General features: G+C 43.0%; 1 protein-coding gene and 1 long non-coding RNA gene across 3 annotated transcripts; one reads left to right on the top strand and one right to left on the bottom strand.

Annotated features, from left to right (window-relative positions):
- Positions 1-7,376: 7,376 nt before the first annotated feature.
- On the top strand, positions 7,377-11,452 carry LOC309568809. The gene is made up of 3 exons (XR_014226053.1): positions 7,377-7,506; positions 7,552-7,593; positions 11,296-11,452. It is a non-coding gene; the product is annotated as an uncharacterized lncRNA (long non-coding RNA).
- A 4,284-nt stretch (positions 11,453-15,736) lies between these two features.
- Positions 15,737-61,085, bottom strand: ZNF524 (zinc finger protein 524). Of its 2 annotated transcripts, none has more exons than XM_082273511.1 (3): positions 60,881-61,085; positions 30,090-30,384; positions 15,737-17,382 (listed from the first exon to the last, which is right to left on the bottom strand). In XM_082273511.1, exon 3 carries the CDS (start codon positions 17,328-17,330, stop codon positions 15,999-16,001), a length of 1,332 nt encoding a protein of 443 aa, XP_082129637.1. In that variant the 5' UTR covers positions 17,331-17,382; positions 30,090-30,384; positions 60,881-61,085; the 3' UTR covers positions 15,737-15,998. The 2 variants fall into 2 exon arrangements, 1 of the variants encoding a protein (XP_082129637.1); XR_014225977.1 differs by lacking the exon at positions 15,737-17,382 and adding an exon at positions 25,627-26,267.
- Between the last annotated feature and the right edge of the window lie 11,004 nt (positions 61,086-72,089).

The following is a 72,089-nucleotide window of genomic DNA, read 5'->3' as shown; positions in this document are numbered from 1 at the left end:
ACAGGGGTAGCACAAGAACATTACATTTCAAACGAGCCAACTTTTCTGATCTGAATTTTTCTGATCTTTTCTTGAACACATCAAGACATAAATTCAGACCAAATCCTAGAAACATTAAACAATGAAGAAAAATGGAAATGCTTTAGGAATATATTAAACAAAGGTATGACACAGTACATTCCAATGGGCAATTAATATAGAAGAGTGAAGGTTAAACCTGGGTGGCTAAACTGTGAGGTAAAAAGTCTTATTAAAGAGAAAAAATGGCCTTTAAAAAATACTAAGGGGATGGGTCATTGTCAGCATTTAAATACTATAAGGAATGCAATAAGAAGTGTAAGAACCCAATCAGGGCAGCTAAAAAAGACTTTGAGAGACAAATAGCCAAAAAAAATCCCAAGACATTTTTTAGATATATTAACAGTACAAAAGCGAGATCAGAGCACATTGCCCACATAAAAGATGATGAAAAGAGAATGGTTACAGATGACACAGAGAAGGCAACTGTACTAAAGACTTTCTTCTTCTCAGTTTTTACACAGGAAAAAAAGGGGTATATCGACCACGACTGAATTGTTAGTAACACATAGCAGGATGAACCCTTGTGGCTAACAGAGGCCGGGGTCAAGAAAAGACTAGAAAAGCTTAACACAAATAAATCACCAGGACCGGATGGCCTACACCCGAGAGTCCTCAAAGAACTCGGTCAGGTTATAGCTAGACCATTATTCCTAATCTTTGTGGACACCATACTGACAGGAAATGTACCAGTTGATTGGAAAAAAAGCCAATGTGGTACCAATATTCAAAAAAGGGACAGAGACATATACCTGGAAACGACAGGCCAGTCAGCCTAACATCAATAGTATGTACATTATTGGAGGGGGTGATAAGGGACTATATCCAGGAATTCGCTGATGAAAACAGTATCATTAGTAGTAATCAGCATGGGTTTATGAAGGGTCATTCCTGCCAGACCAATCTGTTAACATTCTGCGAAGAAATTAGCTGCCATCTAGATGGATCTAGATGATCTAAAGATCTAGGGGGAGGCCCGTGGATTTGGTATACCTTGATTTTGCAAAAGCATTCGATCCAATTCCCCATAAACGCATAATCTACAAACTTAGGTCTGTAGGCTTGGACCATAAGGTTTGTTAGGTCTGTAGGCTTGGACCATAAGGTTTGTTCTTGGATAAAAAAAAAATGGTTACAGGGGCGTGTTCAAAGGGTGGTGATATATAATATGTACTCAGACCGGTCTGGAGTGGTAACTGGGGTACCCCAAGGCTCTGTCTTGGGACCAATTCTTTTAAATTTTTTCATAAATTATACAGCGGATGGGATAAATAGTTCCATCTCAATTTTTGCGGATGACACAAAAATAAGAAGGGCAATAACTTCACATCAGGATATAGAAATTTGCTGAAGCAAAAATGACAAAAAAAAACAAAAAAACAGTCAAATCCCATTTATAATGACTTGCGGTTACAATTGCCAGCACCCGGCTATTGAAAAAATATAGAAAAAAATGGCGTGGGTCCCCCCCAGTCCATACTAGACCCTTTGGTTCTGGTATGAATTTTTAGGGGAAACCCATGCCAGATTAAAAAAAAAAAACCAGGATGGGGTCCCCCCCAAAATTCATAACAGACCCTTATCCGGGCAAGCAGACGCAGGTCAGGAAAGGGGGGATGAGCGAGCCTACCCTGCTGAACCATACCAGCCCACATGCCCTCAACATAGGGGGATAGGGTGCTTTGGGGCATGGGGGCTCTGCCTCTCACCCAAAACCACCTTGTCCCCATGTTGATGGGGACAAGGGACCTCATCCCCACAACTGTGGCGGGTGGTCTTGGGCATGCTAGGCCTGTGATGTCACAAGGGGGTGGGGCCACCATGTGAAGTTGCAAGGTGGTCCTGCCCCTAACCCCATGACATTTTTATTTATTTTTTTAACCAGTACTTTTTTTTTTATTATTCAGCTGTCAGCAGGTAAACCCATTGACAGCTAATTACTCCTTGGTTGTTAAGGACGCCACGGCCTGCTTCCCGCACAACCAGCTTACACTGCACCCTAATTGGGCAAATTTTTGCCCAATCAGGGCGCAGAGTGCACTGTGCAGTGCTCAGTGCATTGCAGGGTGTTCACCAGGGCGAACACCCTATAAATTCGTGTGTTTGGCAAATGTATGAACAGGCAAATGTTCAGCCCGAACACATGCTCGTGCAGAACGGTTTGCCCATCCCTACTCACTAGTGGGAGAAACTCTGCGGGAATCAAGGATGGAGAAAATTCTGGGGGTCCTAGTAGAAGACAGACTGATCAATAGCATGCAATGTCAAGCTGCAGCTAGAAAAGCCGGCAGAATTTGCCACTACGTGGCAAATGAGGTTTAATGTGGAGAAATGTAAGGTATTGCACTTGGGGACTAAAAACATAAACGCAAAATACGCGTTAGGGGGGAACCAAGAATGGAGAAAGATCTGGGAGTCTTAGTAGAAGATAGACTAAGCAATAGCATGTAATGTCAAGCTGCAGCTGCCAAAGCCAGCAGAATATTAGCATGCATAAGGAAGGGGATATAAAAGAGATAAAACTATAATCCTACCACTTTATAAAACTCTGGTCCGGCCACATCTGGAGTATTCTGTACAGTTCTGGTGGCCACTGGCCAATTCTCAGAAAGGATGTGTTGGAACTGGAAAGAGTCCAAAGAAGGGCAACTAAGCTAATTAGGGGATTGGAAGACCTAAATTATGAGGAGCGCTTACAAGTGCTCAATTTATTCTCCCTAGAGAAAAGACAGCGATTTACAAATACCTCAACGGTGATCTCAGCATAGAAAAAAAACTACAGGCACTAAATTTACTCTCCCTTGAGAAAAGACGCTTGAGAGGAGATATGATAGCGATATACAAATATCTCCACGGTGATCCCAGCTTAGGAAAACCACTATTCAGTCTCAGGGAATGTAAGAGGGCACATTACCACACAATGAGATTGGAGAAGCGATTTAACCTTAAGCTGCGTAGGGGGTTTTCACTGTCATGTTGATAAGGACGTGGAACTCTCTTCCACAATTAGTGGTATCAGCGAGGAGTATTATTTTTAAAGACTCTTGGACGTGAATCTTAGTGAACACAACATACAGGGATATGGAAAGTGATTACCTACACTGACACACATACACCCACCCAGGTTGGACTATTGTCTTTTTTCAACCCTACCTACTATGTATGTAACTATGTATAGGTCAATATTGTTGTGATGTACTGGTACTTCTCTATACTGTATTGCACAGTTTTATATCTGTATGGTTTATAACCTTAATAATAACCTTAATAAATACATTAGGAAAAACAGCCTGCATGTAATCTGTCACTTCAAATTCCGTATATATTAAAAAGCAGGTTTTTTTTAACTTTTTGTGTATCTTTGTAATGGTGCGCTACAAACAAAAAACAAATAAAATAGAACAATTTAAATACTTTAAATAAAAAAAAAAGAAAGAAAGAAAGCAAAAAATAGATACAGGAGGAATGAGTTTAAAAAGAGTTCAAATGAGTTTAGAAATAACTAAGAGTTCAAAAGGGTTACATAAAATGTATTATTGTTTGTTATACAATTGAGGGCCTGTTGGAAGTAACTGTGCAGAAAAAAATCAAAGGACAAGTATTCATTAATGGACGCTGCAAACAGGTTGCCAGATAAACCTGCTCAGTGTTTTGAGGGCCACTATCCACAGACCAGCCTTCAAACTGATAAAGAAGTCTGTAGATTATATTAAGAAAGCTGATCTTCTTGTATAAACCGTGGGGCAGGACTGTGGGTTTGACAACCAAGTCCTCAGGGACATTGATGGAAGCCCCTAAATAGGTGCAAGCATTTAAACAAAGTGGCTGCTTACATTTTCATTTACAATTTCAGAATCTACAAAAATGAGCTGAAGACCCATAAACTCTCAAAGGATGCACAAACCATATGCATTCAGTAAATGATCTCCAACATCATCAAAATATGTGTTGTCCGTGTGACATATTAAAAACAAGTATAAAATGAAATGATGAGATACAAACATTCATCAAAAATAAATGTGTGTATTGAGGGACAAATGATGTGTGTCAATGTGATGAGTTCTGAGCAAAAGCCCACTGGGACAATTTTGTAAAAAAAAAATATGAACAGTATCAAAAGAGACAAATAAAGAAGGAGAGGGGACAAATTAACAATAATGAATCGCTTGTGGAAGATAATGAAGCTTATATGAAGGCTAATGGCTAACAAGAGCTGAATTCAAGTATGACAGGTGGATAATGATGAAAGAGTTGTAAATACAATTTGTTGTTTTTATGTGTTAAAATTTTTAATTTTTATCACTGGCTAAATTGTGCCCTAAAAGTCAATTCTACTGAGCACACTAAAGCGCTAACCAGGTTTTTTCAACACAATAAAGACATTTTGAATTTTTATTTTGCTAATTGAAGGGCATTTGGGCCATCAGCATACCTCTTTGCCTAACTGCAAACCCTTACAACATACTGCAACTGAATGGCTCCAATCGCTGTCCTCCATCTCCCAGCCTGCACTACTGTACAAGTGCAAACATAAGGCTGATGTTAAGACAATTGCATTAAAAAATACAGTTCACTAATTTTTAGCCAAACACCTAACTACTTGTTCATTAATTGATATACTACCCATAGTGTCCCCTAAAGGTGAACTCCAGGCTAACAGATGAAAAACAAATTTTGTATCGGTGTCCATCCAGTCCCAAAATGTGCACAACTCAGCCACATAGCACAGCCATGTCTTTCTGGAAAGAAGTCCTGATATTTCTCTGCTGCAGTTTAAGCAGAACTAATTTGCAGGCTACAAGAGGGAGCTTTTGTCATAACCTGCACTATGCACAGCATACTTCCATTTTATGGAAAACTTGCCTGCTAGCCAGCAATCCTTGTTCCTACTTTAGCCTGTACAGGGCAGTGAGAAGATAAGCAGCACACTGATGAGCTTATCTCTCTGATACTCTGTTCTCTCCTCCTATCAGCACTCCTATCAGCATGTTCCTTGTTGGCACATGAGCACTGCTGCCCACCTGACTGGTTTCTTGTGTTGCTTCTCCCTCTCCCATTCTAAACTATGCTTTACAGTGGATTTTAAAAGTTGATATGAAAGTAAAATTCAGGTATTTACACTGCTTGCATTTAAAAAATATATTTATTGATGTAATAATATATACAGAACTGCATTTGTTAGTGTCTTTTATATCTGCATGTAATCTCTTCACAGTTAAAGTATGTGTTCCCTAACAATGAACTTCTCATATTTGTTCTCTTTTGGCCTGTTAAATATATACAATTGAAAGCATTGAGTTATATCTGTTTTATATGTGCAAAAAATCTGTGGTTTGTGTCAGAAATTCAGGGCTCTCCTGTGTCCTCTGCATGCTTCCTGTGTTATCTCATAGAATCTACTTAGCCGTCCTCGTTCTTATTATGGACTACAAAATGATTAGCCTTTATGATGTATAGATCTGAGAGGGAGATTGGTTAAAGAGGAACTCCAGTCACATTTTGGATGGCTCTGTTCCCCCATCCAACTCTGCTATTATGTCATGTGCGCAGATGTGCCAAAGGGTTCCACCCGGCATTTGGGTCTTAGCAGAGGACTTCAGCGCATCTGCGCAGATTTCCTGCAGTTGAACAAAGATGGCAAAGTTTTTACTGCTTCCATAATCTGGCTCTGTAGCATGTCTGCGCACGTTAAGAATCTGGTCTTGGGGGTTAGAGGGGGGAGGAAACATAATTTCGCCTAGGCTGCTTTGCAGCAGAAAAAATCTTTTAGTTTTACAAAGATTTTTATTGAAGTTTTTGAATACAGTGGAGCAACATTCAGAACAGATACTTGAGCAAAAGAGTGTATGACACCAAAGGGAGCAAAGCTCCTAACAGTTTGGATCAGAGAGAGTGCAAGTACAAAGGTTGACAAGGCTTCCCATGGGAAGGTTCATAAGTATACTGAATAACACAATAACGAGAGATTAGTAAACCCATGAGAAGTCCACTGCCAGAGGAACGGGGAAACGGGAAAGAGGGAGCCTATAAACTATCCATTTAGCAAGGTTTCGTAGGCAGAGTAATGCAGAGCTAGGTAGGGAGGAGGGAAAGGTAGAGTAATGAGAGAGGAAAAGGGCAAGCCAGGTAGGAGGAAGGGTCGTGTCCTGTGGGGTCCAGCATCAATCAGTTAGCTCATGGCTGGTGGTCACAAGTACAGAATGGAGCGGTCAACACTCAAATGCTCAGTATAATACAATCAGGGGCCCCAGACCGTGAGATAGTTTGCATGAGTATCATTAGTATGGAGGTTAGTTTTTAATGTAGCACTGGCTGTCTCAAGGCTCTGGCCAGGGTCTGCCGAGTTGCTCAGAATACAAACCCCATCTATTTAGGTGTGGGAAGCGGCTTATGCAGTAGGGCCTCCCATAGGTCTCGAGTAAGTTTAATGTCCAAGACCGAATGGAGCATGTTATAGACCCATATCTAGAAATGGGTGGCCATGGGGCAGGTGACAGGTCCACCAGATATGCAGTAAGGTACTCCAGTCAGTACAGCCCTGAAGGCGCAGAAGGATGTTAGGGACAAATTTAGACAGATGATTAGGGGTCATAGGCCAGCAGGATATTAGTTTATAAGTGTTTTCCTGGGCAAACACATTAAGCAAGCATTTAAAGGAGGCCATCCAGATGGCGTTCCAGTCCCATGTGTCGAGTGGTGCCTAAAATCTTTTCCCAATTGTTAATTTTCTTGTTAGGACCCAGGGAGTCCATAAGCAATACGTAAAGAGTGGACACTAGGCCTTTCCATTACTGGACCGTTCCTACAGCAGTTTTCAAATTAAGTCAGGTGTTGGGGAGTTTTGGTGTGGTGCGTGACTGGATGAATGGGTCAGAAAGGTAACGCTTTATTTGGGCATAATGGAAGCGCTCTCCCTCCAGCAAGTCCAAGTGTTCACAGATGTGGGCGAAGGACTTTTTCTGCAGTTTAGACAACATAACTCATAGATCTATGTGAGTCCCTTCGACTGCCACTATCAGAATGCAAGGGGATTATCGTAGGCCGGGGTGAAGGATGAGGTATTGAGAATCCATGATAATGGGAAGTGGGAACAGATAAGTTTACCAGAGTATTTGACCAAATCCCATTTCCTAAGAGAGTGCTGGAAGGAGGGATCTGAAACGTTGGGTCTTGAGGAGTGGTGGGTCCAGATCAGGTTGTGTAGAGAGAGGGGAGAGCAGTTGGCTTCTGAGAGGTAGGTGTCAGGCTAGGAGCAGATAGAAGGAAACAGTTCAGATGTGTTGATTATGCAAAGAGTTCAATAAACAAGAGCAGATACCATGAGCAGGTCTAAGCAGAGCAGGTCAGCTGGAACTTGTAGTTCACTGCTGCAGATGAAGGTAGAGGTTAGCTGGTGCTTGTGGTTCACCACTGCAGATGTAACAGGAGGTACAGGGCAGCCAAGTAGTAATGCTGAGTCTGGCACTACAGTAGAATCAGGCAAAGCGTAGTCTAGACAAGCTGGGTCATACACAGGTAGATCAGAGTCCAAATGGCTACCCATAAACACAGAAGAAACGAGAGGTCCCTGTAGACATGCTGGAACAATTATTAAAGGTAAACTCCGACCACGGAAGGATGTTGACCCACTCCACGTCATCATTGGTCAATGTATCATCTTCTCTAGTCTTATTAGTCCTTTCTGTTTGGTCATTTATCGCAAGATGATATGCTGAAGAATATAATAACTTAATCTCCAGCTGAGAGCAAAGGGCCTTCCAAAACTGGGCTATAAACTGAAAACCACAGTCTGAGACAATGTTAATTGGTGCCCCATGGAGCCTCAAGACATGTTTAACGAATAAAGATGCCAGTTCTTTAGCCGATGGAAGTTTCGGAAGTGGAACAAAGTGGGCCATCTTACTGAACCTCTCCACCACCACCCAGATCGTGGAACATCCCTGGGAAGGCAAGTTAGTGATAAAGTCCATAGAAAAATGGGTGCAGGGACAGGTAGGTATCGGAAGAGGACGTAGGAGACCGGAGTGCTTAGAAACTTCACAGGCCTTGACGAAGGCTAACACATCCTGCCTAATCTTTGGTCACAGGTGATTGCGAGGGATAATCTCAAAGGTCTGTCTAAAGCCTGGATGTGCTGTAGGTTTCAATGCATGTACCTGCTGCAATAACTGCAAACGAAGAGCCAGGGGCACAAAAAGCATACCAGAGGGAGTGGAGGGGGGGGGGGGGGCTCAGCCTGTGCAGGTAACAAGGCCTCAGAGATGTCAGTCTGGGTGAAAGCCAAAATCCTAACCTCAGAGATAACCGGTTGTGGATGAAGCGGAAGAGCAGACTCTGGAAAAAAAGCTTTGAGACAAGGCCCTGGCCCTGGTAGATAAGAGATTGTGAAGTCAAATCTGGAGAAGAACAATGACCACCTGGCTTGACGTGAGTTCAGTCTTTTAGCAGAGCGGATGTATTCAAGGTTTTTGTGGTCAGTCAGAATTCTTAATAGATAGCAAGCTCCGTCCAGCCAATGTCTCCATTCCTCTAAAGCTAGCTTTATGGTTAGAAGTTCTCTTTTGCCTATATCATAATTTCGCTCTGCTGGGGAATATTTACAGGACAGGAAGGCACAAGGGTGGATGGCAGCATTTACAGGATCCTTTTGTGACAAAAGTGCCCCCACCCCTACCTCAGATGCATCTACCACCACAATAAAAGGCAGCTCTGGGAACAGGATGGCGTAGAATTGGTGCAGAGGTAAAGGCTTTCTTCCCCTGAGTGAAGGCCGCCTGGGCTTCAGTAGTCTAATCAAACTTAGCGAGAGCCTTCCTGGTGAGAGAGGTGATGGGATGTGCAATGGTGGAAAAGTCCTTATTGAATTTCCGATAGAAATTTGCAAAGCCCAGGAAGCGCTGAATTGCCTTCAGGTCTGAAGGTGGTGCCCAGTCTAAAATTGCTTGAATCTTGGCTGGATCCATGGTGAGGCCTGTGTCAGAAATCAGGTAGCCTAGGAAAAGTACTTGTTTGACATGGAATAAACACTTTTCGGGCTTTACAAAGGGAGAGTCCTCAATCGGGCCAATACCGAGCAGACGTGCCTCCAATGTGTTTCAAGATTGGGTATGCAAGCATTAAGCAAACCAACGGAAAATGTAATTCATAAAGTTCTGAAAGAAAGCTGGCCCATTCCTGAGACCGAAAGGCATGACAAGACATTCATAATGGCCATCTTTGGTGTTAAAGGCCGTCTTCCATTTGTCTCCTGCACAAAGGTGCACTAGATTATAGGCTCCCCTTAAGTCATGTTTGGAGAAGATTTTGGCCCCCTGGATTTGGGAGAATAACTCTGTGATGAGAGGAAGAGGATACCTATTGGGAACAGTTATCTTGTTTAGACCCCTGTAGTCAACACAAAGCCTCAGTCCCCCATCCTTCTTCGGGACAAAGAAGCACCGTGCACCTGTGGAGGAAGTGGAGGGACATATGAATCCCTTAGCTAGGTTCTCCTGGATATACTCTTGCAAAGCAAGGTTCTCTGGCTCAGACAGTGGAAATACTCTCCCTTAAAGAGGTTTAGTGTCAGGCAAGTGGTCAATGGGACAATCATAACTGCGATGAGGAGATAAAGCGTCAGCAATCCCTTTAGAAAATATGTTCTGAAAGTCCTTATAACAAAGCATAATCTTTTCTACTCCCACTTGACAGGCAGCAAATCGAACAGGGTACTGGATGCAGTTTTTTACACACTGATTGGACCGAGCTAAAATATTTCCTGTTCGCCAGACAAATACTGGATTGTGATTCTGAAGCCAAAAAATGGAGATGGAGAGTCAATAACAAAGCATGAAATCTTCTCCAAATTCAAAGCCCCCAACTGTAACTGGAAAGGGTTAGTGGATTGGAGCACTTGAGCTTGAGAAAGAGGCCTAGTATCTACAGAAATCAGGCTGACTGGGCAATCTAGAGCATGAAGGGACAAAGAGGTAATCCGAGTCTTATCAATAAAATTCCCAGCGGCTCCAAAATCTACAAAGGCCAGCAGTTCATGAGCCTCCATCTAAGAGTGAATAACAGCGAGTAATAGTATGTGATTGTCCTCCTGGGGAGATGAAAGCAGACCTAAGGTGACCTCCCTACAATCACCTAGGTCCTTGAGTTTACCAGACATGTAGGGCAAGACCGGAGCATATGACCCTTGGGGCCACAATATAAGCAGAGTCCCATGTTACGTTGGTATGTGATAAATGGGTGGAGCCTAACTGCATAGGTTCTTTTTCAGACTTGGCACTGGAGGTGCAATAATTATTTGGCAACGGAGGTACATAATTTGCCACAGGTGTATTGAGTTCTCGCCTCCTCTCCCGCTGGCAGCAGTCAATTCTAATGGCTAGACATATAGCCTCGTCCAGTGAGGCTGGGTAGGAAAAGTGGACCAACCAGAATCCGGGCCCACCTGCGAAACTCTGAGCAATACATTTCAGCAGTGTTAATTCCTTGCTGTAAGTTACACAGGGTTGATTCTGCAGTAGTAGCACAATCTGAATCATCATATAGCAACCTGAGGGCTTCAAAGAAGGCATCTACTGTAAGCAGGGCAAGATGGTTTGGTTCCAGTTAAAGGCCCAAGCTTGGGGGTCACCCTGTAGTAATGAAATAATGATCGGAACCCTCTGATTTTTAGAGCCAGGCGAGGATGGCTTTAACTAGAAATATAATTTGCAGCCATTTTTAAAATTGCAAAACCCCTTAGCCACCAGAAAACTGATAAGGTAGAGGAATTTTCGATTCAGATGATGGAGTTTTTGTAGCTGTGGTAGTAAAAGGAGATTGCACCTAGGTGTGCTCTGTGGCCATTTCCTGGACTTGACGTGATAAATGGCAAAGTTCCTGTGCAAACAACTGAGTTTGCGCAGGATCTATGATAGTCTTCCCTTTAAATGTATGGCTCGTGATAATGTCAGGCTATGAGCGGATAGCAGGAAACAGTTCAGATGTGTTAATTATGCAAAGAGTTCAATAAACATGAGCACTATACCATGAGCAGGTCTAGGCAGAGCAGGTCAGCCAGAACTTGTAATTCACCACTGAAGATGAAGGTAGAGGTTAGCTGGGACTTGTGGTTCACCACTGCAGATGTAACAAGAGGTACAGGGCAGCCAAGTAGTAATGCTGGGTCTGGCACTACAGTAGAATCAGGCAAAGTATAGTCTAGACAAGCTGGGTCATACACAGGTAGATCAGAGTCCAAACGGTACAGAATCAGAAGCGAGCAAAGCAGGGTCAAAACTAGCCAGTTCAAACACGATATATTCAGAGCAGATATCAGCTGGGTCAAGCAGGCGCGCACAAGGTAACAACGCTATCACGAGCACTGGTGGTATGCTGATACAAGTGAGCTGAACAATCACTGTTAATTTCCAGGCAAAGGCTGTCAGGTGAGTTTTGCTTTGTCTTAAAGGGATCCTAGTACTGACAGTAGGTACAGATAGGCTGTTCGTGGGTGGCATGTAGGTAAGCTGGTGAGGATATTTGGGCCACCAGATAATAAAGTTTAAGAGAAGGTACCGCTAGATCGCCAGAAGCCTGCAAAAAAGCATTGCAGCTGGAAGCTTTAGATTTATTGACATATATATTCGAAATGGAGCCAAAGTCCACTAGAAGAGCAAAGAGGTTAGATGGGGAAGTGTGGGGAGAGGAGAGGCACATCAGGATGTCATCAGCAAACAGCAACAGTTTGTGGTGTGTCACCAATGTTTTGAGGACATGTATGTTTGGGTTCGCTTGCCTAGCAGCCGCTAAAGATGTAAGGGTCAAAACAAATAAAATGGGGGAAAGGGGGCACTCTTATGTTGTGCCTCACCGAATTGCAAAGAGGTCGGAAATGTAGCCCGCGTATCTCAACGTAGCCGAAGCCTGGGCATACAGGGCAGAGATCCAAGAGAAAAAATCTTTTAAATAATAAAAAAAGTGTGTCCATGTGGAAGACAGAGAGGGAAGAAGGCAGGGCTGACACTGATCAAACCATAAAAATGCTGTTTGTTGTCAGCTCACAACAAGGCATAAGAGCTAAATGCACTTCTGTTCTTGCAGGGTCTTTTAAAGGAAAAAAACACAAATAAATATGCATGTATTGCAGAGATGTACTGCATATATTTTTTTTTGCCTTGATATACATGCTAATGTATGTATTATGACAGGAAATGGAGGCCAGATGCACCAAAGAGGATTTAATCAGTTTTCTTTTTTATTTTTACTGAAAAACTGGAAATCTGAAGGAGCCGGCAAGATATTTAGGCTGGTTCTGGCCTTCCCTATTAAGGCTCTACTTTTACATTGATTAATACCTGACATTGTAACCTGGAACCACCAGCACCTTTTTGGCTTTCTTGCCAAGAGCTGTGATTACAACATTTGTTTCCAGACATGTGCTGATTCTTTGTGGTAGCTGAGATCATTTTTATTTTATTAGGATACTGATTTGAATATTGCTTTAAATTATTTTTTTATTGCTTTTAATCAGTTTCTATTTAGTGTATATTTCTAAATCTACCCGTGTATTAAAGAGACAACAGAAACACAAAATAATATTTCAATTGAAAATGAAACCACTAGGAATCTATTGCTTACTGTTGAGAAACCGATGGCGGTAATCTTTGTGTACACACTTGTGTCTGTAAAGGACTGCTTATTTTTCATTCTATACCATCACTCTTACTTGGTAATATTTGCCAAAATGCAATTTCCAAAACACAGTTTTGCACAGTTTCAATAAGCAACTGTCTTGCAAATTAAAATAGTCCCTAGTACTAAGTTACCATACGCACAAGGTAACATATTCTTGCATCATAATTTTTGGTATGGCACAGTGGTTCTCAAACTTTTTTCGGTCATGATCCCCTTTGGAAGCAGATGAATTTTCATTCCCCCTTCACCCCTGTATATTTTTTTTTTAGAAGGGCTGAGCAGCAGGCACAAAATGGCAAACTGTCTTGTGACATCACTCAATGTAAGCTGCTACAAGCCTCCTTATGCTGCGTTTATAACAGACGGGAAAAACAAGTCATAAATTCTCCACGAACAATACGAATTTGGAGCTATGAACTGAAGAGCAAAAATGCTATTGTAATTCTTAATACCTTAATTCTCTGACTTACAGAGTCTGGAACATTGCTGCTACCATCTGACAGCATGTGAATGCAGCTTAGGATGTCAGATGGGTGGTGAGTGCATAACAACAAGAAAAATATCAGTGTCTGTGGCTTTGTTACCTGGAAACAAAGCTTTGAGCTGGTCAGATTTTTACAGCCACAACAGGTAAAATACAAGATCCAATCCAAAAATTCCAAAAAGTGGTCAACAAAAAGATTGTACAAAAGTAGCTGGATGATGCAAAGTTAGGGACTACACACTGAAAATATGGAATGAAGAGGTGGGTTACCATCTGAATAGATGCTTTACCCAATTGAAACAGTCCCTCTATTAGCTTTGGCATCCACCTCCACTGCATCCAGAATCATCACAAAACATAGTTTGGTAGGAATAATAGAGCACTGTCTTGTTTAGTCATTGAAGTGTATACCACTCTGATAAGTGCTCACTCCACTATCAGAGGGACAGGAGCCTGGGGCACTCATCACTGTGAATCATAGTAATTATGTAGCACCAAGGGTAAAGTACCTGTGAGTGTCTCATTCAGAGGCTTCATAAATATAGTGTCATTAGCCCCAGGTTGAACCAGAAGGGTGGCAACCCTACACATTGCATGCACTTTTTGTACTGTAGGGATCTCCTCCAAAGGGGGGTACGCTCGACAAACTGAGAATCACTGGTATACCATAACACTTCGGCACTGCTTAAGGTGAATCCCAGGTATGGAAGATTTTACATTCTTATATTGGTCCAGCTTAGAACATTGCAAACATGTATGTGCCATACTTGTGGGTTGCCTGTGAAGCTGAAAATCACTGTAGTCGGCACTGCTATTACAGTGATTGCTGTTAGCTTTCAGGTCCCATGCCGGTTGGCTGCACTGCTGCTCATTGGACACAGGAGGTCACCAGCTAGGCATGCGCCCATTCAGAGAACACTTTACATATTCCTAATGAATGCAAAGAGTTCTCTGACTGGACAATGTGGGTGACCATCCCACCTCTCTGCACTGTCCAATCAGAGAATGCTTTAGATTAATTGAGAAAATGTAGAGTGTTCCCTGAATGGTGCCTAAGCCGAGCAAGCAGCCTACTTTGTTCACAATGCAGTAGGGGCAGGCACTCAGCAAGGGACCAGGAAGCTAGTAGAGATCACTGTAGGACTGGTGCCTACTAGAAACTTTCCAGTTTCCACAGGGATGCCACAGGTTTGGTGCATACATACTTAAATTGGTCAAAGCTGGACCAATGTAACTATGGAAAAATTCCCATACCTAGAATTTATCTTCGACTCGATTGAGCTGTTCTCCAAGAAATTGTGACACCAAATAAACACTGGCACTGTTGTCCATGCTGTTCAGGGTAGTAAATGTCCAATAAATCTTTACCCGAACAGGGAGTTGGTTGAATATTCTTGCACCTGAAATGGCTGGTATGTGATTAACTAATGCAAATTACTAATTTCTTTGTCTATATCACTACTCACTTCACCCTCATTCTATGACAACATGCAGTAACTAATATCTGAACCTACCCTCTTCAGAAGGTGTGTTGCTTAGTTTGTTAGCCCCTGTGCTCTCAAAGTGCTATCTTACTTTGATGGTCATGGCTGGTAATTTTCTCCCCAAGCAATCAAAGACCCATTTCAAATGAGCCCAGTCACTTTGAGGTCCTTGATCACTCAGATCTAAGAATCTGCTCTTATTTCCAGAACAATGAAATTTTAGGAATGTTTCTGCCAATCAAGACATTAAAATGAAGAACACATAATGCAGGGGCTTGTTCTGGAGACTGTGCAGATGCAATTACAAAGAATAGTCACATATATAGTGTGAGCATGTATAGTTGATCCTGTCAGCCACACAAAATTATTAAACGACATTGGATACCAACTGTTTCTGCGATCGTGCACCTGTTAATTCAACATCAAGTAAAAAGCTTAAAGGAAATATACTGAGAGAAATACCGAGGTAGCCATTGCTGGCCATGATCTAGAAATTCCTGGGAGAGTGAAAAAATGGCACTGGAAGCCTGAATTTTTTTTAATTACCATCCAGTAGTATGGAGGTAGTGTTGGTACTGTATATGGAGTCTGTTTGCTGGAGACTTCTACACACCAAAGGATTTCCAAGATTACCTTGGGTTGTGGTAGGAATGAAAAAATCTAGAACCAAAGTGTAACACTGCGATACTAAAGTCAAAATAAAAATGTGTTTTAGTGTAAAAAATCAAATGAAAGACTGTAAACAAAATCAATACATTTTGGGAGTTACAGCCTTGTCCCCCTCATCAGCACTTCAAGCAACATTTCTTTATATTTCTTTGCGCTGTTTGTAGCCCCGATGAAGGAGGCAAGCATACATCCCCAATATTGTGTTGGCTTTGTGTATAGTCTTTCATATGACATTTACATTAGAATAAACATGTAGGATATGTAGCACTTAACTTTTAGATTTACTCATCCTCTAAAAACTGTCTGGCTGTTTCTGGCCATAGTACTTTCTGAGACAGAACAGTCAGGCCAAGAAAGTCAGAGCCAAGTCAGACCTCCTTATTTGTACACATTTTTCAAGTCAGCAACTCAGAGAGTTTTAAAGGCATTGAATCATTTTGGCACCCAGCAACCTAGCATTTTCAGCAATGGCAGCCTCCATGCTTCGTCAGTACACTTTTTCTATGGGTCCTCTGTCAGTAGTTTACAACACTTGGGTATTGACATCTTGCACAGTCCAAGACTAGAATAGCTATTTTAAACACAAAGGTATAATACTTGTATGTGCCCAGCAATCACAGAACACTGTCATCTAAAAGACTTTTCATAAAGTTTTCTTCCCAATCACTGTTGTCCGCAGCAACCTGCCTAAATAAAGCTTGGATTGTGTGTTTCCTCTTCGTATGCCTGCGGAGGGTGTTTTTTTCTGTGAAGCGCACATAGCAGATTTCACATTGATAGGGCTTTTCCCCAGTGTGCACCCTTTGGTGTCTTTGTAGTTCACCTGATTCACGGAACCCTTTGCGGCAGATGTTACATAGGAAAGGTCTTGCTCCAGTGTGAATATGCTTGTGCCGTTGCAGGTGAGAAGAACGTTTAAAGCTTTTTCCACAAACTTTGCATTCAAAAGGTTTGCATTCTGAATGGGTAATACTATGGCGTTCCAGATCGGACACATACAAGAATGACCTGAAGCAGACAGGGCAGTAATGAAGTCTTCTGGGTTCCTCTGATGATAGATCATCTAGGTCATCAACATTTTGTAGGGATGAGATTATATCATCTTTAAACACAGTGTAAGGAATCCCTTGATCATCTATCAACAGGAACTTGCTTTTCTCTGTACAAGATTCATCTTCACTCTCTTGAGGCTGGCATCTGAGGCCTTTGGTTTTGGGAACATATTTTGAAAAGCAATTGTTGACCTTATCACCTTCTTGCTCCTCCTCAATAGTGTCTGATATGTTCACCATGCCTGATAGATCATTATTCAGAGGTTCTAAACCAGAGCTTATCTCAGGAGAGCAAGGATCCTCAATTATGGAATCTAGAGAGACAGGGCTATCCTCTATACCTTCAGCTACTTTTGATACTGAGTTTGAACAATGTAAAGGTTGTGGCAGCTCATCGACAATTTCACAATCATAATCTCTTACTGCCTCAGAGGCATTGTCTATTGCATTCCAAGGAGTTCTAAATAATGAATGTGAAATCGGTACTGTAGCTACTTTTATTAATTCTGTTCCAGCCGTTATCCATTGGGATGTTACATCTTCAGCTACATCTTTGCGATGGATATTATCAAAATGATTGTATGGAATGTGAAATCTGTCTTCAAATCTAACATCTGAGCTGGCAGAAGGCAAATGTGGCAGAAAGCAATGAGCGTGAGCTTCATTACTAACACATGCTTGCAGATTACTACCATACTGAAATGTCGGTAGAGGTACTGGCTTAACATGTAAGCCATAGGGGGCTCTACCTACAGGTTGAAGGGCATGAGTCCAGGCCCGATTCCATGTCATATGATGGCTCAAAGGGTTGGGTAGGTTAGACCAATCCTTAGGACATAGCTGATTAACCATCCAAGGTTGATGAAATTGCTTGTTATAGTTTGTAGACTCCATAATTAAGTATTTTTCATACACAATCCATTAGTCTTTACTTACTGGTCTATAACTGTAAATAAAAAGGAAAACATAATTTCATTTGTATACTGCAAATAACTACAAGTAAACCTGTTACAAAGCGGTGCAATTCTTACTAAGCATAATTAAGCATATGGAAAACAACATTTCTAGGCAAAAATTAAATTCAGTTAAAAAAAAAAATATATATGAAAAAGATTACAGAAAACAAATGCAGGTAACTAAATTTACAAGCAAATCTCCTGTAAAAATTGTTCCCCCCCCCTCGGCTTTGATCAGGTCTCTGACATAGTAACCAGCAAGCAATGACATGACATCACTTCCAGTTTTCTGGAGTCTTAAAGGTGCCAATTTTTGAAAATCAAAAGTTAAAAAAAAAAAAAGCAGATCTTGGCGTTTTGAATGCTTTCAAGTGCTAAGGAGGGATTTAGGGTATTGTAGACCCCAGATCCCTCTATAAAGAGTACCTGTCACATGCCTATTGCTGTCACATGGATGTTTGCATTACGTGTGACAGCAATAAAAGTGATTAAAAAAATAAAGCAACAGTGTAAAAATGAAAAAAATATATATATAAATTAATAATTTAAAACAAAAATGTAAGTGCCCCTGTCCCCCCATGCTAGCATGCAAAGGCGAATGTGTGTGTGTCGGTCACAAACGCATGCAAACCGCGATTGTCCAACACATGTGAGGTATCATCACGAATGGTATTTAATTACTCTGTGTGACATCATCTTTGATATTTTACAAAAAAAATTGGGTTATGTATTGTGTATTTTTGCACTAAAATTAAAATTTTATTTTTGCATTAAAATTCAAAAAATGTATTTTTTCCCAAAAACTGCATTTGAAAAACCACTGTGCAAATACCGTTTGACAAAAAAAATTGCAAAACCCATCAATTTATTCTCTAGGGCATCTGCTTTTTTTAAAAAAAAAAAAAATAGTGTTTTGGGGTTCTAACTAATTTTCCAAAAGACAGATTTTTATATGTAAACAAAAAGGGCCAGAAAATGCCTGGTCTCTAAGCGGGTTAGGAGGAAGGAAAAACAGGACCCATTTTAACAGTAAAAAAGTCAAGATCTGCTTTTACCTTTAGCCACCTATATGTCCTAATCTGCTTATTGCTGTTGCATGTGGTTTTACTGAAAGTTGTTTGTGATTACACATTTTTTTTTATCTCATGCTTGGTTGGAAATGCCCAGTTTTGTAACAGGTTTAGGTTAAAGCCGAACTGTAGCCATCTTGAACACAATATTAGAATAAAGCACAAGGAGCATTGTTTTATGTTGACCTCGTGTTGTTTAACTTTTGTTGGCCTAAATTTATTTTCGAATATTATCTCCTTCCAAGTTTTCTGGTTACAGAGTGGTAATTAAGGTGCTGGATGGGGTAGAGTTTCAGGAGAACATGCTCCATCCACTCATTAGCACCAGCTACATGATCTGTAAATGTAATGATGTTGTTATGGGTAAGCAATGGAGGCATGTCGGTGGTTGCACTGTTATATCCAACTAAGGTTTCAACCAACAAAGCCATAGATATTCCCTGCTACTATGCATGGCTGTCAATAGGAAAAAAATCAAGAGATTTCAAATACATATTCACAGACCATAAACACAAATATTTCTAAACATAATTTGGTAACAGAAACATAAATATAATCCACTGTGGTGGCTACAGCTCCACTTCATAGCATAGCTATCATTTGACAACATACAATGATTAGCAAATTGATTTGTAAATTGAGTGAAAAGGTGGGTTGCACATTTTTTCATTGCCTGACTATTTGCATTCTAATTTGTCCACTCTGCAGAGAATCCAATAATTGCCCAGATTCCTTAACTTCATGAATCAAAATGACAAGGTAAATATATTTTCGTTTCAGGTTTTAAAAACAATAGTTTTGTTAAAAAAAAAAAAAAAAATTAGTCAGGAAAACAAAAACATTGCATAATAGTAGAAATTAAGTATATAGGAATTCTACATTCTGAGCTTCTACATTACCCATACAATGTGAAATATCTATTATAACCAGCTGCATAACTTAAATATGACGTGCCTAACTAAATGTGTCAAAATTCAAACAACACTGCAAGTGTCCCTTACTTATTAATAAATTAATTGTGTAACAATTAATTCAGTGATATAAATCCATGTGTAACAGTAATGTAATACAGGTTAAAAAAAAAATAAACAAGTCATCTTATGTGAATGGTCAGTTATAGTCATATGAACAAATCAGGTGGAATCCACAGCCCCCTAAAACCCCACCACTAATCTTGCTAACTGGAGGTGAGAGCATAATGATATTCCATGCATCCCATAACATTTTTCTCGAGAGCTGGAGCTCTTTTAATAAGTACAGGTTTTACAATTACTTTTTTAGGTTGCATGAGGCTGTTATTTTTATGTTTATGATAATCTAACTCAAGGGCTGGATTGAAATCGGTGAAGGCATAAGCAGAAGACTTTGCCTGGCTTGCTCATTTGTGGGTTCACAACAGCATATGTGAACTTGACTTTTGTTGATGCGTGGTCCATATAAAAATCCGAGTGAGATTGCTTTAGTATGATCCTGGTGGTGGATACAATCACCTTGGAAAACCTGTGGTTAAGAAGAGGGTTTTTATTCACAGTGAGGTCCTTTTGATGGAAGACTGGTTACAATGTGGAATTCTGTGCCCAAAGAGATACATCTTACTGGGACTATAATGGCGCTTTTCCACTGCATGGAACCAAACGGTTCGGCTCACTTTTGTGCTTTTCCACTGCATGGTACCGCATGGTATGGTCAGGGCCGCCATCAGGGGGGTACAGGCAGTACAGGTGTAAGGGGCCCGAGCTTCCAGAGGGGCCCGGGGCCCGCTTCCCTTACATAATTTGAAAATGTCTGCAGCACAGCACTGATTCATTTCACTGACAGCACAACCGGCCAACACCCTCGCACGGCGCCGGGGGTTGCTGTTTTGGTGTTGTGTTAGCAGGGTTCGTGGAAGAGACTGAGAGAGAGTCACCGTGATACATGATGTCACCAGCTTTCCCCCGTGTGGCACCTGCATAGGAGATAAAAGCTTATTTCGCCAGTCCAGCTCGCCTACAACTTACAACACTGCTCCCCACAGGTAAAACCTGCCCATTTGCTCCGCTTCATTTAGTTCCCTGCTGAGGCGGAGCCTGCTTCTGCAAAGATAGTTAAGTAATTATCCGATTGGGCAGCACTCGGGCATGGGGGTGTAGTCAGTTGCTCAATGGGGGGAAGTGGCCCCAGTCCTGCAGGTGCATGAAGTAGAATCGAGATAGCAGCGTGGAGGGTAGGTCACTGACCGAGTTATGTGTGTGCAGCGACGTGCTGCTGCTGTGCTGCCTGTACTTTTGATTGGACTCCTCTGATGGGACACGGACACCAGACAAGCTGGCATGATGGAGTTGCATTGTGAAAATGGCTGGGGTTGATTCTGGGTGGAGAAAAGATCCCCAACCCAGAATCATCCCCAGCCATTTTCACAATGAAACTCCATCATCCTCATCCAGACCAGATTCTTCCTTCCCTCTGCACAATGTATTTCAATTCCTGCCCAGAATCATCTATCCCTCTCCGGGAATTTTGGGCGGGGATGGGGATATATTGTGCAGAGGCATGGATGAATCTGGCCTGGGTGGGGATGAGGATGATGGAGTTGCATTGTGAAAATGGATAAGGATGATTCTGAGTGGGGATGAGAGTTACATAGTGAAGAAGCTCTCCACAATGTAACTCTCATCTCCACTCAGATTCATCCTCATCCATTTTCACAATGCAACTCCATCTTCCTCATCCCCACCCAGGCCAGATTCATCCATCCCTCTGCACAATGTATCGCCATCCCCACCCGGAATTATCCATCCCTCTCCAGGATTCTGGGCGGGAATGGGGGATACATTGTGGAAAGGGATGGATAATTCTGAGCGGGAATGGGGGATACATTGTGGAAAGGGATGGATAATTCTGGGTGGGAATGGGGGATACATTGTGGAAAGGGAGGGATAATTCTGGGCAGGAATGGGGGATACATTGTGGAAAGGGAGGGATAATTCTGGGTGGGAATGGGGGATACATTGTGGAAAGGGAGGGATAATTCTGGGCGGGAATGGGGGATACATTGTGGAAAGGGAAGGATAATTCTGGGCGGGAATGGGGGATACATTGTGGAAAGGGAAGGATAATTCTGGGCGGGAATGGGGGATACATTGTGGAAAGGGATGGATAATTCTGGGCGGGAATGCGGGATACATTGTGGAAAGGGATGGATAATTCTGGGCGGGAATGGGGGATACATTGTGGAAAGGGATGGATAATTCTGGGCGGGAATGGGGGATACATTGTGGAAAGGGATGGATAATTCTGGGCGGGAATGGGGGATACATTGTGGAAAAGGAGGGATAATTCTGGGCGGGAATGGGGGATGCATTGTGGAAAGGGATGGATAATTCTGGGCGGGGATGGGAATAATACTTTTCATATATTAAGTTTTAAGAGTGTTAAAATAAAAGTGGGTGCACCGAAGGACTCAGTGGGATGGTCAGTGAGCAGATTTGGTGGGAGGGCCAGTGGGCGGGCCATGGGGGAATGTTGGTGGTCAGGCCCCGGGGGGCCCAGGCCTAAAGCTGTGTAAGGGGTCCCAAAATTTCTGATGGCTGCCCTGGGTATGGTATAGGAACGGTTCGGTATGGTATGGCGGCGCTTTTCCACTACATGGAACCGAACGGTACGGCTCGCTTAAACAGTACCACCTCGGTTGTGATTCAAAGAGGGCCGTACCGGTACCATATCCCACAATCCTTTGCATGCAGCCTTGACTGTTTGTCACTACTAGCCACTGATTGGTTAGAGAATCGTTGTTATCCCACCCACTTACTTTAGTACTACTTTAGTGGAAAAGCAAACCGTACCAATCCATACCAAACCATACCAAACTGTTCCATGCAGTGGAAAACCAAGCAGGGCCGAGTGGAGTCGAGCCGGTACTTGCAGTGGAAAAGTGCCATAATTGACTATTCAGATGAGTGTTTATTTTTGTTACATTTTTGTTATTGTTACTTATTAATTTGTTTATATCTTTAATTGATTTGTTACACAATTCACATATTGATAAGTATTTTTAGAGACACTTGTGGCACTTTCTGAATTTTGACTCATTATGTTGCATTCTTCGATTGAGCCAGAGGTTTAAAGTTCTAAAGCTAAAACTTTTTTATTACCTTAATGCATTCTCTGCATTAAGGTACATATTGTTTTCTCATTGGCTGTGCATCCCCCAATTTAAAGCAAAACAGTAAGGGCCAGTTCACATCACATGCAGTCCAGTTTGTTTTTTTTCTGCAACAAAAACACATGGAAAGTAGGTTATATGGTTTCAAATGGCATAGTTCATACCATGTGCTTGCACAGTTCCAGTGCCTTCCAGAAAAAAAAGTAAAAGCATGCTGCATTTTTCCTGCACTGGACTATACTGGAACGCTGTAAAACGCACTGGAACGCACCTAAACTCACAAAAAACACACTGGAACACACATGTCCTTATTTAAGGTAAGGAAAAAAGAGGGAGAAAAAATGCACTGGACTGCATCAAAAACGTTCATGCAGGAAAGCAACACATCCGGACTGCGTTGCTATGGTGTGAACTGGCCCTAAGATATTCTTAGTGCATGTACACTGTTGCTATGTATAGTAGTGTGTATGTTTCCTGTTCTTCAGTGCATAGGCTCTATACTATATGCCTCTATCAACTTCTTTTTAAATAGAGACCATAGAAGACCTGATTCATTTTACAAGTTTGAATGTTTATCATACATTTAATAATGTCTGTGATAAAAGTGTTTTTTATTTAAACCAATCATGCCAGATAATTTAATTGGAATCTTTTCCCCTTTGTTGTTCTAATATAATTCTCGGTTTATATATTCCATGTAACATACTTGTTGTCACAAGAATGTGATACTTTAATTATTTATATGCATAGATCCTATTACACTGTTTGAAAAAATTAAAGGAACACTTTAAAAGCACTTTAGATCTCAATGGGGAAAAATCTCATGCTGGATATGGACTGGGTAATGTGTTACAAACAAAAGGATGCCACATCATTTGATGGAAATGGAAATTGTCAACCTACAGAGGGCTGAATTTAAAGACACCCAAAAACCAAAGTGAAAAAATGATGCAGAAGGCTAGTCCATTTCGCTGAAATTTCGTTGCAGCAACTTAAAATGGTACTCAGTAGTTTGTATGGCCCCACGTGCTTGTATGCATGCCTGACAATGTTGGGGCATGCACCTAATGAGATGACGGATGGTGTCCTGGGGTATTTCCTCGCAGATCTGGACCAGGGCATCACTGAGCTCCTGAACAGACTGAGGTGCAACCTGGCAGCGTCGGATGGACCAAAGCATAATGTTCCAGATGCATTCTATTGAAATTAAGGTCAGGCGAGCGTGGGGGCTATTCAATGGTATCAATTCATCCTGCAGAAACTAGAAACTGGCTGCATACTCTCGCCAGGCATTGTCGTGCACCAGGAGGAACCCAGAACCCACTGCCCCAGTGTAGGTTCTGACAATGGGTCCAAGGATTTCATCTCGATACCTAATGGCAGTCAGAGGGCCATCGTCTAGACTGTAGATGTCTGGGCTTCCCTGTGGATATGCCTCCCCAGACCATCACTAACCCATCACCAAACCGGTCATGCTAAACGAAGTTACGGGCAGCATAACATTCTCTATGGCTTCTCCAGACCCTTTCACGTCTGTCACATGTGCTCGGGGTGAATCTGCTCTCATTTGTGAAAAGCACAGGGCGCTGGTGGCAGACCTGCTAATTCTGGTGTTCAATGGCAAATGACAAACGAGCTTCATGGTGCCGGGCAGTGAGCACAGGGCCGACTAGAGGACTTTGGGCCCTCAGGCCACCCTCATGAAGTCTGTTTCTGATTGCTTGGTCAGAGACATTCACACCAGTGACCTGCTGGAGGTAATTTTGTAGGGCTCTGGCAGTGCTCATCCTGTTCCTCCTTTCACAAAGGAGCAGATACCGGTCCTGCTGATGGGTTAAGTACCTTCTATGGCCCTGTTCAGCTCTCCTAGTGCAACAGCCTGTCTCCTGGAATCTCCTCCATGCTCTTGAGACTGTGCTGGGAGACACAGCAAACCTTCTGGCAATGGCACGTTTTGATGTGCCATCCTGGACAATTTGGACTGCCTGAGCATCCTCTATAGGGTCCGGGTATCGCCGCATTGCTACCAGTAGTGACACTGACCCTAGCCACATGCAAAAATAGTGAAAAACAGTCAGAAAAGATGAGTAGGGAAAAACATGCTATTAGCCCTCACCTGTAAAACCATTCCTATTTTGGAGGTCTCATTGTTGCCCATCTAGTGCACCTGTTGTTAATTTCATTAACACCAAAGCCTCTGAAACTGATTACCAACCCCCTCTGCTACTTAACTGACCAGATCAATATCCCAGGAGTTAAATTGACTTGATGCCATACTCTGATTAAAAAGTGTTCCTTTAACATTTTTGAGCAGTGTATATACTGATCAAATGTAGACTTTCCAAAGAAAATTAAAACATTGGATCATTGTCAAAGTTAGGCTATATCCATAAGGAAAGGTGAACAAGGTCAGTAATTAAAGCCTACATATTTCTTACCATGTAGGTTTCCTTAAAAACTCAAAAGGATAGTGACATGTTAATGAAGGATCTTGGAAAAAAAGACAACAAAGAAATGTACAAAGAAGGGGGATTTATACCAAAAAAGGAAAATGAGCTGCTTTTGGAGGAAAGAGGATGTGTTGGATGTTGTTCTTTATAAAAAATGTGGGTAAGCTGTGGAATGCCCTATAACATAAAATAGTTACAGCAAGAACAGTTTTTGTGGCCTTGCTACCAATTTGACTCCAATCTGGTTCAGTCAACTATGAAGTTTTTTCAAAAACAAATTGACCATTGGACTTTTGGTAGTTTTCTACCTAAAACACACTCTACCTAAAAAATGGTACTGGGGTAAAGTGTACTCTGCTTCCTGTTTATACCTATTGGTCCATCACTATGAGAGGCTGCACCACTAACCAATAAGAATGTGTAATATATGCAAGCTTTGACACTACTAGAAAGTGCCAAAGTGTTGCCTGATCAGCATGGCGTGAGGATCTGGCTTTGTGAGGGTTGCTGTAGGCTGTTCCAGGTATTTGAAGTCACCTCTAGATGCCCACACTTTCTACCTGGAAGGAAACATTATTACAGCCTTGTAGCAAAATGCTTCTGGGGTACTATTCTTTGAGTGGGCATACTCTTCCTAGTCATACAACTAAAATGACTTGATAGAATCAGGCTGCTGCAGCCACCAGTTCCTTGCTTTGAGGATACTTTACTTTCATAAATTGCCATACTGAGAAGGATGCATGTTGATAGTTGAGAGATCCATCATTGTGCCACTCATAGAAAATTCCCACATGAGATCAAGGTCTCAAACTAGTTTTTCAGCAACTCTACAGGTCTGCATTATTAAATTCCAGAGATATCAAAATATGCAGCAACAATATAAATTTCAAAAAATTCTCTACATTTTATCTTTATAAGCTGTCCTTGAGCCCCAGTCAAGTGACATTGGTTAGGCTCAGAAAATGTCATCAGTTTGCTGCAGGCAGGACAGCATTTTTCTTGGTTTCCTCTCTCCCTGTAATCAGACTGTAACATTGTAACAAGTTATAAGGGGAGAGGCTGCAGCAGGGGCTTATCTGTGTCAGGTATTTGTGAACACAGTCAAGAACCACACAGCCACTGGGATTTAATCTTTGTGCCACCTTCTCAGCCCAAGAAGTAAAGTAGATACTGATCCTGGATGATGCCTCAATAAAGATGGTTCCATCCTTCTGGGAAGAAAAGCAAATAAAGGCATTGTAATAAATCTCTGGTAGGGATAATACATTTTTTTACTTTTTACTTTGTATGCAAATACCTTAACAGAAACAAAAACCTGTTGCTAGAAAAATCTTTAGCTGGCCATAGAGATCAAAATTGGACCGATTTAGCAGGGACCAGGTGAATTTAAATTAATGTATGTCCTTCCCTTTTCGACAGAAGTTGATCATTAGATCAACTTCTGTCGAACGAACAAGTTGGAAAACTTTTGTCGATCAGCCAGTGATCAGTGTGTTCTGACGATGACCACCAGGCAACCTGAATACCGGGACCAATCTATAGTACGGGCTTATTGGGTGGAACTCTATCTATCTGGGCATACATGCGGATGGCTGCGTCCAATTTGAGGATCTGAGAATACCTAGAGGAACATTTTAGTCCATTGATCCTTTGATTTTCTAATTGTAAACCAATCTCTTATATTCTATGGATAGATTATACACTGTGAATGAATAGTGGGCTTACACGAGTCGGAACGCAAACCGCTCTCCACGCTACAGGCAGATCCCAGAGGACAGCTAGCACTTTATAAGAGTCATTTTATCCATGTTTGCTTACTTCGTTTAATAAACAATACTTTTTAACGGTATTGCACCATCTGGAGCCTTCTTTCCTCCCTCTCCCTATCCACATTGGAGGACCTCGGGAACTCGATCCACATTTGGGGAATACCCGGTCTAGAGGGACCTGAGCCCAGCAGTCACCCTACCCCTGACCTGGATGGTCACAAAGCAATACTGGCCTCATTGTCATATGACATTTGAGACCCATCGCATCTGGTGAGTGTACATCTAACTTCCCCTTTGAGAGTCACCTGTGTGATTGGATCTCCTGGATCACTGGAGGATTTAGCCTCAAGCACTCGCACTTTTTTCTTGGCACAATTTCTCCTTGGACTTTTATTATACAGTCACTTTTGCACATTTTTTGGACTTCACTTTGCACTAATGTTTTTTATATATTCCTAATATTATATGGTCTTACTGTGAATTTAAGGGCATTTATTTTATCCTATGGTTTTAGATTTATATATTTGCATTTTACTAGCAAGCGCTATATTATCCCCACTAGCTGGGGGTTTTCCAATTTATAGGCTTACACGAGAGACCTTTTTGGGGTTGACTCTATATTTGGTGAGGGTTTCTAATGTTCCAGTGCCCGCCCAGAGAGCTATTGTGTTGGTACTAATCTGTGCTTAGATGAGTGCTATATGGTTTTTTATGAGCCCTGATAAAGCAAAGTTTGGCAAAATGTTTCGGCACATGAAGACCTATCTTGTCAGCATTCATTCCTGGTGTATAAATATACACAGTGAATTCTATCGGCACTACTACTGTTTTGAATTATCTAGAACTAGATGCATACATATTGTGTTAACCATTTTAACCTTTGTTACCTAATGAACTGTATGATTCTATAGTATAAATTGTTTGCTCCTTATGTGGCCTGTACATTCTGAAATCTTCTTGTTATTTTTTCCATATACAGTTGTGCTAATAAGTTTACATACCCTGGCAGAATTTATGATTTCTTAGCCATTTTTCAGAGAATAAAGATAACACAAAAACTTTTCTTTCACTCATGGTTAGTGTTTGGCTGAATCCATTTATTATCAATCAACTGTGTTTACTCTTTTTCAATCATAACAACAGAAACTACCCAAATCAAAAGTTTACATACCCTGGTGATTTTGACCTGATAACATGCACATGTCCGTTTTTTTGGCGGATCTGAACGGTCCCCACATGCATCTCTATGGGGGATCGGATGTTAGCGGAGACATGTCCGCTGACACCCGATCCTATCCGTCAAATCTGGACGGATGGAAACCCTATTTTCCATCCGTCCAGCGGATCGGACGGGATCGGATGAGAATGAACCGATGGTCTGTTCCCCCATAGAGATGCATGGGGAACTGACAGCAGTGTCTCCGCACACAGCGTAGACACAGCTGTCATCCTCCTGCTCAGCGGGGGATCGGAGGCTCGATCCCCCGCTGAGAAGAACGGAATCTGTCCGATGGACGGATAGTGTGAAAGGAGCCAAATGGGTTTGAATAGCTATTAAAGGTAACCATCCTCACCTGTGATCTGCTTTCTTGTAATTAGTGTGAGCGTATAAAAAGTCAATGAGTTTCTGGACTCCTGACAGACCCTTGCATTTTTCATCCAGTGCTGCACTGACATTTTTTGGATTTTGAGTCATGGGGAAAGCAAAAGAATTGTCAAAGGATGTGCAGGAAAAGGTAGTTGAACTGTAAAAAGATTTCCAAGGAATTGAAAATGCCAATCAGCAGTGTTCAACCTCTAATCAAGAAGTGGAAAATGAGGGGTTCTGTTGTGTTGAAACCAAACCACGGTCAGGTAGACCAACTAATATTTTAGCCACAACTACCAGGAAAATTGTTCGGGATGCAAAGAAAAACCCACAAATAACTTCAGGTGAAATGCAGGACTCCCTGAAAACATGTGGCGTGGCTGTTTCAAGATGCATAATAAGGAGGCAGAAGAAAACCATTACTACGCAAATACCACAAAGTATCACACTTACAATACGCCAAACAGCACAGAGACAAGCCTCAAAACTTCTGGCACAAAGTCATTTGGAGTGATGAGACCAAAATTTAGCTTTTTGGCCACAACCATAAATGCTACATTTGGAGAGGAGTCAACAAGTCCTGTGATGAAAGGTACACCATTCCTACTGTGAAACACGGAGGTGGATCACTGATGTTTTGGGGGATGTGTGAGCTACAAAGGCACAGGAAATTTGGTCAGAATTGATGGCAAGATGAATGCAGTATTTTATCAAAAATACTGGGAGAACATTTGCATTCATCAGCCCAGAAGCTGCGCATGGGACGTACTTGGACATTCCAACATGACAATGATCCTAAACACAAGGCCAAGTCAACCTATCATTGGCTACATCAGAATAAAGTGAAGGTTCTGGAGTGGCCATCTCAGTCTCCTGACCTCAATATCATTGAGCCACTCTGGGGAGATCTCAAACTTTAAGTTCATGCAAGACAGCCCGAAAATTTACAGGAACTGGAGGCTTTTTTCCAGGAAGAATGGACAGCTTTACCTTCTGAGAAGATAAAGAGCCTCATCCACAAATACCACAAAAGACTTTGAGCTGTAATTGATTTAAAAGGGGGCAATACATGGTATTAAGAACTGGGGTATGTAAACTTTTGATCAGGTTCATTTGTGTAGTTTCTGTTGTCATTATGATTTAAAAAGAGTAAACCCAATTGATTGATAATATATGGCTTCAGCCAAACACTAACCATGAGTGAAAGACAAATGTTTGTGTTATCATTCATATTCTCTGAAAAATGGCCAATAAATCATAAATTATGCCAGGGTATGTAAGCTTATGAGCACAATTGTATATATACAACACGGATGATGGCCATGAATGTCACAATAATTTATGGATCATTTTGCATGCTGGCTGAATGAAAAAAAACTACTAACCTATGACCAGCTTTAGGGTAACAGATCCTTATAAGAAAGTGCACATGCTTGAACCCTGCCTGTCTTTTTAGTATGCTGTCTGTATTACCTGTTCAAGCCAACAACCATGCTTCTAAATGACACCGGAAGCTGCCGTAAACTTGGTGCTGGTTACCACTAATCTGTCTGTTCTTTCCAATTTAGCAGGCAGCGTCATAGAAATGTAATTGTAAACTTAAATTACATACAAGTTATTTTAAACATTTTATATAAATACAAATTATAGATGAATACATTATTAAGGTCATGTACCTAAAGAGGTGAGCCCTGGAAGTACTGCCCCGGTCACAGTGGTTCTTGACCGCTCTCACGTCTTGCATATAAAAACACCAGCTGGCTGCATTGTTTTGTAAGCTACACATAAAATATAAAGTTAGGGAACATGTGCCTTGTTGATCTATGTGTTCAGCTTCCATGGATCCTCTGTGGCACATTTTCCATTATCTGTATGATCCATCTTAGTTGCTGGAGTCCAAAGCTGCAGTATTGAGGGGCAGCAAAAACCAATACGGAATCTGGAGGAGACACTTCAGCAAACAAGATACACCTGTGATGGTGCAAAAATAAAACTCAATGTTAGGTATACTGAGTGAAGCAGTACAGAGGAATAACATCAGTTACTTTAGGCTTAATCATATAAAAACATGTCACCCAACAGCTTCAAACCTATTTTCCCCACAAATGACACAAACGACACCACTGACTGCGACCCTGGGTTGATATGGAAAGCCCATAAGGTGGTTATTCGACATTAGTGCCCTAGAACTGAGACATAAACGATCGCTAGATCCTTCTCTTGGATCTGAACTGACTCAGCTCTGGAGACAGGTGTCTGATTTGCTCCAATTTAAGGCCAAGGCTGCTCTTCAAAATTGTAGGAAACTGACTTACAAGTCGGGGGACAAGTATGGCAAATTCCGGCGAGGGCCATTAGAGAACAACGACTAGCCTCCTACATACCTTATATAATGGACAACAGTGGCCAAAAACTATCCTTTCCCAAAGCTATTTCCAATGTTTTAGTGACTTCTATTCCCAGCTTTACCACATACCCCAGACAGCTGCTCATTCTGTCAAAGTGGACCAATACCTATCCTCAACCCCTATGACACGCTTCCCATCGCCAGAACGGGAGGCCCTGGAGGCACCCTTCTCGGTAGAGGAGTTGCAATCAGCTATCAAAGCTACAAAATCGGGTAAAGCCCCAGGCCCACATGGGTTCACCATGCAATATTATAAAACACTCCAAACTTTGCTAATACCATACATGCTCAAACTGTTTAACGCCTTAGGCCATTCCTCCTCCCTCCATAGGGATACACTATTAGCTCACATTTCAGTTATCCCTAAAGAGGGGAAAGACCCCTCTGTCTGTGGGAGCTATAGACCGATCTCAGTCCTTAATGCGGACCTGATACTCTTCACCAAGCTCATTGCCTCCAGACTGCAACTGCTTCTCCCTAGTCTGATTCATCTTGATCAAGTGGGTTTTGTCCCCACCAGAGAGGCAAGGGACAATACCATCAAGGCTCTTAATTGAATCTATCTTGCGAAAGGTACAAATATGTTAAATGTTTTTTTTGAGCACGGATGCAGAAAACGGATTTGATAGAGTTAGCTGGGATTACATGTTTGCAGTTTTACGAGGCATGGGCTTTGGTCCACAATTGCTTCACTGGGTGACGAGCGTCTACACAATACCTAGGGCAGCAGTGAAGGCCAACGGAGTGTTCTCAGAGCCTTTTTGAACCTATAAGGGCACCAGACAGTGATGCCCGTTGTCCCCACTGCTCTTCGCTCTTTGCCTCAAGCCCTTTCTCGCTAAAATCTGGGCAAATATTGATAAAACGGGCATCCAAGTAGGCAACCACAACATCTCCGCATATGTAGATGATCTCCTATTTTCCCTCTCAAACCCACTCATCTCCATTCCAAACCTTCTTAAGGAATTTGAACAATATGGGGTAGTTTCTAACCTAAAAATCAACTATTCTAAGCCAAATCCGACAAAACTTTCCTTTCAAATGGAAACCGTCGGCCCTCAAATACCTAATACGACAAAACTTTCCTTTCAAATGGACACCATCGGCCCTCAAATACCTGGGCACTCAGTTCCCACCGGACCATCAGGAACTTTTCAAATGAACCCCCCCCCCTCCCGAGTAAGATTTAAGTCCTTTTAGATACATGGACTTACGGTCCTCACTTATGGTTCGGCTGGTGTAACATCGTTAAGCTGTCCATCCTTCCGAAGCTTCTCTATTTATTTTAAACCCTACCGATACATATCCCCGTATCCTTCTTCAAACAAGTTGACGCCCTTCTTACGAAATTTATTTGGGCAGGTAGGCGCCCCAGAATCAAGAGGCGACTGCTGACTCTCCCCGATTGCCACGGGGGCATCGCAGTGCCTGACACCTTCCTTTACTACCAGACTGCACATATGGGCAGACTGGTAGACTGGTGCAGACACAAACGTCTCAAAATCTGGACAGATATTGAACAAAGCTTTCATCCTGTGCCGCTTCTCAGGGCACCGTGGTGCTGCACATCTCTCCCAAGTATCGTTAAAATGCACCCCTTCATTGGACATACACTTCGCATTTGTGCCAAAGTCATCTCTAAACCGGGCTTCTCCTCTCCGCGGTCCCCTGTATTCCCTATCTTGGGAAACCCGGCTTTCCCCCTGACTGCGACAGGGGCAATTTCCGGGTCCTGCTGGAGAGGGATTGTTTTCAGGCGTCGCACATCTTAACCATTAAAGTATGGCCTACTCTACTCATATTGACCGACCCTAGGGGACCTTTTGCCCTTTCCCGATGGCAAGCGCTTCAACTCCAACACTTCCTGCACGGGCTGGGCTCTCCAACCCCCTTCTGCAGGTGGCTGACCCCCCTGAAGGAACTATTCTCGGGGGTCGACCCCCTCCCGCATGCCCTCTCTGGGATGTACTCCCATTATTTCGCCACCAGACGACTTTGACCCTCCGGGCAATCTGAAATGGGAAAGTGTGCTGGGCTGAACCTTTTCTACTGTTTAGAGACAGAATATTTAGCATCTTGCCCTTAAATCCTCTATCTGCACTCGTGTGCAGGAATCCAATTACATGCTGCTTACTCACTGTTATTATACCCATACGATGCTAAGGAAAATTTTTCCAGATACCACAGACAGATACTGGAGATGTCAGAAAGAACCAGGTTCCATTCTCCACATTTTTTGGAGCTGGCCCAAACTTCGATCCTACTGGCAGGAGGTTAGGAGAATCACCCCAAAAATGACCGACTACCAGATCCCAGATGACTCGGTCTTCTTTCTTTTACACTGCTCACAAATCCCCCTTAAACGGAATAAAAAATCTGTTATACGCCACCTACTTAATACTGCAATGGCCTGCATCAGCCTCCAATGGAAGAAATCCCCACCCCCCTCAATTGCCATGTGGCTAAACAAAGTAAGAACCCTTAATACGTTTGAAGACCTTATGTTGTCTTCACAAGACAGAAAAGCACAATATACTAAAACCTGGGAATGTTGGAACATGTTTGCTCTCTCAGATGAGGGCATGGCCTTACAGGGCGACCTCCCTGGAGGTTGACAGATATGGTCCCCCCTTTTTTGGGTGAGTGGGGGTAGAACAGGAGACTGAATTAACGCTCTAGTTTGTTATAAAGCACTTCTCTTTGGCCTTTCTTCACCCGCTCTGCCTCCTTCTGCTGCTCCATCCCCTCCTTTCCTGGTCCTCTTCCTCTATACCACCCCCCTCCACCCCCCCCCCTTTTTTTTGTTTTCTCCTAGGACCTGCATCCTTCCCCCGTTTCCCCTATTATGTAAAAACCCATTGTTCTTTTTATATGTATATGAGATGGTTAGAACGTGACAGGCGACTCGATACCCTAACGTATGACTTTCCACATAATTGTGTTTGTTGCAACTACTCTGTCCCTTTTTTTGTTCCTTGAGCCACTTTTAAGGCTCTATTGTATGTCATTTATATACCTTTGTTTAAATAAACAATTTGGAAAAAAAAAAAAGGTTTTGTCTGTATCCTTGCTGGGGGAGATTCCCCCTCTCTAGATCCAAAATGTTACAGTTGTTAGAGAAACAGAATTGGAATAGAAATCTTCCAAAGGGGAAAATTGTTTCAGCAATTACTGTGTAAGATGGGATGTGCCTTCACTTTGCAGAGATTTCAGCTCACTTCCTTTTATGTCTCTGGGACTGGGAAAGGAAGTAAATATAAATCTGGGGCACAGACAGCAAAAGGAAAAAAGCTGTCAGGGGAATTAAGTCAGATAAATATCAAATATTGCACATAAATGCTTCACATTTACTATCTGTGGACAGCAGGTGGAGTGCTAAAGTCTAGAAATATGCTGCCTGCAGAATTTCTATAGTGTTTAATTTCCATGCTATGAAATGCTTATAGGGCTTTATATGGATTTTCAATTAGAAAAAAGCGCTCAACAAGTAAGCAGCCACTTCTAGGGTTTGTCAGCAGACATTCTGCACATTAAAAACTATTATGGAAACACCCTGTATTGAATATATATCAGTAGAAAAAATAACATTTAATACAAGTTACAGAAAAAGTTATTTCACAGGATCAATTTATAAATGTAAAAAGTAAATATATACAGTATCTCACAAAAGTGAGTACACCCCTCACATTTTTGGAAATATTTTATTATATCTTTTCATGTGACAACACTGAAGAATTGACACTTTGCTACAATGTAAAGTAGTTAGTGTACAGCTTGTATAGCAGTGTAAATTTGCTGTCCCCTCAAAATAACTCAACACACAGCCATTAATATCTAAACCGCTGGCAAAAAAAAGTGAGTACACCCCTAAGTGAAAATGTCCATATTGGGTCCAAAGTGTCAATATTTCCATGTAATTCCAATAATTCCATGACGACATCACAGAGCTGATGACCTTGCGCTCCTCCACCTTCCATTTGAGGATGCCCCACAGATGCTCAATAGGGTTTAGGTCTGGAGACATGCTTGGCCAGTCCATCACCTTAACTTCAGCTTCTTTAGCAAGGCAGTGGTTGTCTTCAAGACATTTTTGGGGTCGTTATCATGTTAGAATACTGGCCCGTGACCCAGTCTCCGAAGGGAGGGGATCATACTCTGCTTCAGTATGTCACAGTATATGTTGGCATTCATAGTTCCCTCAATGAACTTTAGCTCCCCAGTGTCGGCAGCACTCATGCATCCCCAGACCATGACACTCCCACCACCATGCTTGACTGTAGGCAAGAGATACTTGTCTTTGTACGCCTCACCTGGTTGCCGCCGGCGCCACACACGCCTGACACCATCTGAACCAAATAGGTTTATCTTGGTCTAATCAGACCACAGGACATGGTTTCAGTATTGCATGTCCTTAGTCTGCTTGTCTTCAGCAAACGGTTTGCAGACTTTCTTGTTCATCATCTTTAGAAGAGGCTCCCATCTGGGACGACAGCCATGCAGACCAATTTGATGCAGTGTGCAGCATATGGTCTGAACACTGATAGGCTGACCCCACCCCTTCAATCTCTGCAGCAATGCTGGCAGCACTCATATGTCTATTTCCCAAACACAACCTCTGGATATGACGCTGAGCACGTGCACTCAACTTCTTTGGTCGAGGCCTGTTCTGAGTGGAACCTGTCCTGTTAAACTGCTGTATGGTCTTGGCCACCATGGTGCAGCTCAGTTATAGGGTCTTGGCAATCTTCTTATAGCCTAGGCCATCTTTATGTAGAGCAATAATTATTTTTTTCAGATCCTCAGAGAGTTCTTTGTCATGCGGTGCCATGTTTAACTTCCAGTGACCAGTATGAGAGAGTGAGAGCAAACACATCTGTTCCCCATTCACAACTCGAGACCTTGTAACACTAATAAGTTAAATGACACCGCAGATGGAAAATAGCTTATTGGACTCAATTTGGACATTTTCACTTAGGGGTGTACTCACTTTTGTTGCCAGTGATTTAGACATTAATGTCTGTGTGTTGAGTTATTTTGAGGGGACAGCAAATTTACACTGTTATACAAGCTGTACATTCACTACTTTACATTGTAGCAAAGTGTAATTTCTTCAGTGTTGTCACATGAAAAGATATAATAAAATATTTACAAAAATGTGAAGGGTGTATTCACTTTTGTGAGATACAGTACATACATAGAATGGAATGAAACAAACACAATTTCCCATTAAAGTATTCTCTTACTTTCCCATATTACTGTATCCCACTAAAGAGTTTATAGTACCTCTTAAGAAATGTAAAAAGAAAACAGTCCAGGCTTGGGTGAACTGAATGTCCAGGCTTAAGCCATGGCAATAGAGTCATGTAGCCTTTGTCATCATCCAGGAACGGTGTTCAAGCAGAATTGATGGCTTGCTCTGATTTACTGGTTTTGATGATAACCAGTATCACAATAATATCCCACTATGGGGTAGTGGGGTGTTTTTGTGACTCTGGTTCACCTTTAATTGTGTAGCGGGTAAACACTTAAGTATGCTAACAAAATATATGGTATAATGATGTCCTAAAAATCAGTTTTAAATAATTACAATGTGTTTTAGAAATTATTGATGTCTATTATGGCTGTTTTTTTCATTTTCTAAAGTATATTATAATTTTATAGTTTGAGTAAAGAGTTATTTTTTTCTAAATACCAGCAGTCCATGTGTCATTCCTCTTTTCTGCTCTGGGTAATAGTTTGGAATAATAATACTGTGAATATTCATGAGGGAAAGGCTCACTTCTTCCTTTCCCCGCAGGATGCATCGGCCTGGCTTGATGGTTTGGGAAGACGGGGCTGAACATGCTTTGACTATTGCAGCTGTTGTTTGCCGGGGGTCTGGGCCTACCTGGGCCCCTCCATACTGATGCTCGGACTCTGTTGCTGCTATCCCCTGTCTGGGGGTGCTGTTATCCTGATGGCTGGACGACTCCATACTGGACCGGACGGTCTCCCTCATGTGTTCTCTGAGGAGGTTTTCATCCCCTGACCTTGCACCTTTATCCTCGGAGGCGGTGCCGCCACCTCCGCAGCGTTTTGTCTTTTTCCCTTTTTTTTTTTTCTTCTCTGGGGGGAAATTTTTTCTTTTTCTCCCCTCCCCCATTTTCCATTTTTCATTTTTCTTGTTTTTGTTTTTATTTTTTCTGGTGTGTTCCTGCTCCTTTAGGGACACTGAACTAAAGACATTCTGGCATAGTTATGCCTCCTGGGGTTGTTAGTGTTTCTGGGCTAAAGCTCTCTGCCCGTTTTTATGACAGGGAGCCGGGTGGGGGGTGGGGGGGTGAGTTCATGGGTTTGTGGATTTCAGTTTCCTGTTTTATTGTTACTCTGTATGTTTTTTTTCTCAGCAGTGGTGGTCAGCTCTTTATTGGGTGGTATTTCGGCGGCGGTGTGGTCCGGACGGGCCCCCCGGGGGCTTTCCCTGCCCGTGCGCCCGCTAGGTACTGGTATGTATGTTTTTTCAGGTGGGGGCGGGGCGCTCTCGGAGGGGGTTCTCCTCTGGTTGGGCCGCGTTTCTTCATGCTACTTTTTGTTAATAAATGTCTTTGAGGCTTTTGACATGGAATGTGCGGGGCATGAACTCCAAGATTAAGAGGTCTCTAGTGTTTGATTATTTCAAGCGCTCTAAGGCGGACATCCTCCTTTTGCAGGAGACGCACTTAATGGACCCCAAAACAAGGGCGTTAAAGCGACCACGTATGGCTCACGCATTCCATGCTACTTACTCCACCTATTCAAGGGGGGTCTCGACCTTGATCTCCAGGGCGTGCCCGGTGCGGGTGCTGGAGGTGAAGACCGACCGGGATGGGTGTTATGTTATAGTGGTATTGAATTTTATGGAACGTGTATTTACCATAGTTAACCTATACCTCCCTCCGCCAGTGGAGGTTGGACGTCTTGATGACTGTATGCGGACAGTCCTCTCCATGGCTCAGGGGTCTTTAATTATAGGAGGGGATTTTAATGCAGTTTTGGAACCTCAAATGGATCGTCTCCACGGCTCGGGGCGACAGTCGCTGGCATTAGCCGACTGGGCTGCGGCGTACGGTCTGACCGAGACGTGGCGATGGAAATATCCGCAGAGAAGGGAATACTCCTGTTATTCCAGCTCTTATGGTACCTTCTCTAGATTGGATATGTGGTTTGTCTCCTCGGAGGTGCTTCCAATGATCTCCGACGTGGCGTACCTTCCGAGGGCAATCTCAGACCATTCACCCCTGGTGATGACACTGACGGTGGCCAGGCGTCCGGCTGGATCGGTGTGGCGTATGAGCCCTTACTGGCTCGCGGAACCGATGGTGTCGGCTGAATGTGCTGCTGCCATGACTCATTTCTGGGCGGAGAATGCGGAAGGGGTGCAGGACCTCACCTGTTGGGACGCCTCTAAGGCTGTCCTGCGCGGAGCATACATGCAGGGGGTTTCTAAGTTCAAAAAGGCAGTGGCAGCAGAAATCGAGGAATTGGCAGATGCTCTGAGTGCCTCCGAACGGGTTTACACTTTGGATCCCACCCCTGAGAATAATAGAACGTGGAAAGCGGCGCAGCGGGCTTACGAGCTGGCCTTGGTGCAGAGGACCCAGAAGCGTCTCCTGTACCAGTCCCAACGTATTTTTGAGTCCGGGGACAGGAACGGTCGTTTGCTGGCCTTTTTGGCTAGCCCTGTTCCGGAACCGGTTGCTATCCCTGTTATTTTGGATCATGCGGGGCACTCTCTCTCGGCTACGGAGGACATACTTGGCGCCTTCCACAAATTTTATTCGGACCTGTACACCTCTCGGGCCCATTATACCCCCCCAGAGCTTTATGCTTATGTGGACTCTATTCCTTTCCGCACACTTAGTGTTGAGCAGAGCGCTAGTATGGAGGCCCCTTTGTCGCTGGAGGAGGTGGGGGTAGCCATTAAATCATTCCCAAAACATAAAACTCCGGGCCCTGACGGTTTTCCGGTAGAATGGTATGTACAGCACGGGGAATTGTTGCTGCCGCGACTCCTGGTGCTCTTCAAGTCGATATTTGATGGTGGCTCCCTTCCTCCTTCGCTCCAGGAGGCCCTCATAGTGTTGATCCCTAAGCCTAATAAGGACCCGCGATACTGTGACTCTTACAGACCCATATCGCTTATTAATGTAGAGCTTAAAATCCTTACTAAAATTCTCGCATTGCGTCTTAATAAGATAATTGGCTCTATCGTGGGGATAGATCAGACTGGCTTCATTCCGGGGCGCTCGGCTTATGCGAATATTCGTCGGTTGTTCACCAATCTGCAGGCCCCGAACCCCTCTCGTTTACCGAGGGTGGTCCTCTCACTTGATACACAGAAGGCTTTTGACTCTGTGGAGTGGCCATACCTGTTCTATGTACTTGAGAGATTTGGGTTTGGAAAGAATTTTTTGATTTGGCTTCGGATCCTATATGCTCAACCTCTTGCCCGTATTCGGGTAAATGGGATGGTTTCTGGTCCACTGCAGATACGACGGGGTACGCGGCAGGGTTGCCCTTTATCCCCCTTGCTTTTTGCGCTCGCAATAGAACCTTTGGCTCAGCTGCTGCGAACTTCCCCCGCTGTCCAAGGGATGTCAGTGGGGTCTCTGGAGGAGAGGGTCTCTCTTTATGCCGACGACATGTTGTTGTATTTAACTGATCCACACACATCGCTTATGCCCGTTCTCCGACTTATTCGACATTTCGGTTCTTTTTCTGGTTTTCGGGTTAACTGGACTAAGTCTAGCCTGTTTCCTGTCGATATGGACATCCCGCTCTCGCTGCCGACTGACTGCCCCTTGAAATTTACGTTCTCATTTAAATATCTAGGTGTTCAAGTTCAGCAACCTATATCCTTGTATTTCCAAAACAATCTTGTTCCCTGCCTAGGCCTGTTCAAATCTAGACTGGAGCACTGGAAGCATCTGCCTCTAACTCTGACTGGTAGGGTCAACTTATTTAAAATGGTTATGTTGCCGAAATTTCTGTATCTCCTTGCCAACTCTCCACTGTTTGTGCCGAATAGGTTTTTCAGGGATCTTGATTCTCTTATTTCCGGTTTCCTATGGTACCCGAAGGCGCCTAGGCTTTCTGTTGCCACCTTACAGCAGCCGGTGGCGATGGGGGGCCTTGCCCTTCCAAATTTGCGCTTGTATTACTATGCAGCACAAATGGGACATGTCCACGATTGGCTCTTCCCTCGGAGGAGCAGTGCGGCTACGGCTGTCGAAGCAGCGGTGGTTTCCTCCTATGAAACGCTTGCTAATCTTATTTACCGGCGCTGCGTTGCGTCCTCCGAGGGTACGGCACTCTTGAAATCCTCTCTGCAGATATATGTCAGATGTGAGTCTCTGTTGGCGGCGACTCCGGGCCTCTGTTCCCCGAATCAACCCTTGTGGTGCAATCCTAGTCTGCCTCACTTCGCTGGGTCTCAGGATGCGGCGCGGTGGGCAGAACGGGGCCTGAAGTATGCCCATCAATTGTTTGAGGGGGGAAATTTTAAGACGTTCTCCCAGTTCCGGGCGGACTTTCGGGTGCCCGGCTCTTGGCAATATCGTTATCTCCAGCTGCGACACGCTGCCTTGGCCCAATTTGGGCCGGGCAGTGTCACGCTAGACAATTCTCCTATGGAAAAGGAATTGTTGCGGGATGAGCACACTAAGCTGACTAGCTCCTACTATGGAATCCTTCTTACTAGTGTGCCATCGCGCCTGGAGGCTGTTAGGGCCGGGTGGACGAGAGACATCCCGGATATCTCGGACGATGATTGGGAAGAAGTGCTTGAGGTATATTTTAGGACACCCATCTCGGCCAGGGACCGTCTGATACAGTTACGTATATTTCATAGGACTTATTATACTCCTTATCGGTTGTTTCTGATGAGGCAGAGACCCGCGCCAGACTGTCATAAATGTGGGGGGGACCAGGGAAAATTGCTTCATATGCTGTGGAGTTGTCCGAAAGTTAGACCTTTTTGGTCCCAAGTTACGCACTTTCTCTCGGCCTCCTTGGATTTCCCTAATGTCTGCAGCCCTAAGTGGTGCTTACTGGGGATTTTCGGGGAGATTGACCTCAGCACCCATCGGAAACAGCTTCTCCGACTCTTGTTGTTTTATGCCAGGAAAACTGTAGTGATGCAATGGACACAGGTGGACAGGATCCCACTTGATCTTTGGAAAAATTTGATCAACCATGTCCTACCCCTGTATAGGCTGACTTATGAGGCCAGGGGCTGTCCAAAAAAGTTCCTAAAAGTATGGGGTCCTTGGGTTGCTTTATCTGACACGTGCAGCTCCGCGCTGCCCTGAGGGTGAGGGCGGTCCGGGTCCGGGGGGGGCTGTTCTGGGCCCACACTCCGCTGACGAATGAGGCTGTGACTCTGACCACCACCTGCATTTTTCTGCTGAGTTGTTCCTTTTTCTTTGGGTTTTTTCTTTTTTTTCTTTTTGTTGTTTATGCATATAACGAGCATGTGTTGCATGTGTTATACCTGAGGATATCTGCTTTATTCTGACAAATTTGTGAATCTCTGTATCTACGTATCTATGGGATATCCTTTACCTATATTGAACCGTTGTGTTATTTCATTGATGACCGGTACTATTCCATGACTCTCTGTATTTCCAATGTTTTGTAGTATTCTTGTACTGTTCAAGTGATAAATTTAATAAAACACAGTTTAAAAAAAAAAAAAAATAATACTGTGAATCCCCTACAACTGCGCTATCACACAAACCAAAAATTTTCCTAAACCCTAAATGCGAAAAGTAGCTGTGCTTAAATTACCGGTAATTTAATATTAGATTCACAGGCAGCACTAAAGTTCAACTATGTGCTACAAATAATAAATACAATGTTGCAAGGTCCACAATCTTTCTATGTAACTGTTTTTCATTCAACACACAAAGAATGTCCTTGAAAATGGATCCATCGCCTTTAACCAGGTGAATTTCCCCAGCACTGATTTGTTCTTAACTCCACATCAGATGTGCTTCACCTATGTTATTCACCACCACCTTCAGAAAAACTTACTCCCCAAAAGAAATGGACCTCAAATTATAAAGGTCAGATGTGCACGTTCACCGTTATCTCCAGATCTCTCATAGGAAAAAACATTTACATAGGAATACCCAATTATTTATTAAAATATCTCTTTTCCATCATTCCAGCTCCAACACCAACTCCACAAAGTCTTTCAATGTTGGAAGAATATATACATAATTTACAGTTCTATACTGCTTAATGAAAATGAAAAAAATACAAAATATATAGTTGAACTTACACTACATAAGTGCATCGGACACCATGATAAACAGCATGCAAATATGGAAAAACATAGAAAGTCATCAAACCACAGCATAAAAGCTCTGGCCACCTTGAAGTGGTTAGAGCTTAGTGGCTCATTTTCCTTACAACTCAGGGTAGGAACTGTGAGTAGGAAGCACGATGTCGTCTGCTTAACCTCACCCTATGCATTTTCCCAAATGTCTTTGTCAAGAGTATCAGGGTGCCATTTATGGAGCACTGCTATACAGTATGTTCAAAGCAGTATTACATGTTTACATTCATCCCAGGTTGATTGACTTTATGGAGTTGGAGTTGTATTTATGGAAAATTTAGAAATGAATTGGGTATTCCTATCTGAATGTTTTTTTCCTATAGGAGATTGGGAGATAATGGTAAAAGTGGGCTTCTCCCCTTCATAATTTTGGGTCCATCCCATTTGGTAAGTGGGCCTTTCTAAAGGTGGTGGTGGAAGACACAGTTGGAACACATTTGATGTGGCATTTCTAAACTCGTGGTACTGGGGATATTTCACCTGGCTAAACGTGGTAGATCCATTTCCAAGGACTTTTTTTTGTGTGGTGAATGGAACACAGTTACGCAGAAAGATTGTGGACCTTGCAACATTGTGGTAATTATTTGTAGCTCACATTTCAACTTTGGTGCTGATTGTGTATAAGGATATAATAATAGTTTGGACTACACTTCCTTCCCACTTACACTTCGAGACAGTAAGACATGGAATTATTTAGCGTTTTGGGATTGTTTGGCCCTCCCAAGTGCATTGAAAGCTACTATATTGTCAATGCAGCATAACTTCCCTAGGAATTATCTCTGCTGAGTTTAATTACAGACTTCACCAGGGGCATGTAATGTGTAGATAAACACTACTTGCCTCACCTGCCATCTAAACACTGACTGTTTTGCTATATAAGATTTGCACAATTCACTGGAGAATATATATTGATGTTGCTGTGTCTTGGAATGTGAGAAACTTGATATGTCAACCTAATATCAAACATTTAACACTTAACTTTAACACTGGGAGTAAAAGGAAATATCCAGTACCTTTGGACATGGAAGTGCATGTGGCTTTAATACACTGTACTGAACACCAAATGACACCACTATAAGTTTATGTGTATAAAGTTATGCTGAGAATTGGTGGCAAGGAGTGTGATGGAAGTCTTAGTTTTGCACAATGTTGAATATACATATTTGGTTATCTATAACAAAGGGTAAATAATATCAGTTCTCTTAAGACGTTCCGACTGTCTTTACTGAGTTACCCAACAAAATTTTAAAGTGACCCTTGGTCTATAGAAAAAAAGATAACCCTGTAGAGAAGGCACTTCCAAATGCCTGAAGGTCAAGTTAGACTTTCCAGTGCATGCCCCACGAACCCACAATACTACAGCACTCTAATATGTGCACATCAATCATCGTATGTGGCCCCAAACTTGAGAGGTGGAAGTGGTTGGCTAGAAGTGAAAAACTGTATTAGCTGTTTGCAAATAGTGCACTACAATTGGTCTCTAATGCACAAGCCTTCTGGTTTAGTAGATGTGAGTGTGTGAATGAGTAGTTAGGGTTTACATAAGGGAGGATTTGTTAGGGTTACAGCAACAGTTGGTTTTACAGGAGCTAATGACAGAGTTCTCCTTTCAGTGGTAGTGATACCAGTGCTGATCTGCTTGTGCTAAAAGCTAATTTATCTTTTTAGAAGCATTTCCAAAAGAGGGAGAATCTCTGCCCAGTAGGCACTGGTCCATTCAGTATCCTTAGTTCCCGGGAGGGGGAGTCTGCATTAGGTGGGACCTTATGTGCAACCTAACTGCTTTAAGGTTGTACACAAGTACTGTTACCCCTTGGCCAAGGCCCATCAAACCCTTAACGCAAAGCAAAAAAAAATGCACAAAAAAGAGAGAATAAAAATAGTAGCAGGAGTTCCTATACCTTCCGTCTCTACCCGAGGGAATCCTGAAAAGACGTTTGCTAAGGGAATTATTGTCGGGTGATCCTAAATTAGGTCCAATAGTGTTACTGTTACATGACATTTCATTCACACATTCAGACATTTAGATTTCCAGATTGGGTACAAGCTTTGACTTAGTTTACAAAAAAAGAAAGAAAGAAAGAACACAGCAAATAATGGTTACTTTCAGTCTGTCTCTCTCTAATTGAACATTACATTGTAGTAGGGAGGAGGAGCACTGGGCATTTAGATGTACTTGCATATAAAGTAGATATTTAAATGGTTTGTGGGGGATTTTAGGCAGCTTTCTAATGTTAAAGACCCTCTTGAGCAGTCCTTATAGAAGCATTGAGCGAGGGTAGAAGATTCAATTGCCAATTCAGCACAGACAACGTATTTCAAGGCTTCAGAAGTCCCTCTTTGTGAAAACTTTAAACACATACATGTATTTTGAAAAAAATATAATCAACAAACGGTAAGTCATACTAACAACATAAAATCCAAATACAGTATATTCATTCATAATACTAAGTATCTAATAACATTTTTTAATATCTAGACATACTAAGAGTATTAGGAATTAATACATATGGATTTTATGGTGTGTCCTTACTGGGCAGTTGCTTTGTTTGTATCAACTTATATTTACCACACTCATTTCACATACAAGTGTACATTGATTAGGTTTCTCTTGATATATATGTTTTTTAGTCCTGAATAAGAGTGACCTCTGAAGCCCCAAAACGCATTGACAAATCTTACTGATGATAACATGTAATACATAGAATCCCTTTACCCTTGCCTCAAATCATTGTGTTTTCTGTGTTAGTGTACTGTGTAGTGTAGTACCCCTTCCTCACTCAGTTCCCAGTCTGCTGTACATTTAACTGTAGGAGACTAAAATAAAAATAAATTGAGTTACTATTTTTGCACTTGCAGCCATTGGGCATATCAAGTACACTTTCTAAAAAAAAATTGGATTTTTGTACTTATTGTAAAATCAATTTCTCTGAGTTCATCAATGGACTCAGCGCATCATAAATCATAACTACTGGGTTATAATGCCTCCTCCAGGAGTAGGACTAGGCAGAACAAAAATCACCTGGCTACACCCATGGCCCATCCTCAGCTTGGTATATAACTCCCCTCTCTGCTCTAGGTAATCAGTTTAGTAGCAAGCAGTATTAGAAGTATCAAAACTCCATAGAGGGGTGGATGCTGTGTCCATCGATGAGATCAGAGAAATGTATTTTACAGTAAGTAAAAAAATCCCATTTTCTCTTTCGTTCATTGATGGACACATAAATCATAACTACTGGGACATCCAAAAGCAGTGCCAAAAGGAAAATGAGGGGTGGGGAAAATAACTCAAGGCTAAACATAAGAGCCCTTAACCAGGACACAGGACCCCCGTCTGAAAAATAAAAGCTTAAAGAAAAACACCCCTCAAGAGGGAACAGCCCCTCTTAAACAGCAGCCTGCAAAACTCTGCGGCCAAAAGAAGCATCTGCAGATGCCAAAGTATCTACCTTATAGAATTTTGTGAAGGTATACACCGACAACCAAGTGGCCGCCTTGCAAACTTGCGATATTGATGCCTGATGATGGAAGGTGCAAGAAGCACTAAGCGCCCGAGTAGAATGCACCGTAAGGGAAAGGTAGAACCTGACCTTTAATTGAATAGGCCTGAGTCGCCATTTGTCTGATCCATCTGGAGATGGTAGCCAAAGAAGCGGCCAGCCTTTTTCTTGGTCCGTTCTTAACCACAAAAAGTGAGTCTGGCCTCCGAAAGGACTCAGTAGCTGCCGAATACACCCGAATCGCACAAACCACATCCAAGGTATGCAAAGAAAATTCCTTGGGATGAGCAGGCTTGGGACACAAGACAACACAATGTCCTCATTCAAATGGAAGTCAGAGACAACTTTGGGCAGGAATGATGGACAGGGACGAAGAACCACTTTATCCCTATGGACCACTAAATAGGGACTGCGACAGGATAATGCCGCCAATTCCGATACCCTGCGGGCCCAGGTAATGACTACCAAGAATGTCACCTTCTGGGATAACGTAGGCAAGGGAATCTCCTGAATATTCTCAAATAGAGGTTTCTGGAGAACCGAAAGTACCAAATTTAAATCCCATGGCGGCAAAAGAGACGGTACAGGTGGAGCCACATGACAAACCCCCTGAATGAAGGAAGGAACTAAAGAGTGTGTAGCCATGGGTCGCTGAAAGAAGATTGCCAGGGCAGACACCTGGCCCTTGATGGTAATCAAGGCCAACTTTTGATCATTGTCCTGTTGAAGAAAGGTTAAGATCCGAGCCACAGAAAAGGATCGAGGACGAGCGCCAATCGACTCACACCAAAAAATGTACGCTTTCCACATATGATGGTATATCTTGCTGGAAGATGACTTCCTTGGCTTCACCATAGTAGGGATTACTGATCCAGACAGACCTCTATCCCTCAGTACTTTCAATAGCTAAGCCATTAAAACCAGCGACTGTAAAGCAGGATGGTAGATCAGTCCTTGGGACAACTGGTCTTGTCTGAGAGGAAGCCCCCAAGGGACGTTTATGGCCACCAGACTGATTGGAAGATCCTTGCAATCCTCCTCCTAGGAATTGCAGAAGAAGCCTGGGTCGAGGATGATACTAGCCTTACCATGGCACTGGGACACCTGCGGCATCTGCCAGAGGAACCCGTTATCTCCAGATCTCTCATAGGAAAAAACATTTACATAGGAATACCCAATTATTTATTAAAATATCTCTTTTCCATCATTCCAGCTCCAACACCAACTCCACAAAGTCTTTCAATGTTGGAAGAATATATACATAATTTACAGTTCTATACTGCTTAATGAAAATGAAAAAAATACAAAATATATAGTTGAACTTACACTACATAAGTGCATCGGACACCATGATAAACAGCATGCAAATATGGAAAAACATAGAAAGTCATCAAACCACAGCATAAAAGCTCTGGCCACCTTGAAGTGGTTAGAGCTTAGTGGCTCATTTTCCTTACAACTCAGGGTAGGAACTGTGAGTAGGAAGCACGATGTCGTCTGCTTAACCTCACCCTATGCATTTTCCCAAATGTCTTTGTCAAGAGTATCAGGGTGCCATTTATGGAGCACTGCTATACAGTATGTTCAAAGCAGTATTACATGTTTACATTCATCCCAGGTTGATTGACTTTATGGAGTTGGAGTTGTATTTATGGAAAATTTAGAAATGAATTGGGTATTCCTATCTGAATGTTTTTTCCTATAGGAGATTGGGAGATAATGGTAAAAGTGGGCTTCTCCCCTTCATAATTTTGGGTCCATCCCATTTGGTAAGTGGGCCTTTCTAAAGGTGGTGGTGGAAGACACAGTTGGAACACATTTGATGTGGCATTTCTAAACTCGTGGTACTGGGGATATTTCACCTGGCTAAACGTGGTAGATCCATTTCCAAGGACTTTTTTTTGTGTGGTGAATGGAACACAGTTACGCAGAAAGATTGTGGACCTTGCAACATTGTGGTAATTATTTGTAGCTCACATTTCAACTTTGGTGCTGATTGTGTATAAGGATATAATAATAGTTTGGACTACACTTCCTTCCCACTTACACTTCGAGACAGTAAGACATGGAATTATTTAGCGTTTTGGGATTGTTTGGCCCTCCCAAGTGCATTGAAAGCTACTATATTGTCAATGCAGCATAACTTCCCTAGGAATTATCTCTGCTGAGTTTAATTACAGACTTCACCAGGGGCATGTAATGTGTAGATAAACACTACTTGCCTCACCTGCCATCTAAACACTGACTGTTTTGCTATATAAGATTTGCACAATTCACTGGAGAATATATATTGATGTTGCTGTGTCTTGGAATGTGAGAAACTTGATATGTCAACCTAATATCAAACATTTAACACTTAACTTTAACACTGGGAGTAAAAGGAAATATCCAGTACCTTTGGACATGGAAGTGCATGTGGCTTTAATACACTGTACTGAACACCAAATGACACCACTATAAGTTTATGTGTATAAAGTTATGCTGAGAATTGGTGGCAAGGAGTGTGATGGAAGTCTTAGTTTTGCACAATGTTGAATATACATATTTGGTTATCTATAACAAAGGGTAAATAATATCAGTTCTCTTAAGACGTTCCGACTGTCTTTACTGAGTTACCCAACAAAATTTTAAAGTGACCCTTGGTCTATAGAAAAAAAGATAACCCTGTAGAGAAGGCACTTCCAAATGCCTGAAGGTCAAGTTAGACTTTCCAGTGCATGCCCCATGAACCCACAATACTACAGCACTCTAATATGTGCACATCAATCATCGTATGTGGCCCCAAACTTGAGAGGTGGAAGTGGTTGGCTAGAAGTGAAAAACTGTATTAGCTGTTTGCAAATAGTGCACTACAATTGGTCTCTAATGCACAAGCCTTCTGGTTTAGTAGATGTGAGTGTGTGAATGAGTAGTTAGGGTTTACATAAGGGAGGATTTGTTAGGGTTACAGCAACAGTTGGTTTTACAGGAGCTAATGACAGAGTTCTCCTTTCAGTGGTAGTGATACCAGTGCTGATCTGCTTGTGCTAAAAGCTAATTTATCTTTTTAGAAGCATTTCCAAAAGAGGGAGAATCTCTGCCCAGTAGGCACTGGTCCATTCAGTATCCTTAGTTCCCGGGAGGGGGAGTCTGCATTAGGTGGGACCTTATGTGCAACCTAACTGCTTTAAGGTTGTACACAAGTACTGTTACCCCTTGGCCAAGGCCCATCAAACCCTTAACGCAAAGCAAAAAAAAATGCACAAAAAAGAGAGAATAAAAATAGTAGCAGGAGTTCCTATACCTTCCGTCTCTACCCGAGGGAATCCTGAAAAGACGTTTGCTAAGGGAATTATTGTCGGGTGATCCTAAATTAGGTCCAATAGTGTTACTGTTACATGACATTTCATTCACACATTCAGACATTTAGATTTCCAGATTGGGTACAAGCTTTGACTTAGTTTACAAAAAAAGAAAGAAAGAAAGAACACAGCAAATAATGGTTACTTTCAGTCTGTCTCTCTCTAATTGAACATTACATTGTAGTAGGGAGGAGGAGCACTGGGCATTTAGATGTACTTGCATATAAAGTAGATATTTAAATGGTTTGTGGGGGATTTTAGGCAGCTTTCTAATGTTAAAGACCCTCTTGAGCAGTCCTTATAGAAGCATTGAGCGAGGGTAGAAGATTCAATTGCCAATTCAGCACAGACAACGTATTTCAAGGCTTCAGAAGTCCCTCTTTGTGAAAACTTTAAACACATACATGTATTTTGAAAAAAATATAATCAACAAACGGTAAGTCATACTAACAACATAAAATCCAAATACAGTATATTCATTCATAATACTAAGTATCTAATAACATTTTTTAATATCTAGACATACTAAGAGTATTAGGAATTAATACATATGGATTTTATGGTGTGTCCTTACTGGGCAGTTGCTTTGTTTGTATCAACTTATATTTACCACACTCATTTCACATACAAGTGTACATTGATTAGGTTTCTCTTGATATATATGTTTTTTAGTCCTGAATAAGAGTGACCTCTGAAGCCCCAAAACGCATTGACAAATCTTACTGATGATAACATGTAATACATAGAATCCCTTTACCCTTGCCTCAAATCATTGTGTTTTCTGTGTTAGTGTACTGTGTAGTGTAGTACCCCTTACTCACTCAGTTCCCAGTCTGCTGTACATTTAACTGTAGGAGACTAAAATAAAAATAAATTGAGTTACTATTTTTGCACTTGCAGCCATTGGGCATATCAAGTACACTTTCTAAAAAAAAATTGGATTTTTGTACTTATTGTAAAATCAATTTCTCTGAGTTCATCAATGGACTCAGCGCATCATAAATCATAACTACTGGGTTATAATGCCTCCTCCAGGAGTAGGACTAGGCAGAACAAAAATCACCTGGCTACACCCATGGCCCATCCTCAGCTTGGTATATAACTCCCCTCTCTGCTCTAGGTAATCAGTTTAGTAGCAAGCAGTATTAGAAGTATCAAAACTCCATAGAGGGGTGGATGCTGTGTCCATCGATGAGATCAGAGAAATGTATTTTACAGTAAGTAAAAAAATCCCATTTTCTCTTTCGTTCATTGATGGACACATAAATCATAACTACTGGGACATCCAAAAGCAGTGCCAAAAGGAAAATGAGGGGTGGGGAAAATAACTCAAGGCTAAACATAAGAGCCCTTAACCAGGACACAGGACCCCCGTCTGAAAAATAAAAGCTTAAAGAAAAACACCCCTCAAGAGGGAACAGCCCCTCTTAAACAGCAGCCTGCAAAACTCTGCGGCCAAAAGAAGCATCTGCAGATGCCAAAGTATCTACCTTATAGAATTTTGTGAAGGTATACACCGACAACCAAGTGGCCGCCTTGCAAACTTGCGATATTGATGCCTGATGATGGAAGGTGCAAGAAGCACTAAGCGCCCGAGTAGAATGCACCGTAAGGGAAAGGTAGAACCTGACCTTTAATTGAATAGGCCTGAGTCGCCATTTGTCTGATCCATCTGGAGATGGTAGCCAAAGAAGCGGCCAGCCTTTTTCTTGGTCCGTTCTTAACCACAAAAAGTGAGTCTGGCCTCCGAAAGGACTCAGTAGCTGCCGAATACACCCGAATCGCACAAACCACATCCAAGGTATGCAAAGAAAATTCCTTGGGATGAGCAGGCTTGGGACACAAGACAACACAATGTCCTCATTCAAATGGAAGTCAGAGACAACTTTGGGCAGGAATGATGGACAGGGACGAAGAACCACTTTATCCCTATGGACCACTAAATAGGGACTGCGACAGGATAATGCCGCCAATTCCGATACCCTGCGGGCCCAGGTAATGACTACCAAGAATGTCACCTTCTGGGATAACGTAGGCAAGGGAATCTCCTGAATATTCTCAAATAGAGGTTTCTGGAGAACCGAAAGTACCAAATTTAAATCCCATGGCGGCAAAAGAGACGGTACAGGTGGAGCCACATGACAAACCCCCTGAATGAAGGAAGGAACTAAAGAGTGTGTAGCCATGGGTCGCTGAAAGAAGATTGCCAGGGCAGACACCTGGCCCTTGATGGTAATCAAGGCCAACTTTTGATCATTGTCCTGTTGAAGAAAGGTTAAGATCCGAGCCACAGAAAAGGATCGAGGACGAGCGCCAATCGACTCACACCAAAAAATGTACGCTTTCCACATATGATGGTATATCTTGCTGGAAGATGACTTCCTTGGCTTCACCATAGTAGGGATTACTGATCCAGACAGACCTCTATCCCTCAGTACTTTCAATAGCTAAGCCATTAAAACCAGCGACTGTAAAGCAGGATGGTAGATCAGTCCTTGGGACAACTGGTCTTGTCTGAGAGGAATCCCCCAAGGGACGTTTATGGCCACCAGACTGATTGGAAGATCCTTGCAATCCTCCTCCTAGGAATTGCAGAAGAAGCCTGGGTCGAGGATGATACTAGCCTTACCATGGCACTGGGACACCTGCGGCATCTGCCAGAGGAACCCGTGATCTCGCCAAGAACCTCAGTATCCTCCTTGTGGAGCCGAACCTGCTAGAGGAGCTGCATGTAGGACTGTGCAAACAGAACTGTCTTGAAGGTGGATACCACCAGATTCAGAACCTGTAAGCAAAATGGGAGAGAGAACTATATGTGTGACAGCAGCAGGTGAATCACAACCTGTGGTTCCTGAAGTTTGTCCAGAGGAAGGACCACCCTGGTCAGAATTAGAATCAGACCTAGGTAAATCAATTCCTTGGACAGGGATAGGGGGGACCTTAGGTAGTTTGAACATCACCTGAACATTTGCAAGAATTAAATCCGCACAAGGAGACTCAGGACCTAAAAAACCTTAAAAGGACAAGCTTTGTCCCCCTTTCAGGGTACCCCAAAATAATAATTTTGTGGATCCCCTTGACGCTCATGAAGGAGGTCCACGAGGCCGGAAACCAGCGAAGATGTCCCCCTACCCCATTAATGGATGACGGCAGACCTTCATACTGAAGGGGTCTTGTCTGCGGGTCCGGAGAAGCTAGCTCTAGGCTTACCAGAACAAGGATGCTTGGGACCTCCCGGGGAAGATTTGAAAGATCTACTTTCCTTATTCTCCGTCCCAAAAGCACAAAATAATTTTGCTGGCGCAAAAGCTTGGTCTATTCAGTTAGGATCTGAGACACTAGTAAACATGCTGCGTGCCACAGCCTCCACTCTGTCACTCGGGTCCTTAAAGGACAGGGATTCCTCTACTGGGATCATGGTAGCTTTGTTCAACCTGGAAACAGGAGGGTCCACCACTGGTGGACTAATCCACTTATTTTAAAAGTGATTTCCCAAAAAAGTAACGTACAGCAAAACGTTTGGGCACCACAAACGGTAATTTTAGTTGTTCCCACACCTTACAGGAAAACCTGTCAAAATAAGGCACATAAGGAAACACCTTTGGAGTGCGGGGTGACCTATGCATACCAAGACGCAGCCGCATCCCCCATTTTTAATGTCTCACGCTTTGCAGTGATAAGTGCGTCTACCACTCTTTTTGATTCACTGCTGCGACCATGTGGGGGGGGGGGGGTGATATTAAGTCCCTCCCCTGGACGGATTGCGTCCACGGCGGCATCAGGCTCAGAATCAGATGAGACAGACTGAGCAGGGAAAGATGGGGGATGCTTCCTCCTTGACCTTTGCCCAAACGCCACTTTCACCCGGGACATTAAGGACTGTAGGACCACCGAGCAACCATGAGAAGCTGGGGTTTAGAGGGACCTGCCACCTCCATGAGGAGGTCCGTGGGGGGAGATGTGACCCTGAGGCTCCATAAGGAAAGGAAGACCTTGCAGTATAAAAACGATCTTTTTGGCACCACTAAAGGATCACCCCAAGGGTACCTATTAGCAGAGACAGAGATAACAGAGACCTCCAAGGACTCACCCTACCAATCGGAGGAGCGCCGAGAATTCAGACCCAGCATCACCATGGATGCCATCCCTGTTCATATGTCTCAGGCATAGGAAGGGGAAACTGAGGAGGAAAAGGAAGAGGAGGAGGGAAAGTGAAAGGGAAAATGGCCCCCGTGACATCATCAGGTTCCACAAACATGGCCGACAACCGGAGACCAGCCAGACTAAGGGAAAATGGCCACCATTAGCTAAAGCATGTTGCCAGGATCTTCCCTGTGCCCTCTGCAACACTGCACCCTCTGCAAGGGGACCCCCTCCAGAAGGTAGGGCACACATTAGGGGAGACTCCACTGCGCAGTTTGCACCATTCTCTGCACTGGGACCCCCCCTGCAAACAGTGGGGCATGCACCTAGGGGTCTCCTACACTTGGACCCCTTCAGACTACCAGGGCAGGAAACACTAACCCAGGACCCTTACAGAGTGGGGATAGCCCCAGCGGTCTCCACTGCATCCTGTGCCCTGGGAGCCCCACCAGACTCCAGGTCCAGAAAGGGGGAAAGGGAGTGGGGGAAGACCAGCCCAGAAACCTAATACAACCACTTTAGGCATACATTATACGTCCTGGTCTTTCTCCCTACATTGGCCACTTAACCAACTAAATCACATTGTCTCTGTTTCAGGAGCGCAAACAGCAAACACTAGTTGCCAGCCTAATTCATATACACATCTTAATAATACTGATACAATTTATTTAAATTAATTTGTTTATGTGCCGATCAAAAGCATGCCCTTAGGTTTTAACATGACATAATTTAAAAGAAAAGATACAGAAAGAAGAGATTGTTTAAAAGAGTTAGGGATGAAAAGATAAGCTCTATTTTCTAATAAAAATAGTTCCCATTTATTTTTATATGTAAACTATATATTTAGGCTTTTGTTGATTTATTTTTTGTGTGTCGCAGTAAAAGGAAAAAAACATTAAACTGTATATCTCTATTTAATTTGTAAATAACGCAATGCTTTGTGCTAAAAATGTAATTTTAGTTTTTATTGTAAAGACAAGTTGTTCTAAAATTTACACTGGTAAAGCTAAGGAAAAAACTTTATTTCGTTATTTACTTTGCTGCATTTAAATTTCACAGAAGTTAATTCATTATTACAAGACAAAAAAAAAAAGCCAAGCCTGTAAATAAATTTTAATAAATGACTTTACTCTCAGTAAGTAATGGATAAAACCCCTGACAGTTTTTTTTTTTTTTACTTTGTCTTTTAATTTAATTTACTTTCTTTCCAAGTGACACAACAGGAAGTAAGAAGAAAACTATCCAAAGAGGGAAGGGGGCAAGCCCTGATAAGCAAGCCATAGATTATACAATTTTCTTTCCATCCACGGGTGGATGGAAAGAAATTTGCTAAATTCTTCCATCAACACTGTCAGTGTTGATGGGGGAATCCTTCCTGAAGTGCTTTTGTGTTTGGCTGTAACGGCTATAGCCGTTACAATCGATGAATCAACTTCAGTACAACCAGCCTGCCTATAGATGGAACCAGCTGATATTCGACCCATCAATAACTGGAGTCTTAGGCCTCATGCACACGGGGCGTTAGAAAAAACGTGCTGAAAAGCTAGTTCTGACGCCGGAAAAAGCAGCTGTAAAAACGTGCTTTCAGTAGCTTTTTCCATTGGCATTATTGCACGTTTGGCCACATCGCTTTTAGCAGTGTTTTTTTTTGCCTCCATTCAAAATCAATGGTTCCCTATGGGAGCCTATTGATTTGAATGGAGGGCGCATCGCAAATCGGATCAGGATGATCCGACTTGCGCTGTGAGAATCTTGAGGGGGAACTCCACGCCAAAATGGAAAAAAAAACGGCGTGGGGTTCCTCCCAGGTTCCAAACCAGGACCTTCGAGTCTGGTGTGGATTTAGAGGGGAGCCCCACGCCAGAAAAAAAACTGCGTGGGGTTCCCCCAAATCCATACCAGGCCCCTATCCGAGCATGCAGCCCGGTAGGGCAGGAAGGGGGAGGGGACGAGCGAGCGGCCCCACCCCCCCTGGACCATACCAGGCCACATGCCCTCAACATGGGGGGGGTGTTGGTGCTTGCACCCCCCACCCCAAAGCACCTTGCCCGCATGTTGATGAGGACAAGGGCCTCTTCCCCACAACCCTGGCCGGTGGTTGTGGGGGTCTGCGGGCAGGGGGCTTCTCGGTATCTGGAAGCCCCCTTTAACAAGGGGGCACCCCAGATCCCGGACCCCCTCCCTATGTGAATGTGTATGGGGAACACTATACCCCTACCCATTCACCCCATAAAAGGCATTGTATGTAAATAATGAGAGGAGACGTTTTGGAAAGCTTATTAAAAATCTCCATCCGGTCTTCTCCGCTCTTCTGGTCTTCTCCCCCTCCGCTCTTCTTCTTTCTCCGGTCCTCCTCAGACGATGTCCCTGGTGATTATGCCGGTCTTCGGTGATTATGCCGGTCTCCGGTCTCTGCAGCTTGTTATGTAGCCATTGTGGGCGTGGCCTCCCGATGACTTCATCAGGAGACCCCGCCCCCTTATGTCACAGACGACGTCTGTGACATAAGGGGGCAGGGCCTCCCAGTGACGTCATCGGGAGGCCACGCCCCTAATGGCTATATAATAAGCTGCAGAGACCGGAGACCGGCATAATCACCGGGGACAGCGTCGGAGGAGGACCAGAGGAAGAAGAAGACTAGAGGAGGCAAAAGAGCAGAAGAGTGGAGGGCAGAAAAGCGGAGGGCAGAAGACCAGAAGAGCAGAGAGGAGAAGACCAGAAGAGCAGAGAGAATAAGACCAGAAGAGCGGAGGGGGAGAAAACCAGAAGAGCGGAGAAGACCGGATGAAGATTTTTAATAAACTTTTTCAAAACGTCTCCTGTCATTATTTACATACTGCCTTTTATGGGGTGAATGGGTAGGGGTACAATGTACCCCATACCCATTCACATAGGGAGGGGGTCTGGGATCTGGGGGGCCCCCCTTGTTAAAGGGGGCTTCCAGATTCCGATGAGCCCCCTGCCTGCCGATCCCCACAACCCCTGCCCCAAAGCACCCACACCCCCCATGTTTAGGGCGTGTGGCCTGGTATGGTCCAGGGGGGTGGGGCTACCCTCAAATTCCATACCAGACCCGAAGGGACCCCACGCCGTTTTTTCCCATTTTGGCGTGGAGTTCCCCCTCAAGATTCTCATAGCGCAAGTCGCACCGCAAGTCAGATCAGATCCGACTTGCGATGCGCCCTCCATAGGGAACCATTGATTTTGAATGGAAGAAAAAAAAACGTATAACGTGGCTTAATGCACGTTAAGCAACGTTATAGCAAAGTTATTCAGCCTTTAGCAGCATTAGACGTTTTTACAGCTGTAATGCTGGTCCTCAGAACACGCAGGCCGTGGGTTCTTCTTGAAGCTTAAAAACGCCTAGGCCACTTACAGCTCAAAAACGTCTGTGTGTGCATGAGGCCATAGAATAACATGGAGGGGCGTTTTTAAGCTGCAAAAAAAAAAAAACGTCTGACGCTACTTACAGCGGCTGTAAAAACGCCCCGTGTGCATGAGGCCTTATTCCTCCAAAAAAAAAAAAAAAAATAGCTAAATTGGATAAATCCCACAATAAAATTGTAATTCTTTTATCTACTGTAATACTAGTTGTTTAAAAACTAAACATGGTAAAAAGTATTTTAAAATTTTACTTTGTATGAACTCACAATCAAATTTGACTACCTTAGGGAAGTCAATTTCCTAGCCCAGCCCCTTTCCATCTTGAATCATAGCCCTCTACTCTACAAGTAGTGTCGAATTATTTTGTGGTGACCCAGCTCCTCAATTCCTGTAGCCAGGAATTAGGCATGCAAAGAATAGAAAGCTTGCAGTTATCTATAGGTATATGCTTGTGGATAGCCAATACTAAACATTTCTAAAGGTGCCTTTGTCATAATCTTTAGGATAAGGGTGAAGTTCTTCTTTACGAATCCGTCTGTTTACTACTATTTCCCATTGGAAGCCGACACCAGGAATGTGTACAAGTGCACAAAGCAAGGTCCGTAAAGACATGAATAAGTGAGTTTGGGGTGGAGGAACTTGACTGGCCTGAACAAAGTCCTGAACTCAACCCGATAGAACACTTTTGGGATTAATTAGAGCGAGACTGCGAGCCAGGCCTTCTCATTCATTCAGTGTCTGACCTCACAAATGCGCTTCTGGCAGAATGGTCAAACATTCCCATAGACACACTCCTAAACCTTATGGACAGCCTTCTCAGAAGAGTATAAGCTGCTATAGCTGCAAAGGGTGGGCCAACTCAATATTGAACCCTGCATGTGCGTGTAAAGGCAGGTGTCCCAATACTTTTGGTAAAATAGTGTGTGTATGTATACTGTATCTCACATAAGTGAGTACACCCCTCACATTTTTGTAAATATTTTATTAAATCTTTTCATGTGACACAATACTGAAGAAATGACACTTTTCTACAATGTAAAGTAGTGAGTGTACAGCTTGTAGAACAGTGTAAATTTGCTCAACACACAACCATTATTGTCTAAACTGCTGGCAACAAAAGTGAGTACACCCCTAAGTGAAAATGTCCACATTGGGCCCAATTAGCCATTTTTCCTCCCCAGTGTCATGTGTCTCAGGTGTGAATGGGGAGCAGGTGTGTTAAATTTGGTGTTATTGCTCTCACTCTCTCATACTGGTCACTGGAAGTTCAACACGACACCTCATGGCAAAGAACTCTCTGGGGATCTGAAAAAAAAAAAAAGAATTGCTGCTCTTCATAAAGATGGCCTAGGCTATAAAAAGATTGCCAAGACCCTGAAACTGAGCTGCAGCACAGTGGCCAAGACCATACAGCAGTTTAAGAGGACAGGTTCCACTCAGAACAGGCCTCGCTTTGGTCGACCAAAGAAGAGTGCACATGCTCAATGTCATATCCAGAGGTTGTCTTTGGGAAATAGATGTATGAGTGCTGCCATCATTGCTGCAGAGGTTGAAGGGGTGGGGGGTCAGCCTATCAGTGCTCAGGCCATAAGCCGCATACTGCACCAAAGTGGTCTGCATGGCTGTCATCCCAGAAGGAAGCCTCTGCTTGTCTTCAGCAAACTTTTCATCTTTAGAAGACTATGGACATGGTCTCATCAGACCACAGGACATGGTTCCAGTAATCAAAGATAAACCTATTTGGTTTAGATGGTGTCAAGCGTGTGTGGCGGCAATCAGGTGAGGAGTACAAAGACAAATGTGTCTTGCCTACAGTCAAGCATGGTGGTGGGAGTGTCATGGTCTGGGGCTGCATGAGTGCTGCCAACACTGGGGAGCTACAGTTCATTGAGGGAACCATGAATGCCAACATCTACTGTGACATACTGAAGCAGAGCATGATCCCCTCCCTTCAGAGACTGGGCCGCAGCGCAGTATTCCAACATGATAACGACCCCAAACACAGCTCCAAGACATCCACTGCTTTGCTAAAGAAGCTGAGGGTAAAGGTGATGGACTGGCCAAGCATGTCTCCAGACCTAAACCCTATTGAGCATCTGTGGGGCATCCTCAAACAGAAGGTGGAGGAGTGCAAGGTCTCTAACATCCACCAGCTCCATGATTATGTCATGGAGGAGTGGAAGAGGATTCCAGTGGCAACCTGTGAAGCTCTGGCGAAATCCATGCCCAAGTGGGTTAAGACAGTTGAAGAGACAAGGACTCACTGCTCAAGGTGGTGTGATTGCCTGATGACTCACACCAGTGCATGCCCCGGCTCGCCTCCGTGAAAACTTGATAAAGGAAAAGGAATTGGCAGCACTCCAGGTTGAGTCAAAATCCAGATTTATAGACTGGACATCCAAATATGACAATCGTGACAAGGTAGACGCGTTTCCTTGTCACGATTGTCATATTTGGATGTCCAGTCAATAAATCTGGATTTTGACTCAACCTGGAGTGCTGCCAATTCCTTTTCCTTTATTGGGTTAAGACAGTGCTGGAAAATAATGGCCACACAAAGTATTGACACTTTGTGCACCCCTAAGTAAAAATGACAAAATTGGACACAAACTTTTGTTGCCGGGCAATTTAGACATTTAGTGCCGGTTCACACTGTTCCGACTTGTCAGGCGACTTGGTCGCCTGACAAGTAGCGGACCGTGCTGTGCAATTGGAACCATTCTAATAGGAGCGACTCAAGTCGCTCTGACTTAGAAAAAGGTTCCTGCGCCTTTTTTTGCAAAGTTGGAGCGACTTGCATTGACTTCCATTATGTAAAGTCGCTGCAAGCCACGCCGAAGTCGCGGTGCACGGGCGACGGCATTAGTCGCCCGAAGTCATGTCGCCCTAGTGTGAACCGACACTAATGGCTATGTGTTGAATTATTTTGAGGGGACAGCAAATTTACACTGTTATACAATCTGTACACTCACTACTTTACATTGTAGCAAAGTGTAATTTCTTCAGTGTTGTCACATGAAAAGATTGAATAAAATATTTACAAAAATGTGAGGGGTGTACTCACTTTTGTGAGATACTTTAGGTGTATTTTTTTATATATATATCACAGGGCATTTAAAGAGGTTGTAAACTCGGTAAAACATTTTTTTTTTTTAACAACCTGAAAGAGAAATACATAATGAGCTAGTATGCATCGCATACTAGCTCATTATGAAATACTTACCTTAGAACGAGCCCCCGCCTTGCCGTCCGCTCACCTCTATGACGGGCGACATGTCTAGTCGCCCGTCTTCCGGGATCGCGGCATCCGGCAATCTGATTGGCCGGAGCCGCGGTGACGTCACTCCCACGCACGCGCGCGGGAGCCGACAGTCACGGCACGGGGCTCTGAAGGAACGGCACGAGCGGCCGTTCCTTCATAGCGCATGCGCCAGTGACGTCACTGGATGCATCGAAGGTAAATATCTCCTAAACGGTACACATTTAGGAGATATTTACAGTACCTATAGGTAAGCCCTATCATAGGCTTACCTATAGGTACAACTTGCCGAGGAGGGTTTACTTCCCCTTTAAGAAACATTGCTTGACACAAATTAAACACCTGTACAAAACCCGCATAAATTCTATAAGCATTTTAATGTCTACCTTAGAATTCAGGGTTATGAACTTTGTAAATATGTGAAAATTTACTAACGGCGCACCAGAGCCGATCGATTTTTTTGGTGTTTTTTTAGCCTTTTTTTTTCGTGTTTCTGCATGCATATATGACCATTTTCGAAGTGTATTCCAAGCGTTTTACATGTGTATTCAAGTTTCAGACGTTTCAGCCAATAAAAAGCATTAGGGGGAGGAGACTAGTTTTCTATAATAAAAAAAAATGCGCAAAATTTTGTGCGTCTTCGTGCATTCTCTCATGTAAGCTTATGGGTCCAAAAACAGCCAGTTCTACCCAAAAAGTAGCTAAGGTAACTTTTTGTGAGCGTCACGCTGCAGGCACCTGAGCGCTCATACGTGAACGGCCACCATGGGAATATTGGGGATTTTGGATGTTGAGCGTATTCGAGCTACAAAACGCTCAGGTGTGAACAGGGCCTGGCTCCTTTAGTAAATCACCCCCATGGCGTATTTGTGGCGCACAGATATCGGTGATAGGAGTGCCGCTGGCCAGTTGTCGCTGGCGGTTTTTGTCTTTGTCGCAATGCTTGTGAAAATCGATGTGGAATGACACTTGTTCTATCCAGATGAATGTGATGAATGACAGGCAGGCAAGTGTCAGCACCATGTCTCTGTCATTGTCCTGCAGAGGTAGGTCATCCAATGCTCTCATACATACCTGTGTGATCAGGACATTCCGATGCTCGGGTGACACTTCGGACATCCCCTGGCCGATCATTCATTGTGCGGTGGATGTCCTTCCTTCTCCCATAGAACAATGGAGAGAGCAGATCCAGCTCTGGAGCACTAGGACCCGCAGGCGTCTGCAGAGGAGGGGGGGAGAGGGGATCGGAGGGACGGCCCCGGTCCTAGTGCCTGCGATCTGCTGGAGGAGGAGGAGGGGGGGCCGCTCTGCACCGTCTTCTTATCCTCTCTACCGACCCAAAGGAAGACTTCTGACACTGCCTGCACCCACACATCACTGCCAGAGATGCCTCCCGCTTATACCATGGCGGCTCCGCACAGCCGCACTATGAACTTTGACCAGTAGGGGGTGTGCGGGTGTTGTTATAGATGGCAGCTTGTGAACTATGCTGCTGCTGCTGATGTAGCCACAGGTTGGACCACATCCACAATAAAGGCACTACAGAGACAAGCAGGGACTTACTGTCACATGATCACACTGGGGATGGCTTAGCTTTCCACATAAAAGTCATCTTTAACCACTTCTGCTCTGGAAGCCTTTACTACCTAATTACCAGGCCATTTTTTGTAATACGGCACTGCGTTACTTTAACTGACAATTGCGCGGTCGTGCGACGCTGTACTTAACCACTTAAGCCCCGGAAGATTTTACCCCCTTCCTGACCAGGGGGTATTTTGCGATTCGGCACTGCGTGACTTTAACGGACAATTGCGCGGTCGTGCGACGCTGTACCTAAACAAATTTGGCGTCCTTTTTTTCCCACAAACAGAGCTTTCTTTTGGTGGTATTTGATCACCTGTGCGATTTTTTGATCACGCGCTATAAACAAAAAAAGAGCGTCAATTTTGCAAAAATAGCAATATTTTTCACATTTTTTTATATGAAATTCCCCCCCAAAAACATGTAAAAATCAAAATTTTTTAACATTTTCAGCCAATTTGTTTTATGCTACCTATGTTTGGTAAAAAAAATCGCAAAAAGCGTATTTTGATTGGTCTGCGCAAAAGTTATCGTGTTTACTAACAAAGGGAAAGATTTTTGTCATTTTTGTTGTTTTTTTTTTTTAACGCGTAATGGCGGCGATCTGCGATTTTTTTTGCGGTACTGCGACATTGGGGCGGACAGATCGGACCCTTGACTGACATTTGTGACACTTTTGGGGGTCCCAGTGACATTTCTACAGTAATCAGTGCTATACATATGCACTGTTACTGTAAAAATACACTGGTAGTGAAGGGGTTAACTTTATTTGGGAGGGAGGGGCTGTGTGTGTCCCTAGGGGCGTGCTTTCTACTGTGATTGGCTGTGGCTTCAGCTGTAAGGACACTGATCAACGAATCTACATAGTAGATCCGTGTGATCAGTGTCTTTACAGCGAGGAGAATGACAGGTGGCTTGTTTACACAAGCTGCCTGACATTCTCCCTCTCTCCCGCCGATCGCCGAGTGACCGGCGGACATCGGGTCCGCTGGTCACACGCGCGGGGGGGGGGGGTCCGTGACCACGCGGGGGCGCGCGCTCGCTCCCTAGACCCTCACAAGCTAGTGACGTAGCCCTACGTCACTTTGCCTGTGAGGGGCTGACTGCCGACGTAGATCGGCGTTAGGCAGTCGGCAAGTGGTTAAATAAAATTGATGTCTTTTTTTCCCCACAAATAGAGCTTTCTTTTGGTGGTAATTGATCACTTTTGCGAGTTTTTATTTTTTGTGCTGTAAACAAAAAGACCAACTATTTTGTTAAAAAAAAAAACAATATTTTTGACTTTTTGCTATAAAACATATCCAATAAAAAACATTTTAAAAATCTAATTTTTTCATCAATTGGTGAGGTGAGGGTCCGCTGACATCCGCAATCCCATAGACATACATTATGTCCGTATATCATCCGCAAACGGATGGGATGATATGCGGACATACGGACCGGATGACACAAGTGTCATTCGTGTCCGTAAAAAAAAAAAAAAAGTTACTGAACGGACGACAAAAATGGAGCGCACGTGTGAAAGAGGCCTTAAACATCTTCGCCGATTTACAGCTGTAACATATGCTTTCCATTCCTAAAGAGACCCTGTCACCAGATTATACTTCGAAATCTTAAAGTAGAACTAAAAGCAAAACCTTTTCTTTACTTTTTGATAGAGTGGAGATGGATTAGAATGCTTGCCAGTTGTTATTGCTGTCTGTGCCCCCATTAAGAAGGTTCATCCTCTCTATTTGTCACCTTTCATTGACAGTGAAAGTAAAAGAAAATCCCAAAGGAATTAATTTAATTTGCAGGGATTTCCTCTCATTTCCTGTTTAGCTATGGGGCAGAAAGTGAAATAAAATCTCAGCAATAGGATAAAGATGGCAAAAAAAAAAAAAAAAATCTGATAGGGGTTATAACCCTCCCTTACGCTTTCCAAAATAGAAAAATAAAATTTTGTCTATAGTTCTACTTTAAGTTTTTGAAGCATAAGCCAGGGCACAAAAAAATAAATTAAAAATATATATAGTACATACTGTTTATCGTATAGTATAGTACGTTTATTGTAGCAGTATACATTTCCCCATGTTTTATCCTTTTATAGTTCCTGTAAGTACAGACCAAAAGGGAATGAATAAAATAGAAATAGTACATAAATGTGCACCTGATAAGCATTCAATTTACATCCAGGATTGTCAGACCTACTAACTGCTGGCTCACCCTGGAGCGGTTAGGACTGTTCGATAACAACCCCTTTGATTCAGCTAGCTACAGTATATGCGAGTTGCTGTGTGCCTCACTGTACAGGGCCACCTTGTCTAGACAAAGTTGAAAGAGGAAATACTTGAAGTTATAGTAGCCAAGTGCCCTGGATAGTTTAGGTAGTCCCAGGATTTCCAACATTTAGACTAGGTTCACACTGCTGCTATTCGATTTTGATCAGATTTTCAGTGTGATTATGTAGTGCAACTTGGATGTGGTTTGCATATTCTATGAGGCCAAAATCATACTGGAATCGCAGCAAAGTAGAACAGGAGTTTTTTTTTTCCAAAATTGCACTGTGCTGCGCTGCATTGATGTGAATAGATCCCACACTGGCACTCTTGGCTCCTGTCCCCAGTCGATTGCTCATCATAGCAAGCCACTTGCTATGGGGGCACTCATGCGGGCTCGCTCCCGAGCCATGTTCTGTGTGTCCATTGACACACAGAGTGCTGCTCGGCCCCTCCCCACTGGCTGTGACTGGCATGCCAATGACTCCTGCTGCTGTCTCTGAGCCTATGAGGAGGGAGAGAGCAGAGAGAGAGCTGCTGCTCTTGAGCACAGCTCTGGATTGAGAGCAGGCTTAAGGCCCGTACACACGTACCGATCGTCGGCACACAAACGTTCGTCTTTTCTCCCCGGGATGTCGGTGTCTGTTGAAAAGTGCAAAGACTGCCCAAGAATTTTGTCCGCCGACTACAGCCGACTGCAGAAGTGATGTCATGTAATGGTTAACTTTCCCTGTGTTTTTTCTTTTCTGAGCATGCCCAGTCTTGCAAATCTGCGGTCTGTCGGCCGAATTCTGTACTGACTGGCGAACAATCGTCCGTTCTGGTGTCGGCATACAAAAATTTTAATGCTTGCAAGAAAGACTCTTGTCGGCAGAATGTGCGCTGACAGCTGTCGGAGGCACCATACTAACAAGCGTACAATCAGCAGATCTTTCGTCTGCCGACGTTTGTATGCCGACGATCGGTACGTGTGTACGGGCCTTTAGATAAGTATAATGCCCCATACACACGTGCAGATTATCTGCAGACTTTTGTCTGCAGACTTACCTTTTCTATGTAGTGCAAGGGCCTGCCGGATTGCATACAAATTGAAAATGTTTAGGTTTGACCTCATATTATATGGTTTTGGTAAGTCTGCAGACAAAAGTCTGCAGATAATCTGCATGTGTGTATGGGTAATAAGGGAGGGCTGAAAGGGAGCTGCACTCAGAAGGTATTTTACCTTAATGTAGAGAAGGCATTAAGGTAAAAACAAAAACACTTCCTAGGAGCTGCATCAAAAAATAATCTTCCTTTCAAGTATAACCTACCAATTGCCCTGCCCCTCATGTAATGGAGATTAAGAGATACTGACATGCTTGTAGTCCCTATGATAAGGGCAGCCTAGGGTGACAACCATGGCTCCCTCCATAGATACAGTGGGAGAGTGACATAGCCACTCAGGGAAAGGAAATGTGTCACTTGCTTGATTACCAGGTAAAAAGAAAACAAATGCCAGTACACCAGGGGTATGGTAAGTTGAAATATGTGTTACATGTTGGTTTAGGTTTATATATACTTACATTTTGCCCCTACTGACAACAAAGTTTTGGGGTCAGTTTTCTCCTGCTTATGTAAAAAACTTGGGGTTCATGGTTTTCAACAGGTGGGCTGCCTACACACTAACGGGGTCTGTTTATCAATATTTATCAAAAATTCCACATCATTGTCAGTGAAACACAATAAGACCCATTGATGATGTCAGTGGGCGTAAAAAAGGGCCAGGTGGTTCCAACCACACAAACAAACATCTCCCACTGACACCAACAATGGGGCTTATCTTCCTCCCAATAACACCAAGAAAATGGGGTTTATTTTATTCTCGATAACACCAACAATGGCACTTTTTTTACGCCCACTGACATCATCAATGGGGGCTTATTTTGTTTTGTTGCCAATGATGGCGTTTTTCATAAATATTGATAAATAGACCCCAATAGTGTGTCAGCCCACCTGTTGAAAAAAACAGATCACCCACATCTAAGTTATGTCTTGGGAAATGTGTGAGGCCAAAGATGGGCCTGCAGCAGTTACAGCAGAATAACATTCTCCCTGTATGATTATACATATCTCTATTTATATACAATACTGCTGTTAGAAATCATGGGGCCCTGTACAGCCTGAATGACAGCCCCCATGCCCCCCCCCCCCCCCAAAAAAAAATAATACGCTAAAATCACAAACACAACATAACTTACAAAATTCCTGCCAAATAATAAAGATAAAACTGTAACGAGTTACTGAATAACGTTGTGTGTGTGAATGAGGTCTTGGGGCTCATTCACAAGGGTTCTGTGGCCTCTACATTGGTTTATTTATGTGGTTTGAGCTGCCTGGAGTTGTGCAGGCAGCCTATGTTACGCTATGGGGACACACAGCAACTGTATGAACACAGCGGCAGGTCCTAATTTGATAAACGTATGTGTGCAGGTGAGTGGCCCCAAAAACAGTGTACATTTGGGGCCACTCACCCCACCTGACAAATTAGGACCTACAGTTGTGTTTGTACAGCTGCTGCATTCCCATAGAGTAACAGGTGCTTCCAACCACACAAACAAACCTCTAATTTACCCTGTATGGGCCACAGAACCAGTGCAAATTATTTTTTACCATTTTTTAATGATTCTTTTAATTTATTTTTTCACAATGTTTTTGGGTGGGGCTTTGCTGAAATATCAGGGGGCTAAACAGACAGACCCCTGATGTCTCACCTTTGAAACTGAGAAAGGGACTGAGTCAGTGACAGTGATTGAACAGAAAGTGCTCTGTACAGAGGCTCCTGTTCATTCACAAACACAGTTTACTATGCTTCAGTTATGAATATACACAGTGAGTGGTTGATACTGATCACCCTTTGTGTTCACTCAGGAAAGGAAGGAGCTCCTTTCCCCAATCTCCATCCTGAAACATCCATCCTGTGCCCACAGCAGCTGGCTGGAGAGAAAAGGAGGGAAGCCAGCAGTGCTACAGAGGGGACACATTAGGAAGAGGATGGGGAAGAGGGGCAGCCGGGGGAAGAGGATGGAGGACAGGAAGAGCGATTGGTGTGGGGGGGACAATTACAGGAAAAGATTCCCTGTATGGCTCTCTCTACAGCAGCTGAAAACCAGCGAGGAGGAGAGGAGAAAAATCCAGATTTCAGCTGCTGCAGAGAGAGCTATGCAGGGGATCAGTTTCTGTAATTGCCCCCCTGCCACAGCGATCACCCTCCCTGCCCACATCGGATTCTCCCTGCTGCCCAGGCCCCATACAGGACTGGTGGTACCCCCATAGCAGCGGCCCTGCCCACTGATACCAATGATGGAGGTTATTTTTTTTAAATAGGGCACCTTAAAGACCACAACATACAGGGGTATACAATGTACGGTTAACACCAAACACACACACACACATCATAGGTTGAACTGGATGGACTGATGTCTTTTTTCAACCTCACTAACTATGTAACTATGTAAATAAACAAACAGAGGTGCTTTATTGTCAAACAAGTAAGACAGAATGACTAGAAACAGTCTCAAATACAATACATTAGTCAACAAGGAGCATACAGACATGGTAAAGTTATAACTACCATATTTCTCCAAAAAAAAGACCTACCCTGAAAATAAGACCTACTGGGATTTTCGGGGAGGGCTGCAATATAAGCCCTACCCCAAAAATAAGCCCTAGTTTAAAGCGTTTGTAAAATCTTAGAATCCACTCTATTACTGTTTTATATAATGTCCAATGTGTGTGTTCCTGTATTACAATTGTGCCAAGTACCTTCGGTACAGTGCTGCTTGGCACTCAGCTGACCTCCCGCTGCTCTCCTCCTCTTCTCCCAGCTGTCTGCGGGAGATCACAGCCCCTCTCCTCTGTAGTGCTCAGAGCGTGGAAGAGAGCTCCAGTGGGTCAAAGGTATTTGGCACAATTATAATACAGGAACATACACATTGGACATGATAGAATACTAATAATAGAGTGGATTCTAGGATTTTACAAACACTTTTACTCGGTTCACACTGGGGATTCCTGACAGGCAGAGAGGGAGAGGGGGAGAAAAGACAGCACATTACATGTTAAGACCTACCCCGAAAATAAGCATTACTGTGTCTTTTGGTGCTAAAATTAATATAAGACCCAGTCTTCTTTTTGGGGAAACACGGTAGCAGGTATAACCACTATGGAACATAATATAGCAGGATGCCGTATGAAATGGCAGGCATACAAATATGACACATTTTATTAATGTTGTGAAAGATAAATTATCCTAGGGGAGAAATTATCCCTTACCAAGGCCAAAACAAGGCTGAGTTAGAGGAGAAAATAGGGAGATGGAAGAAGGGAGGACGGATGAAAAAAAAAAGTGTGACCATTTCGTATCCAAATATGGGCTGTACATGGTGTTCTAATTTTACAATCAGTGGGGATCCCTTATGTTAATGTCCAAGGGGACCCAACTTTATCATACTTCCAAGGACATTCCCTATTCATATAGGTCATTTTGTATAAGGGGAGGGCAGCATTTACAATTTCTTCCCTGGAAGACAGCTGGCAGGACTGGGGAGGACCAGTTCATCAGAATTTCTTTTTTAGCATAATATAAGAGATTCGCTATAAGTTTAGAGTGGTGTGAGCGCTGCTCATCATCTGGAATCCCCAGTAAAGCAACAGGAGTAGGCAATACCTTGACTTCCATCCTAAGATTGATTTAATCAAAAATGGCATGCCAGTAGGACATAACACTAGAGCAGTCCCAAAACATATGTAAATATGAACCCGGATTAAATTTGCAGGGGGGGGGGCAGAAGGGGTCTCACTCAGGTAACATCCTTTGGAGTCTTATAGAGGTATAACACTGCTTGTGCTTGACCCTTAAGATTTGATGCTTTGCAGCTTGTCTGTTACTGACTCCAGCCTGTGACCTGACTCTATATAAACCTGGTGCACCCTTGGTGTGTTATCAGCTGTACTCCTTCACATCTGATACCAGTGCTCCCAAATTCAATTCCAGCAACCAGTTTCTTTGCCTAGACACTTGGGCCTTTCCATCGTCCCTATATTCCAGGGATGCTTGGACAGGAATTGTGCAAGAAGCCATTCTTATCATCTCACACCCCTTATATGGGTATGTGACAAAATGCCTAATATATAGAAGTATAAACACTTTAAGACCAGGCTTTTTCTGGCACATTTTGCTTACAAGTTTAAATCAGTATTTTTTGCAAGAAAATTACTTATAACTCCCAAATATTATACATATTTTTTTTAGCAGAGACCCTAAGAAATAAAATGGCAATTGTTGCAATTTTTCTATGTCACACAGTATTTGCACAGCGGTTTTGCAAATTTTTTTGGGTAAAATACACTTTAATGAATAAAAAAAAAAACAATAAATACCCTAATTTTTTGTAAAATGTAAAAGATGATGTTACACTGAGTAAAAAGATACCTAACATGTCAAGCTCTAAAATTGCCTAAGCTCGTGAAATGGTGATATGCTACGGTTCTTAAAATTCTCCATAGGTGTCGCTTTAAACACCTTTATAGGTTACCTGTTTAGAGTTACAGAGGAAGTCTTGTATATAATTATTACTCTAGTTCTAACCTTCGCGGCGATACCTCACATGTAAAAATAAAAATATATACTTGCGCTATAGTGAATATCTAAATAAAAGTGTAAAATGTCTGCAGCTGCTGTGCACTAAGCGCTAATCACTTGTAAACATGAAAATAAAACGGTACAGCACTTGCAACCATATACAACATATATAAAACCAAATAAAAAGTCCAAGAATGTCCAACATCCAAAAAAACATTTCCATATAACGAACTCTAGCGCTCCAATCTTCTTATAACTGCTGAAGTGCTCCAAATAAAATTCACTCCGTGATGTGACACACACCCCTCTTGTGTCCCTACTTACCAGAGATAATGGACTCCCAGCTTTTCAGTCTGCGGGTCAAACAGGCTTGGCTCTGATATAGGGAATGGCAGGTCACAAGGATCCAGTAAAAATCTCTGGACATTCTTGGACTTTTTATTTGGTTTTAAATATGTTGTATGTGATTGCAAGCGCTGTATCGTTTTAATTTCACAGATACCTCACATGTGTGGTGCGAATATGGTTTACATATGCGTGCATGACTTGCATAAACTTTTGATTCTGCCGCGAGCATGGATGGATGGGGCACTTTACATTTTTTTCAATTTATTTTACTTTTACATTTTTACAGTGTACCTTTTAATTTTTTTTTTTTATCACTTTTATTGCTATTACAAGGAATATAAACATAACTTGTAATAGAAATAAGGATGACAGGTCCTCTTTATGGAGAGATCTGGGGTCAAAAAGACCTCAAATCTCTCCTTTACCTTTAAAAGCAAAAGATAAAAAAAAATTGATCTTTTGCTTTAAAAATTGTTCTCGTCCTCCAAGGCCATAGAGGCGATCTACACTTTGATTGCCTCTGGGACTAGCCGCACCGCAGAAACAGTAAGCCCAAGAAACACCGGCAAGCATTGGGAAGATGGGGGGGTGTCCCCTCCTCCCGCTTCCAAACTGATGAGCGGATGTAAGAAACTATACCGGGGTTATGGCTGATATCTTCAGCCATAATCCCAGTAAACCACTTCAAAGCCACAAGGTATATATACAGTCAGGACCATAGATATTGGTACATTGACACAATTCTAATCTTTTTAAATAGATAAATAAAGAGTATCTGTCACTAACCCATCAAAGTACCTGTCACCAGCCCATCAGAGTACCCGAGTACCTGTCTCCAGCCCAGAGTACACGAGTACCTCTCTGCAGCCATCAGAGTACCCGAGAACATGTCATCAGTGTACCCAAGTACCAGTCACTAGCCCATCAGAGTACCCGAGTACCTGTCACTAGCCCTTCAGAGTACCTATCTGCAGCCCATCAGAATACCTGAGTACCTGTCTCCAGCCCATCAGGGTATCTGAATACCTATCTGCAGCCCAATGGAGTACCTGACTACCTGTCTTCTGCCCATCAAAGTATCCAGGTACCTGTCTCCAGCCCATTAGAGTACCCGAATACCTCCCTGCAGCCCATCATACTACCCAAGTACCTCTCTGTAGCCCATTAGAGTACCCAAGTACCTGTCTCCAGCCCAGACTACCTGTCTCCAGCCCAGAGTACCCGAGTACCTGTCTCCAGCCCCGAGTACCTGTCTTCAGTCCAGAGTACCCGAGTACCTGTCTCCAGCCCAGAGTGCCAGAGTACCTATCTGCTGCCCATCAAATTACCTGAGTACCTGTTTCTAGCCCATCAGAATACCCTAGTACCTCTCTGAAGCTCATCAGAGTACCTGAGTACCTATCTGCAGCCCATGCCTCCTAGATTATGTGTTGGGGTGTTTGCTTTCCACAATGGGGTCATTTTGTGGAGGTTTGCATTGTCTTGGGGATCCAGGGCCTTCAAAAGTGTGATTGGTTGTAATGAAATTATATGTGTAATTTATGCTCCTAGAACACCTGACGGTGCTCCTTGCATGTTGGGTCTCTGTATGTGGCCAGGCTGTGGAAAAGTGTCACATATGTGGTATCGCCATACTCAGGAGGAATGGCAGAATGTATTCTGGGATGTAATTTTTGCTATGTACATGCTATGTGTTAGAAATATCTTATAAATTGACAACTTTGTTTAAAAAAAAAAATGCGTTTTCATTTTCTTTCCACATTTTCCAAAGACTTGTGGAAAAAATGACATGTTGAAAAGACTCATTATGCCTCATAGAATATACGTTGGGGTGTTTGCTTTCCAAAATGGGGCCATTTTGTGGGTAATTCCATTGTCCTGGTGCTCCAGGGCCATCAAACATTTGATAGGTCATTTGGAAATTATATGTGTAATTTCTGCTCCTAGAACACCTGACGGTGCTCCTTGCATGTTGGGCCTCTGTATGTGGCCAGGCTGTGTAAAAGTCTCACACATGTGGTATCGCCATACTCAGGAAAAGTAGCAGAATGTATTTTGGGGTGTAATTGCAAGTATGCATATACTGTGTGTGAGAAATAATTTGGTATTATGACAATTATGTGTAAAAAAAAAAAAAAAAAAAAACAATTATTTCTTCATTTTCCCAAGAATTGTGGGAAAAAATTGCAACTTCAAAAAACTCACATGCCTCTTACTAAATACCCTGGAATTTCTACTTTCCAAAAAGGGGTCTTTTGGGGTGTATTTTTACTGTCCTGACATTTCAGGGCCTCAAGAAATGAGATAGGCCGTCGGTACATCAGGTGTGATCAACTTTCAATGATTGGCACCATAGTTTGTAGACTCTATCACATAGACTAAATAATATCCACTAATTTGGGTTATTTTACCAAAGGTATGTAGTAGTATAAATTTTGGCCCAAATTTATGAAAAAAAATAACTTATTTGCAAAAT

Source organism: Pelophylax lessonae, assembly GCF_965119305.1.
Source record: "Pelophylax lessonae genome assembly, chromosome: 12".
NCBI lineage: Eukaryota > Metazoa > Chordata > Amphibia > Anura > Ranidae > Pelophylax > Pelophylax lessonae.
This window is presented reverse-complemented; position numbering and strand designations above follow the sequence as displayed.

Coding starts and splice junctions, on each gene's coding strand:
- ZNF524 (XM_082273511.1), bottom strand. CDS start 17,330: ATGGAGTCTACAAACTATAACAAGCAATTTCATCAACCTTGGATGGTT.